Below are 71488 nucleotides of genomic sequence, written 5' to 3'. Positions count from 1 at the left end.
CAGCCGAAGATCAAAAGGTAAGAGATTTATTAATCTATTGCTTTTCTGACTTTCGTGACCAATCTACTTGGCTGCTAGTGTTTGTAATATTTTGTCTACTGAGAGAGATGTTCTTACATAAACGCTTGTTATGCTTTCGCCGAAAAGCTGTATTGAAATCTGACACACCAGGTTGATTAACAACAAGCTAAGCGGTGTTTTGCTATATTGCACTTGTGATTATGAAAATTAAATATTTTTAGTAATTTAATTTGAATTAGGTGCGCTGCAATTCAGTGCATGTTGATGAAAATGATCCCACTAAAGGGATGGGTGCGTCAATAAGTTAACCCACTGTTTCTAGGCCGTCATTGAAAATAAGAATTTGTTCTTAACATGCCTTGTTAAATAACAGGTATTTTTAAAGTATAATTGAGTGCACACATGTATATTACATACAGTACCAGTCAAAAGTTGACAAACCTACTCATTCCAGGGGTTCTTTATTTTTTTAAACCATTTTCTACATTGTAGAATAGTGAAAACATGGTATCATATAGTAACAAAAATCTTTATTTTTAGATTCTTCAAAGTAACCACCCGTTGCCTTGATGACAGCTTTGCAACCTCTTGGCATTCTCTCAACCAGCTTCATGGGGTACTCACCTGGAACGCATTTCAATTGACAGGTGTGCCTTGCTAAAAGGAAATTGGTGGAATTTCTTTCCTTCTTCATGCATTCGAGCCAATCAGTTGTGACAAGGAGGGGTGGTATACAGAAGATATGGACTTGGTATTTTACCAAATAGCCCTAAGAAGAACAGCTCAAATAAGCAAAGAGAAACAGTCCATCATTACTTTAAAAGACATGAAGTTCAGTCAATACAGAAAACTTCAAGTTTCTTCAAGTGCAGTCGCAAAAACCATCAAGCGCTATGATGAAACTGCCTCTGAGGACCGCCACATGAAAGGAAGAACCAGTTACCTCTGCTGCAGTTCATTAGTTACCAGCCTCAGAAATTGCAGCCCAAATAAATGCTTCAGAGTTTGAGTAACAGACATCTCAACCTCAACTTCAGGAGTGCGTGAGTCAGGCCTTCATGGTTGAACTGCTGCAAAGAAACCACTACTGAAGGTCACCAAAAATAAGAGACGTGCTTGGGCCAAGAAACACGAGCAATGGATATTAGACCGGTGGAAATCTGTTTTTTGGTCTGAGTCCAAATGAGATTTTTGGTTCCAACCGCTGTGTTTTGAGACACTGAACGGAGGATCTCTGCATGTGTTGTTCCCACCGTGAAGCATGGACGTGGTGGTGTTATGGTGCTTTGCTGGTAACACTGATTTATTTAGAATTCAAGGCACACTTAGCCAGCATGGCTACCACAGCATTCTCCTGCAATTCACCATCCCATCTGATTTGTGCATAGTGGGATTATCATTTGTTTTTCAACAGGACAGTGACCCAACACATCTCCAGGCTGTGTACGGGCTATTTGTCCAAGGAGAGTGATGGAGTACTTCATCATATGACCTGGCCTCCACAGTCACCCAACCTCACCCCATTTGAGATGGTTTGGGATGAGTTGGACCGGAGAGTGAAGGAAAAGCAGCCAACAAGTGCTCAGCATATGTGGGAACTCCTTCAAGACTGTTGGAAAAACATTCCAGGTGTAGCTGATTGAGAGAATGCCAAGAGTGTGCAAAGCTGTCAAAGGGTGGCCACTTTGATGAACATAAAATACACTGCTCAAAAAAATAAAGGGAACACTAAAATAACACATCCTAGATCTGAATGAATAAAATATTATTACATATTTTTTCTTTATATAGTTGAATGTGCTGAGAAAAAAAAAAAAAAAAAAAAAAATCACACAAATTATCAATGGAAATCAAATTTATCAACCCATGGAGGTCTGGATTTGGAATCACACTCAAAATTAAAGTGGAAAACCACACTACAGGCTGATCCAACTTTGATGTAATGTCCTTAAAACAAGTCAAAATGAGGCTCAGTAGTGCGTGTGGCCTCCACGTGCCTGTATGACCTCCCTACAAGGCCTGGGCATGCTCCTGATGAGGTGGCGGATGGTCTCCTGAGGGATCTCCTCACAGACCTGGACTAAAGCATCCGCCAACTCCTGGACAGTCTGTGGTGCAAAGGATGGAGCGAGACATGATGTCCCAGATGTGCTCAATTGGATTCAGGTCTGGGGAACGGGCGGGCCAGTCCATAGCATCAATGCCTTCCTCTTGCAGGAACTGCTGACACACTCCAGCCACATGAAGTCTAGCATTGTCTTGCTTTAGGAGGAACCCAGGGCCAACCGCACCAGCATATGGTCTCACAAGGGGTCTGAGGATCTCATCTCGGTACCTAATGGCAGTCAGGCTACCTCTGGCAAGTACATGGAGGGCTGTGCGGCCCCCAAAAGAAATGCTACCCCACACCATGACTGACCCACCGCCAAACCTGTCATGCTGGAGGATGTTGCAGGCAGAACGTTCTCCACAGCATCTCCAGAAGAGAACAGGGCGCCAGTGGTGAATTTGCCAATCTCTGTGTTCTCTGGCAAATGCCAAAACGTCCTGCACGGTGTTGGGCTGTAAGCACAACCCCCACCTGTGGACGTCGGGCCCTCATACCACCCTCATGGAGTCTGTTTCTGACCATTTGAGCAGACACATGCACATTTGTGGCCTGCTGGAGGTCATTTTGCAGGACTCTGGCAGTGCTCCTCCTTGCACAAAAGCGGAGGTAACGGTCCTGCTGCTGGGTTGTTGATGTACTGGCCTGTCTCCTGGTAGCGCCTCCATGCTCTGAACATTACGCTGACAGACACAGCAAACCTTCTTGCCACAGCTCACATTGATAAAATAAATAATAAAATAAAAATAGGAACTGAGAAGTGGACTGTGGTTATCACCTGCAGAACCATTCCTTTATTGGGGGTGTCTTGCTAAATGCCTATAATTTCCACCTGTTGTCTATTCCATTTGCACAACAGCATGTGAAATTTGTCAATCAGTGTTGCTTCCTAAGTGGACAGTTTGATTTCACAGAAGTGTGATTGACTTGGGAGTTACATTGTGTTGCTTAAGTGTACCCTATTTTTTTGAGCAGTGTATATTTTGATTTGTTGAACACTTTTGGTTACTACATGATTCCATGTGTTATTTCATAGTTTGAGGTCTTCACTATTATCCTACAATGTAGAAAATAGTATTTTTTTTTAGATAAACCCTTGAATGAGTAGGCGTGTCCAAACTTTTGACTAGTACTGTATGGTGTTGAGTCCACTGTACCAGAGGGTTATAAAAAAGTATGGAAAAGTGTGTGTTGGTGAAAACAAGTAAAAATGATTCAAAAAGGTTTGTGGTTTGCCTTCCTCCTCCCTGGGCCTGCTGTTTCAACATAGCACCAATAACCTAACCTGTCTGTCTCCCGCTATTCTCGCACTCTTTACCCTGTGGTGTGTGAAACGAATGTCTTGCGGGAACATGCAAAATGATATTTCAACACATTGTAAAAATGCTGTATTTTACCACACCCTACCCCATCCAGGTATAAATTAGGGAAGGGAGACAAATAAATAACTCTGCATGTGTGGCTCCTTACCACAATCAATCAGTATAGCAAATTCATCTCTGCTCAGAGAACCTTAGAAATAGTTTTTGCAGAGATAAGAGCCTTCGGAAAACAAAGAATTTTCAGAATTTGAGGATCATGTCACCGTCAATTCAGAGTCTGACAGTAATTTGAAAGAAGAGGTTGAGCTTGACCCAGTAGGAGAAATATGGATGTCAAAAACTTGTGAAATTGAATGGTTTTCTTGCCCAAGTAATGAGACACCCCGCATGGCTGCCAATGTGATAAGGATGCAACCAGGGCGGACGCAGCGGTTACTTATGTGCAGGACATAAAGTCTTTTGAACTGGTCATCCCAGACACCATCCAGAAAACCATTCTGGACTGCACTAATTTGGAGAGAAGGTGTGTTTTTGGAGAGAGATGGAAGTAGATGGACCAAACTCATTTAAATTCATACTTTGGGGTTCTTATCTTTGCTGGTGTTTTCAGATTAGAAGTCTACTGATTAATTAGGGCTGATTTCAAGTTTTCATAATCTGTCATCTGTATTTTTGGGCACCGATTTGCTGTTTTCTTTACACACTTTTAACTTGGAAAGTCAGTTTAGAACACATTCTTGTTTTCAATGACGGCCTAGGAACGGTGGGTTAACTGCCTTATTCAGGGACAGAATGACAATATTTTTACCTTGTCAGCTCGGGGATTCGTTTTTGCAACCTTCCGGTTACTAATCCAACGCTCTAACCACCTGCCTTACATTGCACTCCATGAGGAGCCTGCGTAGCATATAATCGATGCAGTGCTTGTTAATTTCGCATTGAATCACAGCCACAAACTGGTGATTTAATAAATGCATTTGCGAAAATAGCATTGTTAGCATTTTTTGTTGCACTAACGTACCTAACCATGAACATCAATGCCATTCTTTAAAATCAACACACAAGCATATATTTTTAAACCTGCACATTTAGTTAAGAAATTAATGTTAGCAGGCAATATTATAACTAAGGAAATTGTGTAATTTCGGGCCGCCTGGCTCATTGCGAACTGTGTGAAGTCCATTTATTTCTAACAAAGGCTGTAGTTAGACAGAATTGTACATAATTATGACATAACATTGACAACAATGTAACAGCAATATTTAGACATAGGGATGCCATCCGTTAGATAAAGTACAGAACGGTTCCGTATCTCACTGAAAGAATAAACGTTTTGTTTTCGAAATGATAGTTTCCGGATTCTACCATTTAAATGACCAAAGGCTTTTATTTCTGTGTGTTATTATGTTATAATTAAGGCTATGATTTGATAGAGCAGTCTGACTGAGCAATGGTAGGCACCAGCAGACTCGTAAGCATTCATTCAAACAGCACTTTTGTGCGTTTTGCCAGCAGCTCTTCGCTGTGCTACAAACATTGAGTTTATGACTTCAAGCCGATCAACTCCTGAGATTAGGCTGGTTTAACCGATGTGAAATGGCTAGCTAGTTAGCGGGGTGACCGCTAATAGCATTTCAAACGTCACTCGCTCCGAGACTTGGAGTAGCTGTTCCCCTTGCTCTGCAAAGGTAACGCTGCTTCGAGGGTGGCTGTTGTCGTTGTGTTCCAGTTTCGAGCCAGGGAGGAGCGAGGAGAGGGACAAAAGCTATACTGTTACACTGGCAATACTAAAGTGCATATAAGAACATCCAATAGTCAAAGGTTAATGAAATACAAATGACAGAGAAATAGTCCTATAATAACTACAACCTAAAACTTCTTACCTGGGAATATTGACGACTTATGTTAAAAGGAACCACCAACTTTCATATGTTCTCATGTTCTGAGCAAGGAATTTAAACGTTAGCTTTCTTACATGGCACATATCGCACTTTTACTTTCTTCTCCAACACTTTGTTTTTGCATTATTTAAACCAAATTGAACATATTTCATTATTTACTTGAGGCGAAACCGATTTTATTTATGTATTATATCAAGTTAAAATAAGTGTTCATTCAGTATTGTTGTAATTGTCATTAGTACAAATACATTTGAAAAAAAGAGGGGGAAAAGAATTGACCGATTAATTGGTATCGGCTTTTTTTGGTCCTCCAATAATCGGTATCTGCGTTGAAAAATCAGTCGGTCGACCTCTATTTCAGATCTAATGGAGAATCCCTGTGGGATGCAGAAACTGGCAGAGAGCTTTTCAGTGCAACAATGTCTCTGGAAAACATCCACATTATTTCCAGGATTATCCGCTTATTATCAGAGACATCAGACCAGCCCAGGCAGCAGAGAGACAAGCTAGCTGAAATTAGGTGAGTGTGGGACAAGTGAGTGGACTGCTTTCCCCCGTTTTACAACTCTGGGCCCAACGGTACTGTTGATGAGCAGCTTTTGCCATTTAGGGGCCGATGCCCATTCAGGCAGTACATACTGTATAAACCCACAAAATATGGAATCAAGATCCGGGCTGCCTGTGATGCTGCTTCATCATATGCGTGGAACATGCAAGTGTAAACAAGGAAGCCAGGTGGAGGAGCCCCTGAGATGAACCAGGGGATGCAAGTTGTCCTGAACTTGACACAGGAACTCCGTGGCCACAACATCACATTCGCTAACTTTTTTTATTTTTAATACTTCGCACAAGCTGGGACAGGAGCACTTGACAATGTTAGGAACAGTACAAAAAAAACAAGCCAAAGCTCCCACCTCAGCTGTTGAATACACAGAACAGGCCTATCAATTCCTCTAAATTTGTGTTCACTAACGACACGCCCCTAGTCTCCTACGTACCAACGGCTGGTAAAAACGGTGGTACTCATGAGTACACTGCATAGGGATGGGAGAATCTGTGGCCAGGAACATCAAAAACCAAAAATCATAATGGATTACAATGCCACAAAAGGAGGGGAGGACAATTTAGACAAGCTGGTGACTGGCTACAACTGTGAAATTCTACAACATCTTGGCGTGGAACGCGTTTGTCATCTAGATGGCGTTGAACCCAGATTGGAACAGAGGGAAGAAGATGGCTCTTTCTAGAAGAGCTGGGCAAGGCATTGGTAAGACCTCAAATCCAGAGGCGGCAGCAGATCCCAAGGAACCTAGCTTATGCAGCCATCATGAGGGGGATTCAGGAGGAGGATGCTTGTTGCCTGCCTCGCAAAACCGACAAAGCCAATACCAAAAGTAAGTGATGTTGTTGAATGTGTGCGTCTCTCCTACCTTGGCCTGCTGTAACTATGTATGTGAGTGTGTGTGAGATGTTAGTAAAATTCCTGAACTAAGTGTTTATCATTCTAGGTTGCAGCTGGTGGCAACAAGAAGCGCTGCGATATGTGTGGACCCAAGAAGGACAGGAAGACACAGTACACAGGCATCAAGTGCAAGAAATACATTTGCAACACACACACAGTAGAGAACTGTCCCTCATGTGGTGTGTAGACCGGCATTAATGTGTGTTCAATGGGGCTCATTTATCATTTCCATAAAATAGAGTATGTAAAATGTATCCTTCCAAATTGTTCAGTTCAAACCAATAAACAACAAGTGATGAAAACATGATTTTTCTACCCATGTCTTGATTTGTTTACAAAAATAAACATGATCTAGCAGAGGTAAATGGCAAATATTAACCATGTATCAAATATAACCATGTATTAACCATGTATGCTGTCTATATTGCTTGTAATTGATAAGTCAACATCTAAGTATTAAGTATTTGTACGGCATTGTTTTCAAAACCCAATAATGTAGTGAGTCCAACAGACCCGCGAACATTAGGTGAATAACAAAAACATGACCAACACACAAGAGTTCAGAACTAAAAGGTCTAAAAAAAAGTACCACAGAATCAGTTTAACTTGTCAAGTAAAAGCACTGAAATACCTCTGGGTCCTGACCATCATCCATGGATTCAGTTTCATCCTTGGACTCAACCCCATCCAAAGCTCCACCTTCCATTTCCAGGTCACAAGGTGGTTCTTCTTGACCACCCTGAGTCATCCCAGCAGTTGCCATGCAGAAACCCATTTGGACATCAGTGCAAGACGACACTACAAGAAAAACAAACATTTAGCACACTTTTTATACCAACATAACTTTTCAATTACTAGGTAACTGTCAAATGTGTGTGTGTATCCTACCAGCTAGCACTTCCTGGTTTCCCTTCTCTAGTTCCTCCCAGTCGAAAGCTTTGCCCATCTCTGCCACAATCTCAGCACTGATATGAGTGGGAAGAGTGTGCGTCTCCGGAGGGTGTGTAAAGTAGCTGATCCTACCCCTACATGACAGTAAATTAAACAGAATAATGGGACTTTATTAGGTAGGGACGGTGTAGCTTTGAAAACCTCAGATGTAAATGTTTTTTTGCAGTTTTCACCCACCCTGTCCAGTCCATTAGGACACTCTTTGCTGCCTTGTCATTATCAGGCAGTCCTCCCTTCCTCAACTTGCCCTGTCGCTGTGCCAACAAAGCCAGGAATTCAAGAGCTGTGTGGAAGTCTGGAACACCATAGTGTTCCATGATCTATTGAAAAAATTAAATGAAATATGAGAACATGGACGTAACATCTGTCACATCATTGCAGTGAATATGCAGTTAAATAATCTTTGGATACCTGTGTCTTATTGCAGCGTCTTAAGATGGCTTCGACTGGAGGTAGAGGGTCTACAAGCTGCTCAATCTTTACACAATTCCGAAGGATCATGGCCGCGTCAGTCGTCGAGGTTGCCATTACAATGCCGGGACAATCTAAAAGCTTGATGTGCTTGTCCAAGTGTATTTCCTGAAGGCACCTAAAAGCCATCATACAGGTCAGTCAAGCAAGGAAAGAACATGTAGACCTAGACATAAGTGTTGTACTTACTTGGTTACACCGGGTGTGGCTCCAACATTGCATGCACGTGCCCGCTTCAAACTGTTTATCAGACTGCTCTTTCCAACATTAGGAAAGCCTGAAAAAAAGAAACCATTCAAAATATTGCATAACTTCAAACCTTTGCCCAATTTGAAATGCTCTATGAAATCTTCTATGCTCGTTTCGAGGCAAGTAACACCGGAACATGCATGAGAGCGTCAGTTGTTCCCAGACGACAGTATGATCACGCTCGCCACAGGCGATGTGAGTAAGACCTTTAAAAAGGTCAACATTCACAAGGCCGCAGGGCCAGACAGAGTACCAGGACGTGTGCACAGAGCATGCGCTGACCAACTTGCAAGTGTCTTCACTGACATTTCAAACCTCTCCCTGTCGGAGTCTGTAATACCAGCATGTTTCAAGCAGACCACCACAGTCCCTGTGCCCAAGAACATGAAGTTAGCCTGCCTAAATGACTACAGACCCGTAGCACTCACATCTGTAGCCATGAAATGCTTTGAAAGGCTGGTCATGGCTCACAACACCATTATCCCAAAAACCCTAGACCCACTCCAATTTGCATACTACACCAACAGATCGACAAATTATGCAATCTCTATTGCACTCCACAATGCCCTTTCACACCTGAACAAAAGGAACACTTATGTAAGAATGCTGTTCATTGACTACAGCTCAGCGTTCAACACCATAGTGCCCTCAAAGCTCATCACTAAGCTAAAGACCCTGGGTCAAAACACCTCCCTCTGCAACTGGATCCTGGACTTCCTGATGGGCAGGCCCCAGGTGGTAAGGGTAGATAACACATCTGCCACGCTGATCCTCAACACGTGGGCCCCTCAGGGGTGCATGCTCAGCCCCCCTCATGTACTCCCTGTTCACTCATGACTGCACAGCCAAGCACGACTCCAACACCATCATTAAATTTGCTGATGACACAAGTGGTAGGCCTGACATGGGTCCTCAGATCCTCAAAAGGTTTTGCAGCTGCACCATCGAGAACATTGTGATGGGTTGCATCACTGCCTGGTATGGCAACTGCTCGGCCTCCGACCACGAGGCAATACAGAGTAGAGGTCGACCAATTATTAATTTTCATCACCGATACAGATAATTGGAGATCCCCAAAAAAAGGCGCGCACTGATTAATCTGCCGATTTATTTATTTATATATAAGTATATAATAATGAATATAATACTGAATGAACAACCTGATGGGTCATTTCACGGGACGTATTGACTGAAAGAAACTGATTTTAAGACCACAAGTAATGACATACTTGTGCACCAATGATTTGCCCGCTGTTTCGTTGATTGACTGTATTTTAACCCAATGACCACTGATAAGTCTTGAAATCTAGCTGGGTAGATAGCCAATGAGCTGAGGTAAACGGCAATAGGTCATGTTTATGTGTTGCAAGACCAACCCATGTAGTAAGCTCCGACATAGAGTAATTCGCTATTGAAATTTCATACCGGAAGGAGCAACACATATTACGCACAGCGTCTTTCGCATATTCAGCTGTTTAGATATCAATCATTATGGCGACTAAGTCAGGGAAAGCGAAATCTAAGTCTAGATATACAAATGTACACAATTTTAGAATAAAGTGATTGGGAAAGTGAGACAGATTGTTGTAGGACGATTAATTGAGCGATTCCCAAGTGTAGGAATATTTTTTGAATGGGACAGGACATCGTTTTGGACTGGTAAGTTATTCTCATGCTAATGCCCTTGTTTGAAATTAATAATATAAAATATTGGTGAATTTGTTTTACATTTTAGAAGCAATATAAAAACATGTAATGTCATGAAATGTGAGATGCGCGTGTCTGCCGCCCAACCCCAACCCAAATGAAATAGCCTATTTGAGGCTGTTGAGGGGAGGGCAGGCCCACAATGGCCAAAGTGAAATGGAGACAGTAGATACAGCTGGCCTAAATATTGCAGTTACATTGCACAACCTTTAATGTTAAGTCATAATCATTTAAAATTCTGGCTCTTTGCGAACTAATTTGCCAGGCGGCCCAAACTGTTGCATATAACCTGACTGCATGCAACGAACGCAATAGAAATGACAATTTCCCTAGTTATTATTGCCTGCTAACATTTATTATAACTAAATATGTAGGTTAAAAATAAAAAAAACTTCTGTCTATTGATTTTAAGAAAGGCATTCATGTTTATGGTTAGGTACAATCGTGTAACGATTGTGCTTTTTTTGCGAATGCGCTTTTGTTAAAACATCCCGTTTGGCGAAGTAGGCTGTGATTCAATGATAAATTAACAGGCACCACATTGATTATATACAACGCAGCACAAGCTAGTTGACCTATAAATGTCATCAACCATGTGTATTTAACTAGTGATTATGTGAAAATTGATTTTTTTTTAATAAGATACGTTTAATGCTAGCGAGCAACTTACAGTGGCTCCTTGCTGCACTCGCATAACAGGTGATCAAGCCTGCCACGCAGTTTCCCCGTGGAATACAATGTAATCGGCGTCCAAAAATGCAGATACCGATTGTTATGAAAACTTGAAATCGGCCCTAACAAATCAGTCGACCTCTACTACAGAGGGTAGTGTGTATGGCCCAGTACATCACCGGGGCCAAGATTCCTGCCACCCAGGACCTCTATACCAGGCAGTGTCAGAAGAAGGCCCTACATTTTTTTGTCAAAGACTACAGCCACCCTAGTCAAGGACTGCTCTCTCTGCTGCCGCACGGCAAACGGTACCGGAGAGCTAAGTCTAGGTCCAAGAGGCTTCTAAACAGCTTCTACCCCTAAGCCATAAGGATCATGAACAGCTAATCAAACCCTTCTACGATGCTGCTACTCTGTTAATTATCTATGCATAGTCAGTTTAATAATTCTACCTACATATACAGATTACCTCAATACCGGTACCCCCTGTATATAGCCCGCCATTGTTATTTACTGCTGCTCTTTAAGGATTTGTTATACTTACCTCTTACATTTTGGCAGGTATTTTCTTAAATCTGCATTGTTGGTTAAGGGCTTTTAAGAAATTATTTCACTTTAAAGTCTACACCGGTTGTATTCGGCGCATGTGACAAATACATTTTGATTTGAAGAAGCTCTGGATAACAGCGTCTGTTAAATGACAAATGTACATTTAAAATGTACCCACCAACCACACCAACAGTGATGGCTGTCTTAATGTCTAGGTTGCGGCAGTAGTTCCCCAAAAGTTTCATCAGGCATTCCGCACCCACACAGGCACTGCTACCTAGGAGCTCAGCAGTGGCCTGGGTAACAGGTACATTGCTTCGCTTCTGCAAATTGAAAACACAAGTATAGTTACTCGATCATAACTGAAAAAAGTTTCAGTTTATCTAGTACATAGATCCTTATTGCTTAACAGTAAAATGTAAATATTGTATGTAACTTTAATTTCGGTAAACTATCCTGTCCATGTTCTACATATGCTGTTCTGACTCACCAAATTCTTGTTCTGTTGTTGCGTTGAGGCTTTGAAAGCCACAGTGGGAAATTCATTGCGAAGATACTTGATCCATTTCTCCACAATCTCCTTGGACACCAGGTCTAAGAGTACAGTGGAAAGACATGTTTGTCAGTTAAAGATAATATGGCACAATGGTATCTAATGTATAAAACTATGCATATTAATGAATCTCTCACACACTCACCAATCTTGTTAAGCACCAGGACTATTTTCTTGTCAGTGCCGCTCTGAATTACAGCCTGCTCCACCTGAGGACAACGGCAGCCAAGAGGGTCACGGGCATCCAGAACCTCCAGAATCACATCAGAGGCCTCAACCACCTTTTATAGAGAACAGGGAATACAAGACATTGTTATAATATAAATTATAAGCACTACACACAGGTAACCTTCTCTAAAAGATCAGCTTACTGGTACAGAAATGTAATGTAAATAAATGGGTATCAATCAAGTGCAATACTGCAAATTGTTACACGCGTGCTACTGTGCACTCTCACAGACTATTGCACTCGATAAAGAAAAGTTACCTTTTTGAATTCCCTGTAGTACGCCTTTCTTGAATTCTCATTTTCAAAATTTACATGCTTCTCTAAACTCTGCATCTCAGTTTCCTGCAATCAGAAAACACAAAAACACTAATGACACGCTTTCTCATTTAATGAGAAAACCTGCATTGGGAAAGCTGCTCTTTCTATAACCTACACTAGTTAAATTACCCTCTGCTCAAACTCTCTTTGTCGCTCTAGAACATCTCTCTGAAAACCATCCAGACTTCTCCTCTTCATCTGCTCCCGTTCTCTTGACAACCTCTGCTTTTCTTGGAGCTCCTGAAGCTGACCATGGCAAAGAGAGCAACACATTTTAAATACCTATAAATCAATTGCCAATCCAGAAGAATTGTGCTATTGTCATGACATAAATTAACAGTTGTAATAAAAAATACATGTATATCATGGTTCACCCTTTTCTTCCGGATTTCTTCTGGTTTTCCATACCCTTTGGGATGGCGTGCAATAGACAGCTCTGAATGCATTTTCCCTCCTTGAGTCTGTTGTCCATCTTTCCCCTTCAATTGAAATTAAATATCCAATGAGATATGGCCACCGACGTTAACATAACATAAGTAGCTAAACTATAGTTATACTGCCTTGTTCAGGGGCAGAACGAGAGATTTCTACATTGTCAGCTCGGGGACTCGTTCCTGAAACCCGCCCAGTCTACTTCACACCGAGTCGGACAAAGGTATTATATTGGGCTGCAGAGACCTTTCTCATGTCATTTACTATGTTTTTGTCAAAAGCTGAGTTTTTCTGAAGTTGTAGCAATCGATGTTGTACGCCAAAATGGGGTCAGCTGCCTGGCAGATTTGTCCAAAGTGGTTACAACAGGCTAGCTAGTCGCCGCAATTAGCATCTCTTGTGTATTGCTACTATGCTCCCCAGCGACGCAAGTTAAATTCGAATTATATTGTATTCAACATTATGGCTTGCGCACTGTTATAAAATATAATATATTGCAAATTGTTCGACTATGAATAACATATTGTTGTTTATAACGTTACAATCTAGCTAACGTTCCGATTAGCAAGCAGGCTAGCTAAACATACCTTTTGTTTTCCTTGGAAATGTACTTTCGCTCGCTTTTGTTCTGCAAAACCCACAACAACAAAATAAGTTACATCAACCTAGCTACAATGTTGATTAAATGTTTAAACTATCAAAGTCAAATAACATTTATGTGTTTACGGACTTCTGGCCTTCGACATGATTCCACGTGTGGAGTGGTTGGTGATGGATTGCGCGGATCTGACGTCTAATCACTAAATCAGGTTAGCGCTCTTCAAAATAAAAGCTCAGCAAAGACAAAAACGCATGCAGCTGCCGATTACTAGCCCTGAAACCGAATGTCTGCGATGCGAATTTGTTTTTCAGCCTCTTCTGCATCTTCTTCTGTGGGGGTTTAAGGCAGACTACACCCTATGAGGTGTGTTGCCGCCACCTGCTGAGTGGGGTGAAAACTGGGAAACTTTATTGCAAAAAGGGAGGAGGGAGGAGGACATACTAATTTAAAAAACGTAAACAAAAATGCTTAGCCTTTTTCAAAAAATTCTTACACAGGCTCTGGGGCCTTGTGAAGGGGGAACATAGTTAGTCAGTATTCCCTGCAATGTGTAAAAATATATATATTATTATTTGTTTAGCCAGTACAATCTATCCATTGGGCAAAACAAACAACAAAATAAACCTTCTTTAACACCTTCATTCTCAGGCTGCAGGGTATCCACTGCATCAACTATTTGCACCTCCTCTGCAAAGGAGACATGCGTGACAGAACTTGATCTTGCTACTACTCAGAAGCTCTGAATCCCACCACAATTGCAGCACCATGTTGTTCTTCTTCTTGATGAGGTTTAACGGCAGTTGGCATCCAAATCAAATCACATTTTATTGGTCAAATACACACGGTTAGCAGGTTTTCAGTCCAAGATTGCGTAGCAGTGCAGACCTCTCGTGTACTTTTGTAAAAAAAAAATGTATGTAGTCTTTTTTGTATGCATTTCAATTTTATTTTCAATCTCTTCTCCATTTTAGTTCAATTATACCTTCCGGTAACCTGCCTCACCCAATGTGATATGGAACCGCTATTATTTGTCATTTTTAGACCTTATAGAAAGAACCACAGCCATCAGACGCTAACCAGCTAATTTAGCTACAAGCTATTTAGTCATTGTTAGCCACTGCTAGCAGCCTTTACCTTCTGCACAGGTACCAGCCCTTTTAAAAATATATATATTTTTTGCCTGGATAATACTCGCCAGCCTACCAGTAACAGACTGTCTCTCCACTACAACGCCGGATTCCTGCTGTAATCCCTGGACCATTCTCCTGATCTTCACAGCTAGCTAGCACCCACCGAGTTACCCAGTACCGAAGCTATCCCTGAGGCCCACCTCCCGGTCTACTCAGTTGTTCACCCGGACTCCACCCAAACATGGCTAGGACACACTACTCCACCGGATCCTTGCCGTAAGCTCTGGACCTTGGCACCGGATCACCGCTTCTACCGAGTGGCTATAGTGGCTACCGCCTCTGCTCGGAAGCTAGCACCAGTTAGCCGTGAGCCAGGCGCATCTCCCGGATAGAAAACTAAATTACTACAATACCTCTTTCGCCACCTGGCTTGGATCCTTAGTCGACACGGCACCCCGCTGCACCACCACGACAGGTCTGCCGACGAATACTCCATCCGCTGTGCCTTCAACCGGCCTCTGTTGGACGTCGGAACAGACGCTTCTAGTAGCCCCGGGCTATTAACTTTAAATGCTGTGTCGACCGCGTGCTAGCGAAGTAATGACTACTTTGCGGCCTCCCTGTTCTATCTATTGCTGCCCCCTGGACCCTATGATCACTTGGCTAAATAGCTGATGCCTGCTGGACTGTCCATTAATCATGGTACTACATTCTGTTTATGTTTACATATATATATAATTATATATTTTTATTTAAAAAAAATAAAAAATCTTTATCTGCCGGCCCCAGCCGCGAACTCAGGCTCTGTGTGTAGTTAACCGACCCTCTGTCCAGTCATTGCCATTTTACCTGTTGTTGTTTTAGCTGATTAGCTGTTGTTGTTGTCTTAGCTAGCTCTCTAAATCAACACCTGTGATTACTTTATGCCTCACTGTATGTCTCTCTCATATGTCAATATGCCTTGTATACTGTTGTTTAGGTTAGTTATCATTGTTTTAGTTTACAATGGAGCCCCTAGTTCCACTCATTATACCTCTGATACCTCCTTTGTCCCACCTCCCACACATGTGGTGACCTCACCCATTATAACCAGCTTATCCAGAGATACAACCTCTCTTATCATCACTCAGTGCCTTGGCTTACCCCCGCTGTACCCACACCCCACCATACCCCTGTCTGCATATTATGCCCTGAATCTATTCTACCACGTCCCCAACGCTCTAGGCGACCAGTTTTGATAGCCTTTAGACGTACCCTCATCCTAGTCCTCCTCTGTTCCTTGGGTGATGTGGAGGTAAACCCAGGCCCTGCGTGTCCCCAGGCACCCTCATTTGTTGACTTCTGTGATCGAAAAAACCTTGGTTTCATGCATGTCAACATCAGAAGTCTCCTCCCTAAGTTTGTTTTACTCACTGCTTTAGCACACTCCGCCAACCATGATGTCCTAGCCATGTCTTAATCCTGGTTTAGGAAGGCGACCAACAATTCTGAGATTTCCAAACCCAGCTGCAACATTTTCCATCAAGATAGAACTGCCAAAGGGGAGGAGTTGCAATCTACTGCAGAGAGAGCCTGCAAAGTTCGTTCATACTTTCCACGTCTAACCCAAACAGTTTCAACTTCTAATTTTAAAAATTAACCTCTCCAGAAATAAGTCTCTCACTGTTGCCGCCTGCTATCGACCCCCCTCCGCTCCCAGCTGTGCCCTGGACACCATTTGTGAATTCATCACCCCCCATCTAGCTTCAGAGTTCATTCTGTTAGGTGACCTAAACTGGGATATGCTTAACACCCCGGCAGTCCTACAATCTAAGCTAGATAGCCTCAATAATCTCACAGAAATCATCAAGGAACCCACCAGGTACAACCCTAAATCCATAAACATGGGCACCCTCATAGACATTATCCTGACCAACTTGCCCTCCAAATACACCTCCACTGTATTCAATCAGGATCTCAGCGATCACTGCTTCATTGCCTGTATCCGCTATGGGTCCGCGGTCAAACGACCACCAATAATCACTGTCAAACTCTCCCTAAAATACTTCTGCGAGCAGGCCTTTCTAAACGATCTGGCCCGGGTATCCTGGAAGGATATTGACCTCATCCCGGCAGTTGAGGATGCCTGGTCATTCTTTTATCTTAGATAAGCATGCCCCGTTCAGAAAATGCAGAACTAAGAACAGATATAGCCCTTGGTTCACTCCAGACCTGACTGCCCTTGACCAGCACAAAAACATCCTGTGGAGGACTGCCATAGCATCGAATAGTCCCCGCGATATGCAACTGTTCAGGGAAGTCAGGAACCAATACACACAGTCAGTCAGGAAAACAAAGGCCAGCTTCTTCAGGCAGAAATTTGCATCTTGTAGCTCTAACTCCAAAACGTTTTGGGACACTGTAAAGTCCATGGAGAACAGAGCACCTCCTCCCAGCTGCCCACTGCACTGAGGCTAGGTAACACGGTCACAACTGATAAATCCATGATAATCCAAAATTTCAACAAGCATTTCTCAACGGCTGGCCATGCCTTCCTCCTGCCTACTCCAACCCCGGCCAACAGCCCCCCCCCCCCCCCCCCGCAGCTACTCACCCAAGCCTCCCCAGCTTCTCCTTCACCCATATCCAGGCAGCAGATGTTCTGAAAGAGCTGCAAAGTAACCAGTAAAAATCAACTGGGCTAGACAATCTGGACCCTCTCTTTCTAAAACTATCTGCCGCCATTGTTGCATCCCCTATTACCAGCCTGTTCAACCTCTCTTTTGTATTGTCCGAGATCCCTAAAGATTGGAAAGCTGCCGCGGTCTTCCCCCCCTTCAAAGGGGGTGACACCCTAGACCCAAACTATTACAGACCTATATCCATCCTGCCCTGCCTATCTAATGTCTGCGAAAGCCAAATTAATAAACAGATCACTGACTATTTCGAATCCCACCGTACCTTCTCCGATGTGCAATCGGGCTTTCGAGCCGGTTACGGGTGCACTTCAGCCACGCTCAAGGTCCTAAACGATATCATAACCGCCATGGATAAAAGACAGTACTGTGCAGCCGTCTTCATCGACGTGGCCAAGGCTTTCGACTCTGTCAATCACCATATTCTTATCGGCAGACTCAATAACCTTGGTTTTTCTGACGACTGCTTCGCCTGGTTCACCAACTACTTTGCATACAGAGTTCAGTGTGTCAAATCGGAGGGCCTGTTGTCCGGACCTCTGGCAGTCTCTATGGGGGTACAACAGGGTTCAATTCTCGGGCCGACTCTTTTCTCTGTATATATCAATGATGACGCTCTTGCTGCGGGTGATTCCCTGACCCACCTATACGCAGAAGACTTCCTTGGACACTGTGTCATGTTTTGTCATATATTGTCTTGTCATTATGCTTTCCCTTCTGTTCGTTTCCCCCTGCTGGTCTTATTAGGTTCGTTCCCTTTTTCTATCCCTCTCTCTCCCCCTCCCTCTCTCTCTTCTCTCTATCGTTCCGTTCCTGCTCCCAGCTGTTCCTATTCCCCTAATCAATCATTTAGTCTTCCCACACCTGTTCCCGATCCTTTTCCCTGATTAGAGTCCCTATTTCTCTCCTTGTTTTCCGTTCCTGCCCTGTCGGATTCTTATCTATTGTTCACCGTGCTGTGTTTGTGTATCGCCCTGTCGTGTCGTGTTTCCCTCAGATGCTGCGTGGTGAGCAGGTGTCTGAGTCTGCTAGGTTCAAGTGCCTTCCCGAGGCAACCTGCTGTTCAAGATCGAGTCTCCAGTCGGTTCTCGTCATTACGAGTGGAAGTTGTGTTTTTTGATTGTATTTTACTTTACTGGATTAAAGACTCTGTTTTCGCCAAGTCGCTTTTGGGTCCTCATTCACCTGCATAACAGAAGAATCCGACCAAGAATGGACCCAGCGACTATGGATTCTCTCTACTCTACTCTCGAGTTCCAGGGAGCGATGCTCGGCAGACACGAGCAGGAATTGTCTGCTGCTCGGCATGCCGTTGAGACCCTGGCCGCTCAGGTCTCCGACCTCTCAAGACAGTATCAGAGTCTTCGTCTCGTGTCACCAGCTACTTCCGGTTCTTCCGAGCCTCCGGAACCTAGGGTTAATAACCCACCTTGTTATTCTGGGCAGCCCACTGAGTGCCGCTCCTTTCTCACCCAGTGTGATATCGTGTTCTCTCTCCAACCCAACACATACTCAAGAGAGAGAGCTCGGATTGCCTACGTCATATCACTCCTTACTGGTCGGGCTCGGCAGTGGGGCACAGCTATCTGGGAGGCAAGCGCTGAGTGTACTAACAATTATCTGAACTTTAAAGAGGAGATGATAAGGGTTTTTGATCGCTCAGTTTTTGGGAAAGAAGCTTCCTGGTCCCTGTCTTCCCTATGTCAAGGTAATCGATCCATAACGGATTACTCAATAGAGTTTCTCACTCTTGCTGCCTCCAGTAACTGGAACGAGCAGGCGTTGCTCGCTCGTTTTCTGGAGGGACTCCACGCTAAGGTTAAGGATGAGATTCTCTCTCGGGAGGTTCCATCCAGCGTGGATTCTTTGATTGAACTCGCTATTCGCATTGAACGACGGGTAGATCTTCGTCACCGAGCTCATAGAAGAGAGCTCGCGTTAACTGTGTCTCCCCTCTCTCCGACACTACCGTCTTTCCCCACTGACTCAGGTGTTGAGCCCATGCAGCTGGGGGTATTCGCATCTCGACTAAGGAGAGGGAACGGAGAATCACCAACCGCCTCTGTCTCTATTGCGGTTCCGCTGGTCATTTTGTCATTTCATGTCCAGTTAAAGGCCAGAGCTCATCAGTAAGCGGAGGGCGACTGATAAGCGCTACTAGACGGTCCTCTCCGTCAAGTACATGTACTACTTTACCGGTCCATCTACGCTGGACCGGATCGGCAGCATCCTGCAGTGCATTAATAGACTCTGGGGCAGAGGGCTGTTTTATGGACGAAGCCTGGGCGCGGGAACATGACATTCCTCTCAGACAGTTAGGGAGCCCACGGTCATGTTTGCCTTGGATGGTAGTCCTCTCCCCAGTATATTATGTGAAACACTACCTTTAACCCTCACTGTATCTGGTAACCATAGTGAGACCATTTCTTTTTTGATTTTTTGTTCACCTTTTACACCTGTTGTTTTGGGTCATCCCTGGCTAGTGTGTCATAATCCTTCTTTTGATTGGTCTAGTGGTTCTGTCCTTTCCTGGAGCGTTTCTTGTCATGTGAAGTGTTTAATGTCTGCTATTTCTCCTGTTTGTTCTGTCCCCTCTTCTCAGGAGGAACCTGGTGATTTGACAGGAGTGCCGGAGGAATATCATGGTCTGCGCACGGTCTTCAGTCGGTCCAGAACCAACTCCCTTCCTCCTCACCGGTCGTATGATTGTTGTTCTGATCTCTTTAAGAAGCGTTTTGCATCCGCTCCTATCCTTGTTGCACCTGACGTCACTAAACAGTTTATTGTTGAGGTTGACGCGTCGGGGGGTGGGCGTGGGAGCCATTCTGTCCCAGCGCTCCGATACTGACGATGGGGTCCACCCTTGTGCGTATTTTTCTGCTTCTGCTCCTGGTCTTGCTGGGTCTCAGTCTGTTCCCTGCCATCGCATCTCTCCTGTTCTTGTTCCTGCCCTTGCTGTGTCTCAGTCTGTCCCTAGTTGTTACTCTCCTGGCCTGTTTGGTCCTGTTTGCTCTAAAGTTTTCAGTTCTCTACCCGTGTCTCATTTTTTTTTTAGAGTAGTACCCTAGTTTCCCTTTTTTTTTCGTTTTTCCGTTACGGTCCTGAGGAGAGGAGTTGGGTTCTTTCTCGGGACGTGCTGGACCGTTTGATCTATGATTTCCTCCGTTGCCGCCAGTGTTCCTCCTCGAGAGCGCCAGGAGGCGCTCGGTGAGTGGGGGGGGTACTGTCATGTTTTGTCATATATTGTCTTGTCATTATGCTTTCCCTTCTGTTCGTTTCCCCCTGCTGGTCTTATTAGGTTCGTTCCCTTTTTCTATCCCTCTCTCTCCCCCTCCCTCTCTCTCTTCTCTCTATCGTTCCGTTCCTGCTCCCAGCTGTTCCTATTCCCCTAATCAATCATTTAGTCTTCCCACACCTGTTCCCGATCCTTTTCCCTGATTAGAGTCCCTATTTCTCTCCTTGTTTTCCGTTCCTGCCCTGTCGGATTCTTATCTATTGTTCACCGTGCTGTGTTTGTGTATCGCCCTGTCGTGTCGTGTTTCCCTCAGATGCTGCGTGGTGAGCAGGTGTCTGAGTCTGCTAGGTTCAAGTGCCTTCCCGAGGCAACCTGCTGTTCAAGATCGAGTCTCCAGTCGGTTCTCGTCATTACGAGTGGAAGTTGTGTTTTTTGATTGTATTTTACTTTACTGGATTAAAGACTCTGTTTTCGCCAAGTCGCTTTTGGGTCCTCATTCACCTGCATAACACACTGTGCTAACTAACCTCCAAACGAGCTTCAATGCCATACAACACTCCTTCCGTGGCCTCCAACTGCTCTTAAACGCTAGTAAAACCAAATGCATGCTTTTCGACCGTTCGCTGCCCGCACCCGCCCGCCCGACTAGCATTACCACCCTGGACGGTTCCGACCTAGAATATGTGGACAACTATAAATACCTAGGTGTCTGGCTATACTGTAAACTCTCTTTCCAGACGCATATTAAACATCTCCAATCCATCTCCAAAGCCTTATCTCAGTTCGCAAATACTCTATCTAACCCTACACTCATTAAAAACCCACCACCCTACTCCACTATTTAAATATATCTAGTCCTACCTCAGATGAACAGCCTGAAAGGACGGGACACCACCACTCAGCATACCTTGTAATGCTTCAGACGTCAAGTCTTGTACACCCAAATACTTTTCTACAGCTGCCACCACAACCTACATTTTCTGCGATTTAAGTTTCATCCCTGCAGTACAGTTGATAAACATTGCTATAAATGCTAAAATTCCAAAATTACTGAAGTACATATCACTTGTTGGCCTATCCCTATCTACTGGTACATATCTACTACTCACACCACTCCTCTCAGGATTCCCCCACCTTGACCCATCTTCCTTTACTTTCTTCACTGCCTCAGCATACAACAACTTCTGTGCTACTCTAACCCTGGAAAGCTTAACCTGCCTCTCTCGTACCGGACATTTCTGATCCCCAGCCCCATGGGCACCCTTACGATTAACACATACCGCTACTTTCCCCAATGCTACACATTCCTTTGTTTCATGCCCTTCTGTACACTTATCACACCTAGGATCCTCCCTCCTACACACTGCTGCCACATGCCCATAAGCTTGACACCTGCAACAACATAATGTGTTCGGCACAAAAGCTTGGACGAGATGGCTTATATATCCTAACATAATTTTGTCAGGCAAATATTCAACATCAAAACACAAAAGAACAGACAACGACTCTTCTGTTTCACTACTCACGCCACCCTGTCTGTGTCACACCGAACGACGAGCATCACAAACACCAGGAATCTTCCCCTTCAGTTGGTAAACTTTAACTTTTACCACTACCCCAGTCATCACTCCTTTCAATGGCACAATTTTCTTGAGAGCAAAACAATACACATCTCTTGTCCCCATTAGTTTGATGGACTCATCTTTATCCTGACCCTCGGTGCAAGCCTCGGGCTCTGAGAACTTTACCACACCTACCACCTCCGATCATTTGCCCTCACTCACTTCCATTTCTCATCCTGTCTTCGATCCGGCATACAACTTACACTTTCTACCATTCTTCTTCAACAAACCATCTACAAGGTTTCCCAACATTTTTAACCGATTCAAGATCACCCTCTTACTCTTCACCCTTTCTTTCATCCGCTGTATTCCAATAATATGTCCACTTATGATAATATTGTTCTTCCCCTAACATAAATCTCTTTCTCTCAAGGGACGCCATTCCCCTCGCTACCTGGGGAACCCCCGGATAACAAAGTTCTATCCACAAAACTTTCTGCAGCACCATGCTTCCCCAGACCTCTTCTTCTTCTTCTATTGTATATTGGTGATCGCACAATTGAATGTGAATCCCACCACCTACTGTGCGGGATGGAAACAGGATTCCCCAAAAACGGAACAAACTACCAAAAAACTACAAAAAATGTTTGAATAAAAAATAAAATAATAATAATGTTGAAAAATCAAACAGATCTGATCCCTACAATGGCTCAAGGGGAACCTGGGAAGACATGTCTTCTGGCGCCTTGCAAGTCTTCAGACGTAAAATTCTTAGTCCCATAAACGTTTTTGCTGCAGCCACAATAATGTCCAGTTTCTTAGACTTCTTTGAATGCCACACAATTCACCTGTTTAAATATTTTTTTACCCCTTTTTTCATGGTAACTAATTGGTAGTTACAATCTTGTCTCATCGCCGCAACTCCCATACGGACTCGGCAGAGGCGAAGGTTGAGAGCTGTGCATCCTCCGAAACACAACCCAGCCAAGCCGCACAGCTTCTTGACACAATGCCCACTTAACCCGGAAGCCAACCACACCAATGTGTCAGAGGAAACACTGTACACCTGGCGACCGTGTCAGCGTGTATTGTGTCCGGGCCTACCACAGGAGTCACTAGAGCACAATGGGACAAGAACATCCTTGCCAGCAAAACCCTCCCCTAACCCGGACGGCGCTGGGCCAATTGTGCGCCACCCCATGGGTCTCCCAGTTGCGGCCAGCTATGACAGAGCCTGGACTCAAACCAGCATCTCTAGTGGCACAGCTAGCACTGTGATGCAGTGCCTCCACATAGGAGATTCGATTTACCACTCTAACTTTTGCCATCTCAATCTCCTTCACCCTTACAGGGCACTCCAGGAATTTGGGATCATGATCCACACTACTTTTGCAACATCGTCATCCTTCTACACATCATTCATCAGTATACTCTGTCCATCTGCGCACACTTGAAACATGGCCTCATCCTTTACAATTCTTACACTACAGTGGTTTGGGGATGAAAGCTCTTACCACGTATCTTATATAACCAAGCTTCACATGCGTAGGTATTTGCTCTTCATCAAAAAAACAACAAGACTGACAGACTTTCTTATTTTTCTCCATTCACCCAACGGGCTGAAAATGGCTGTCAAGCTATGGTCAACAACCAACTTGACAGAGCTTGAATATTCTTTAAAGAATAATGTGCAAGTATTGTACAATCCAGGTGTACAAAGCTCTTCGAGACTTACCCAGAAAGACTCACAGCTGTAATCACTGCCAAAGGTGATTTTAACTCAGGGATGTGAATAGTTATGTAAATGAGATATTTCTGTATTTCCAAAAGCATGTTTTCACTTTGTCATTATGGAGTACTGTGTGTAGATGGGTGATATTTTTTTTATTGAATCCATTTTGAATTCATGCTGTAAAACAACAACATGTGGATTAAGTCAAGGGGTATGAATACTTTCTGAAGGCACATGTGTCTGCAGAAACTCTTCATCAAATGACAGTAAAACCAATAGGCTTTCCTTCTTCTTTCCATCTACCATGTGTTTCAAGCTATGTGCATCAACTACTCCTGGCTAAACATCAACTATGTCCTGGCTAAACCGAAACCACAGTATCTAAGGAGATGCTAGAGATAACACCTTTTGTCGGTGCCCTATTCAGAAAATCATAGCAAACCACTTTCATAAGTCAATATTTTTGAGAGGCACAGAGCACACTCCTTTTTCTCTTCTGACACACATAAAATTAACATCATACCAGTCCTGGCCACTCTGACTGCCTCCACCTTTCCCAATGCATCCCTCACCATCTCCATGACAGCAAACGGGTCTCCCAAAAACCATCCTTACTCATGAATTGCTCTCCAACAAGGAACAAGCCATTAACAGCCCGAGGCTTATCTTCATTAACAACTTAAATAACAATATGGGGATGAGGTAGTTGGGTGTGCTATTTACAGATTGACTGTGTACAGGTACAGTGATCGGTAAGCTGCTCTGACACCTGATGCTTAACGTTAGAGACGGAGATATAAGTCTCCAGCTTCAGTGATTTTTGCAATTCGTTCCAGTCATTGGCATCAGAGAACTGGAAGGAGAGGCGGCCAAAGGAAGAATTGGCTTTGGGGGTGACCAGTGAGTGGTGGGTGCTGCTATGGTGACCAGTGAGTTGAGATAAGGCGGGGCTTTACCTAGCAGAGACTTATAGATAACCTGGAGCCAGTGGGTTTGGCGACGAATATGTAGCGAGGGCCAGCCAACGAGAGCATACAGGTCACAGTGGTGGGTAATATATCTGACTTTGGTGACAAAACGGATGGCACTGTGATAGACTGCATCCAATTTGTTGAGTAGTGTTGGAGGCTAATTTGTAAATGACATTGCCGAAGTCAAGGATCGGTAGGATAGTCCATTTTACGAGGGTACGTTTGGCAGCATGAGTGAAGGATGCTTTGTTGCGATATAGGAAGCAGATTCTAGATTTCATTTGGATGTAATGTGTAATCCATTTAGTCTACCCCTTTTCTCTTTTTACATTTTCTGTTTGTAAAACTGATATTATCTGGAGTTCTTCCACAGTGCCCTGTTAAAAAATACCCCAAAGAGCTACACAAGCATGAGGGAGCAGACACACCTTGTGGTTATGGAGCACATCAAGATTGTGGAACAGAAAAATCAAGACTACAGTAATGACACAACCACCTCACTCTTCTCTCTGCAGATTCTCAAAACACAACACAAAGACATGTCTACAAGACTCTTACCTCCTTCACTAGCTTTACTCACCAGCTGTCAGAGCAACTCACAGATCACTGGACCTGTACATAGCTCATCTGTAAATAGCCCATCCAATCTACCTCATCCCCATATTGTATTTATTTATTTATCTTGCTCCTTTGCACCCCGGTATCTCTACTTGCACATTCATCTTCTGCACATTCTACCATTCCAGTTATTAATTGCTATATTGTAATTACGTCGCCACCATAGCCTATGTATTGCCTTACCTCTCTTATCCTACCTCATTTGCACATGTTGTATATAGATTTTTCTACTGTATTATTGATTGTATGTTTGTTTATTCCATGTGTAATTCTGTGTTGTTATATGTGTTGAATTGCTTTGCTTTATCTTGGCCAGGTCGCAGTTGCAAATGAGAACTTGTTCTCAACTAGCCTACCTGGTTAAATAAAGGTGAAATATATATATATTTTTAAACATGGTCTGGAAGGTACTCTGTGGTCCTCAGGCTAACTCTATCCCAATAACACAAACCCATATAAACATGATTTGTGACATGTTTATGCCATGCTTAATGTAAATTGAGCTATTTTAGCTTGTATTGTGTTTTGCCAATGTACCTTGTGCATAGCTAGGGGTTGGAAGCACATGCTGTTGGAATCATATTCTGTACCACCTACAACAAATTACACAACAATACACAATTCAACCACGACACTATTATGTTTATCTTTATTAGACTGGCTTCCTTAGCACACCTAATATGGACATTTCAATATTGTCAGCTCGCTGTTAGCTGGCTAGCGTCGCTACATTGGCAGCAAGATTGCTAGCCAGTTTAGAACCAACTAACGTTAGCTACCAGTCTAGCAGTGACTACCATGGCAGAGGCGAAATGGATTGACAGTGTGTATCCAAATGATAGCTAGCTATATGATTTAGCTGAATTCTTTCAGAGTTCATTACAGGACTGAAACATTAGCTAGCTAATTTACCTAGTCCAGCTAGGCTAGCAAGCTAGCTAACGTTAGATTACCTCTAATCAAAAATCTTCTGTTTTGTTGTGAAGGAAAAAATCTATGGTATCGCATCACTTCTCAGCTGTCGTCCAAATGGATTACCCATCAGTTCACCCTGAAAATCCCTCTGATAGTCTTTGGTCACCACAAGCATCATCCTTGAGAGCCGCAATCCGCTGGCGGTATCGGGGTAGATCTCTGGTCGGTAGAACGGTGAAAGATAACTTGTTGTCGTGCATGTAATTTACACAGCCAGGCATAGAACACCACATGGACATGATGACAAACGTTAGTGAAAAACAAATGTTCCCCCCAAAAATTGCCTGGAGAAGTTCTGCGATTACTGTGTTGTTCGTTTCAAAGTAAACAACACCATCACTCAAGTTTGTGGACACGCCCCATCTACCTACCGGCGGTAGCTGTATTCATTATGAATGTCGGAATATGTGGTTCACTATGAGCAGACAAACACAAGAAGTCAAAACTTCCCGATTCTAACAGTGAAATGAAAATGCGCAACTTCTAGCTTGTGGTTTGGATCATTTTGATGTTTAGGACAAAACGTAATGTTGTTAATATAGTAATGACTATATGCTGTGGCAGAGCCAGGGTGAAATTTCCCTTTAACACCTAATCCCTAGCCCAACTAACATTAGCCACCTAGCTACCTAGCTAACATTAGCCACAACAAATTGGAATTTGTAACTTAATATCATCAATATCAGGTATTGCAAATTGTTAACATTTTGTACAAATAGTAATTCGTAACATATCATACGAATTGTAATTCGTAACATGTATGAAATGGATGATGGACATCCACAAATTAATACAGGGGTGTCAAAGTCAAATGGACGGAGGGCCAAATAAAAAATTTAGCTACAAGCCGAGGGCCGGACTGTTCGAATGTTCATTGAAAAATGTTTAAATGACGCATATAGTCTAGTGAACCTAATTGAACCTACTGAAAACCTAACAAATATATTCCAATATGATCAGATAAATAAAGCAATATTTTCTTATGGCTCTGTCAGTAATCTTTAATTTTCAACAGACACAAAAGACAAATTTCCTTTATATAAAAATCCCCATAACATGAACATTAAATGAAAGAAACCGGTATTCAAGGCACCATCAGTAGCCTATATTTTCTATTTTAGCAAAAGTGGGCTAAATTTACTTCAAAGAAAAAAACAATAATAGCAATTTTCTATCATCCACTCAACTGAAATATTTTTAAAATATAATTGGATTGAAATACAATAAAATAAAGTGCAAAAATCTATTAATCAAAAACAACACTTTGTTTAAGGAGAAGTAACATGCAGTGAAAACAAATATTAAACTTTAACTTTTAAACTTGAACTGAGTAAAAACTCTAAATATGTGATTGCACAGTAATGTTCACTTGTTTGAGGTTGAGGGTGATACTTGGTGGTGTCCCATCTTTTCCACAAGTTCATCAATGTTCGGGGTAAGGCTCTGAGCTGAGGAAATCCTCATAATTGAGTGGAGGTGTTCAGCAGTAAGTCGACTTCTGTGTGATGTTTTGTTCAAGTTCATCAAAGAAAACAGTTGTTCACACAGGTATGTGCTGCCAAACATAGACAACGTTTGAGCAGCCTGGATGCGCAGCTGGGGCATTGTGTCGGGAGGAAACGGGCGAACTCCGCAGCACCCACTGCCGCATATTTTGCCCTCAGTGCATCATTGCATTGGAGGTCAATCAACTCCATTTGGAGGTTTGGTGGTGAGCTTTCCACGTCAACAGCAAATGGGTTACCGAGCAGTTCCAACCTGCTTTTTGTGCTTCAAAGTCAGCAAATCGGCGTCGAAAGTCAGCGGCAAGCATACCTATTTTATCAGCCAACTGTGCGCTCGGGAACGCACTGGTAGAGAGCTTCTCTTTCATGGTCTGGCAGCTGGGAAAGTGGCTCAAATTTTCTTTCCGCATCTGCGTCTCCCACAGAGTCAGTTTGGTTTTAAATGCCTTCACTGTACTGTACATATCAGAGATGACACGATCCCGACCCTGCAGCTGCAAGTTCATTGCATTCAGATGACTCGTAATGTCACACAGAAAAGCCATTTCACACAGAAACATTTTGTCTCGGAGTTGTGTTGTGTCTTTCCCTTTGCTGTCCAAGAACAGACAAATCTCCTCACGAAGCTCGAAACATCTTTGAAGCACCTTTCCCTGGCTTAGCCATCGCACCTCTGTGTGATAAGGCAAATCACCATGCTCCGTTTCTAACTCCGTCAGAAATGCCTTGAACTGGCAGTGATTCAAACCTTTGGCTCTGATAAAGTTAACTGTGCGCGTGATGATGCTCATTACATGCTCCATTTTCAAGGCTTTACCGCACAACGCTTCCTGGTGTATGATACAATGATAAGCTGTCAGCTCACCTGTCGCGTTTTCCTCTTGCATCTTTTCCCGTATCTTCGCCACCAGTCCGCTCCTGTGTCCACACATCGCAGGTGCTCCGTCGGTTGTCAAACCCACGAGTTTTTCCCAAGGCAGCTCCATCTCATTTACACATCTTGACACCTCTTCATACAAATCATGCCCCGTAGTTGTGCCATGCATAGGACGTAAAGCCAAAAACTCCTCTGTCACGCTTAGGCTGGAGTCCACTCCGCGGATGAAAATTGACAACTGGGCAATGTCAGAAATGTCGGTGCTCTCATCCACAGCCAAGGAATATGCAATGAAATCTTTTCCTTTTTCACAAGCTGCTCTTTTAGATTGATGGACAACTGGTCTACTCTCTCGGCAATGGTGTTTCTGCTCAGACTCACATTTAAAAAGAGTTGCCTTTTTTCTGGGCAAACTTCGTCACAAACTTTAATCATGCAGTTTTTGATGAAATCCCCCTCCGTAAATGGCCGGGCTGATTTAGCGATCTCTTCTGCCAAAATAAAACTGGCCTTGACAGCAGCCTGGCCTTGTGATTTGGCTTTTTTGAACAGAGCCTGTCGAGATTTGAGGCCTCGTTTTAATTCCTCTGCCTTTTGTAGCCTTTGTTCCATGTCCATATTCTTGTTTTTGTCCGCGTGTTTCGTTTCATAATGTCGTCTCAGATTATACTCTTTCAGTACCGCCACACTTTCTCCACACAGAAGACACACAGGTTTTCCAGCTACCTCCGTGAACAAATACTCCGACTCCCACCTTGTTTGAAACCCCGGTTCTCAGTGTCCACCTTCCGTTTTGCCATTTTTGATGGGTATCTGAAAGTTAATTTTACTGTGATGCTGACAACTGCTGTGCCAATAAATATTGAAATGAAGCAGCCTACTGCTCGGTGCGTCACCGTTGCATTGTGGGAAATGTAGTATTGGTGCGTGTAAAAGATCTGCGGGCTGCCGGCTTGCTGCGGTCTGCGGGCCGGTTCTAATAATAAATCAAGATCATCCCAGGGGCCGTAAAAAACCTTCTCGCGGGCCGGATGTGGCCCGCGGGCCTTGACTCTGACATATGTGAATTAATATATACCATACCAAATGTAACATGTCATACTCATTTGAGTGTCACAAATTTTCATTTAAAATATTACGTATACCCTGAGTCCAGGTTGCAGGCAGCAACCCTAGCATACACAGTAAACTATAATCATGGCAACAACCATCCTGGACACTTCCTCCTGTGCCTTCTGTGTTGACGCAGTCTTTCTGCTGCATGGCAATCTACAGTATGGTCATTCGGAAGGAATTTTAAAGGGTTCGATTTTACCCTGTAATATGCCTTTTCAAAAGGTTCACTTGGCCATTACTGTAGTTTCTCGTCCTCTCCCACCATTGGTTTTATTGCTGTTGTTGTAGGTGAAGGAAGATTATTTAATTGTCTCTTGGTTATATTGCCTGGCTGCAAAAGCAGCACTTCTCCAATCCTCTGCAGATTATGCAAATCAAGAAGACAACATATTATTTCCATTTCAGACATTGAATTGTTCTAAAATATTTGCCTTGCCAGTTGTTTGTTACCACATTATTATATTATTTTGCCTTTACCTGTTGGACACCTTTTCTCTATCTTGCGGTTTGGCGTCTCTTGTCTTTTCTTGCTCTTCACCTGTTGTGGTGTTAGCAACCAACAAGATGGTGTACCCCAATCTGTGAGGTTTTATACCAGCCATGTTGTCATCAAGATTAATCTAAATCAGAAATGGTCAGACACACACAAACTTAAATTATGCTGACCCGGAAGAACTGAATCAAATGTTTGAATTTAAGGTTAATCCTTCTTGGATGTGAAGTGCTTTTGGGGTCATGTTACTCAGCAGTCAGGTGAAATTGCTTATCCTCGTCATGCTTAAAAAATGAAATAGTTGACTTAAAAATGATTCTAATTACTTGTACATAAAGAAAACACATTTTGACAATTAAAATAGTTTTACTACAAAAGAGTAAACAGGGAAGTATACTTTGAGGAGAGAATCAGACGTTGATTTAATTTACTTCATTCTATATTCTAGCATTTCCTCATGTCACAACTTCCACTGAAGTCAGTCCCTCTCCTTGTTCAGTCGGCGTTCGGCGGTCGATGTCACCTCGATGTCACCGGCTGTCTAGCCACCGCGGATCCACTTTTCATTTTCCATTTGTTCTGTCTTTGTCTTATCACACCTGACTTCACTCACCAATTACTTGTTTATTATTTAACCCTCTGTTCCCTATGTTGTATTTGTGAATGATTGTTATTTGTTACGTGGATAATTGTCAGGCATTGCACTTTTGTTTTAGACCATGTTTTTGACACTTGTATACATTATTTTCTGTCATTTGGTAACCGGTATTAAAGTGTGCCTGTTTATTATACTCCGCTCTCCTGCACTTGACTTCGCCTCCCATATACACGCAGTACAGAATCAATCACCTCAAGAAGGGAGTCAGCAGGAACAGACGCCCTCCCAGTTGCAGTGGAGGAGCGCGTTCAGCAGAACACGACCATGTTACAACGTCTGGGCACAGCCATGGATCGCGTGCTGCAGACTATGGGAGAGAGGAGGAGGTTTTTCAGCGCCTCCACCAGCTCCACTACAACAGGTCCCACTATCTACCCCTCTTTCACCTGGTCCAGCTAGAGCTACTACAGCTGGAGCTCTACCTTGGGACCATCCACCCGGCTCCTTGGGGCGTGAGAGTGTGTCCACCCTCGTCTCCTGCCTCTCAGGCAAAGTACTGGAGTTCTCCTGCCTCTCAGGCAAAGTACTGGAGTGGACTTTGCGTAATGGTCCCATGAACTCTGCATAATGGTCCCATGCCGCGTCTACCTCACTCCATATGGCGTTGGCACACTCCAGGACTTTTCCACCTGAGGCAGGGGACAAAGAGCATGCAGGATTTCACCTTGGACTTCCGGACCCTGGCCACCAGCGAAGGATGGAACGACAGGCCCCCGATCGATCACTACAGGTGCAGTCTGCGTGAGGATGTCCGTCAGGAGTTAGCTTGCCCGAGACACCACCCTCACATTGGACCAGCTGGTGGACCTGTTTATCCGGCTGGACAACCTGCTGACTACCCGCGGATGTCTGGATTGGGACCTGTCAGTTCCATCCCCCAGCACCTCCGCTCTGAAACCCATGGAGCTGGGAGGTGCTGCACTTAGGGCGACCGGAGGAGGGGTCATTCCCTGCATCATCTGTGGCCGTAGAGGGTACACTGCTGGGTCGGTGCTGGGGAGGGTTCCTAACGGAGTCGAGGCAGCAGGCAGGGCAGTATCGTGTCACCCCAGGTGAGTCGTCAACAGGCTCACCCAGAGCCCCCTGCTGCTCACATGCATGTGTTTCTTTAACATGCATGTGTTTTCCCCACATTCTCAGCATAAGGCGCTAGTAGATTCAGTCGCAGCTGGGAATTTTAATGACTGTTCATTTGCTCATAGTTTAGGGACCACCTCATCGACGGGGGGGATTGTGCGATAAATCTCCTGGTAGACGCAGCACTTCCCAGGAGTCACGTGTATCCTCTGTCACAGGTTGAGACGGTGGCTATGGAAACATATGTCTCCAAATCCCTGGGGCAGGGATACATTCGGCCCTCCACTTCCCCTGCCTCCTCGAGTTTCTTTTTTTGTGAAGAAGGATGGCGGTCTGCGCCTGTGTATTGACTATCGGGAGATCAATCAGATCACTGTGAGGTACAGCTACCCGCTGCCTCTCATCACCAGTGTGATCGAGTCAATGCACGGGGCGCGCTTCTTCACAAAATTGGATCTCAGTAGCGCTTACAACCTGGTACGTATCCGGGAGGGGGACGAGTGGAAGACGGCATTTAATACCACCTCAGGGCACTATAAGTACCTCGTCATGCCGTACAGGTTGATGAATGCTCAATCAGTCTTCCAGGCCTTTGTTGACGAGATTGTCCAGGACCTGCATGGGCAGGGTGTAGTGGTGTATATCGACGACATTCTGATATACTCCGCTACACGCGCCGAGCATGTGTCCCTGGTGCGCAGGGTGCTTGGTAGACTGTTGGAGCATGACCTGTTTGTCAAGGCTGAAAAATGTCTGTTCTTCCAACAGTCCGTCTCCTTCTTAGGGTATTGCATTTCCACGTCAGGGGTGGAGAAGGAGAGTGACCGCATTTCAGCAGTGCGTAATTGGCCGACTCCCACCATGGTGGAAGTGCAGCGGTTTCTGGGGTTTGCCAACTACCACCGGAGGTTTATCCGGGGTTTTGGTCAAGTAGCAGCTCCCATTACCTCACTGCTGAAGGGGGGACCAGTGCGGCTGCAGTGGTCGGCTGAGGCGGACAGGGCTTTTGGTCACCTGAAGGCTCTGTTTACCTCGGCTCCCGTGCTGGCTCATCCGGATCCCTCTTTGGCGTTCATAGTGGAGGTGGACAAATCCGAGGCTGGGATAGGAGCCGTGCTCTCTCAGCGCTCAGACACGCCACCAAAGCTCTGCCCCTGTGCTTTCTTTTCGAAGAAGCTCGGCCCGGCAGAGCGAAACTATGATGTGGGGGACCGGGAGATGTTGGCTGTTGTCAAGGCTCTGAAGGCGTGGAGACATTGGCTTGAGGGGGCTATACACCCTTTTCACATCTGGACTGACCTCCGCAATCTGGAGTACATCCAGGCGGCGAGGAGACTGAACCCTCGCCAGGCAAGGTGGGCTATGTTCTTTACCCGTTTAGTTTTCACTCTATCCTACAGACCAGGTTCCCAGAACGCTAAGGCAGACGTACTGTCCCGGATGTATGACACAGTAGAGCGGTCCATGGACCACATTCCCATACTTCTTGCATGGTGGCACCGGTGGTGTGGGAGCTGGACACGGACATCAAGTGGGCGTTACACACAGAGCCCACTTCCCCCCAGTGTCCAGCTGGGCGCCGGTACGTTCCATCTGCTGTCCGCAACCGTTTGTCCTATTGGGCCCATACGTCACTCTCCTCTGGTCATCCTGGCATCAGTCGGACATGCCTTGCCTTAGTGGGAAGTACTGGTGGCCCACCTTGGCCAAGGACGTGAGGGTTTATGTTTCCTCCTGCGCAGTGTGTGCCCAGAGCAAGGCTCCCAGGCACCTGCCCAGAGGGAAATTACAACCCCTACCCGTTCCACAACGGCCGTGGTCGCACCTGTCGGTGGACTTCCGGTTCCGGTTGGAGCGAGTGGTCGCATCTGAACTTCGCTCCCACGGGTAGTATAACTTTTTCATTATATTTCATTATATCACAACGGTTTGATTTGTCTTATCTTAGCAATTTCTTCTCAGCTAGCTACATAGCCGTCTTTGTATCAAAGATAATTGCGTAATTATCGTATTTCGCCGTCCTAACGTAGTCTTCACTAGCCAGCTAGCTAACGTCCACTGATTAGCTGCACTGGAGAAACTATTACACTCAACTGAACGACTTGATTAGTTTAGTTTAGTGTTAGCTAGCTACATAGCTGTCTTTGCTGTCTTCGTATCATCGTATCCAAGATAATTGTGTTGTTTAGGTTTAGAGTGTGTAGTCTTAGAGTGATTATCTTAATTTACCGAGGTTAGCTAGCCAGCTATTTGTCGTCCTTAACGTAGGAGACTCTGCTAGCTAGCCAACGCTAGCCAACGTCTTCTGTATAGAACTCAACTACCCGGTCGCATTCACAGGTAGTATCACATTTTCACTTCATTTCATTACAGTACAACGGTTTGATTTGTTTGATCGTAGCTAGCTACTTAGCTAGCTACATAGCCATCTTTGTATCAAAGATAATTGTGTAGTCTAGAGCGATTTTCTAGGTTCGCTAGCCATCTATTGTCGTTCTTTTAACGCAACGTAACGTAAACAACACTGCTAGCTAGCCTGCTAGCCCCCGAATAGCAACACTGCAGAAACTATTACACTCAACGGAACGACTTGATTAGTGTAGTGTCAACAACGCACCCACTGCCAGCTGGCCTACTTCAGCAGTACTGTATCATTTTAATAATTTTAGTCAATAAGATTCTTGCTACGTAGCTTAACTTTCTGAACATTCGAGACGTGTAGTCCACTTGTCATTCCAATCTCCTTTGCATTAGCGTAGCCTCTTCTGTAGCCTGTCAACTATGTGTCTGTTTATCCCTGTTCTCTCCTCTCTGCACAGACCATACAAACGCTCCTCACCGCGTGGCCGCGGCCACCCTACTCTGGTGGTCCCAGCGCGCACGACCCACGTGGAGTTCCAGGTCTCCGGTAGCCTCTGGAACTGCCAATCTGCGGTCAACAAGGCAGAGTTCATCTCAGCCTATGCCTCCCTCCAGTCCCTCGACTTCTTGGCACTGACGGAAACATGGATCACCACAGACAACACTGCTACTCCTACTGCTCTCTCTTCGTCCGCCCACGTGTTCTCTCGCACACCCCGAGAGCGTCTGGTCAGCGGGGTGGTGGCACCGGGATCCTCATCTCTCCCAAGTGGTCATTCTCTCTTTCTCCCCTTACCCATCTGTCTATCGCCTCCTTTGAATTCCATGCTGTCACAGTTACTAGCCCTTTCAAGCTTAACATCCTTATCATTTATCGCCCTCCAGGTTCCCTCGGAGAGTTCATCAATGAGCTTGATGCCTTGATAAGCTCCTTTCCTGAGGACGGCTCACCTCTCACAGTTCTGGGCGACTTTAACCTCCCCACGTCTACCTTTGACTCTTTCCTCTCTGCCTCCTTCTTTCCACTCCTCTCCTCTTTTGACCTCACCCTCTCACCTTCCCCCCTACTCACAAGGCAGGCAATACGCTCGACCTCATCTTTACTAGATGCTGTTCTTCCACTAACCTCATTGCAACTCCCCTCCAAGTCTCCGACCACTGCCTTGTATCCTTTTCCCTCTCGCTCTCATCCAACACCTCCCACACTGCCCCTACTCGGATGGTATCGCGCCGTCCCAACCTTCGCTCTCTCTCCCCCCGCTACTCTCTCCTCTTCCATCCTATCATCTCTTCCCTCCGCTCAAACCTTCTCCCACCTATCTCCTGATTCTGCCTCCTCAACCCTCCTCTCCTCCCTCTCTGCATCCCTTGACTCTCTATGTCCCCTATCCTCCAGGCCGGCTCGGTCCTCCCTCCCGCTCCGTGGCTCGATGACTCATTGCGAGCTCACAGAACAGGGCTCCGGGCAGCCAAGCGGAAATGGAGGAAAACTCGCCTCCCTGCGGACCTGGCATCCTTTCACTCCCTCCTCTCTACATTTTCCTCCTCTGTCTCTGCTGCTAAAGCCACTTTCTACCACGCTAAATTCCAAGCATCTGCCTCTAACCCTAGGAAGCTCTTTGCCACCTTCTCCTCCCTCCTGAATCCTCCGCCCCCCCCCCCTCCTCCCTCTCTGCAGATGACTTCGTCAACCATTTTGAAAAGAAGGTCGACGACATCCGATCCTCGTTTGCTAAGTCAAACGACACCGCTGGTTCTGCTCACACTGCCCTACCCTGTGCTCTGACCTCTTTCTCCCCTCTCTCTCCAGATGAAATCTCGCGTCTTGTGACGGCCGGCCGCCCAACAACCTGCCCGCTTGACCCTATCCCCTCCTCTCTTCTCCAGACCATTTCCGGAGACCTTCTCCCTTACCTCACCTCGCTCATCAACTCATCCCTGACCGCTGGCTACGTCCCTTCCGTCTTCAAGAGAGCGAGAGTTGCACCCCTTCTGAAAAAACCTACACTCGATCCCTCCGATGTCAACAATTACAGACCAGTATCCCTTCTTTCTTTTCTCTCCAAAACTCTTGAACGTGCCGTCCTTGGCCAGCTCTCCCGCTATCTCTCTCTCAATGACCTTCTTGATCCAAATCAATCAGGTTTCAAGACTAGTCATTCAACTGAGACTGCTCTCCTCTGTATCACGGAGGCGCTCCGCACTGCTGCTAAGCTGCTCTTCCTCCCGCTGCCCGGCTTGATCTCGCTGGGACAACTCCATTGTGTCCTCCTCCCAGAGCGCTCAAGAACCTGCGTGATCCTGGATAACTCTCTCTCCTCTGCTCTCATCCTTCTAGATCTATCGGCTGCCTTCGATACTGTGAACCATCAGATCCTCCTCTCCACCCTCTCCGAGTTGGGCATCTCCGGCGCGGCCCACGCTTGGATTGCGTCCTACCTGACAGGTCGCTCCTACCAGGTGGCGTGGCGAGAATCTGTCTCCTCACCACGCGCTCTCACCACTGGTGTCCCCCAGGGCTCTGTTCTTGGCCCTCTCCTATTCTCGCTATACACCAAGTCACTTGGCTCTGTCATAACCTCACATGGTCTCTCTTATCATTGCTATGCAGACGACACACAATTAATCTTCTCCTTTCCCCCTTCTGATGACCAGGTGACGAATCGCATCTCTGCATGTCTGGCAGACATATCAGTGTGGATGACGGATCACCACCTCAAGCTGAACCTCGGCAAGACGGAGCTGCTCTTCCTCCCGGGGAAGGACTGCCCGTTCCATGATCTCGCCATCACGGTTGACAACTCCATTGTGTCCTCCTCCCAGAGCGCCAAGAACCTTGGCGTGATCCTGGACAACACCCTGTCGTTCTCAACCAACATCAAGGCGGTGGCCCGTTCCTGTAGGTTCATGCTCTACAACATCCGCAGAGTACCCTGTTTGGACATTCCCTCCCCCCTGCCTCACACAGGAAGCGGCGCAGGTCCTAATCCAGGCACTTGTCATCTCCCGTCTGGATTACTGCAACTCGCTGTTGGCTGGGCTCCCTGCCTGTGCCATTAAACCCCTTCAACTCATCCAGAACGCTATCGCAGCCCGTCTGGTGTTCAACCTTCCCAAGTTCTCTCACGTCACCCCGCTCCTCCGTTCTCTCCACTGGCTTCCAGTTGAAGGGCTCGCATCCGCTACAAGATCATGGTGCTTGCCTACGGAGCTGTGAGGGGAACGGCACCTCAGTACCTCCAGGCTCTGATCAGGCCCTACACCCAAACAAGGGCACTGCGTTCATCCACCTCTGGCCTGCTCGCCTCCCTACCACTGAGGAAGTACAGCTCCCGCTCAGCCCAGTCAAAACTGTTCGCTGCCCTGGCCCCCCAATGGTGGAACAAACTCCCTCACGACGCCAGGACAGCGGAGTCAATCACCACCTTCCGGAGACACCTGAAACCCCACCTCTTTAAGGAATACCTAGGATAGGATAAGTAATCCCTCTCACCCCACCCCCCCTAAGTTTTAGATGCACTATTGTTAAGTGACTGTCCCACTGGATGTCATAAGGTGAATGCACCAATTTGTAAGTCGCTCTGGATAAGAGCGTCTGCTAAATGACTTAAATGTAATGTAAATGACTTCCTGGCGGATCTTCCTCCCTCACAGGGCAACACCACAATCCTGGTAGTTGTGGATCGGTTTTCTAAGTCCTGACGTCTCCTCCCTCCCCAGTCTCCCTACGGCCCTACAGACTGCGGAGGCCCTGTTCTCTCACGTCTTCCGGCACTACGGGTTGCCTGGGGATATAGTCTCTGATCGGGGTCCCCAGTTCACATCCAGGGTCTGGAGAACGTTTATGGAACGTCTGGGGGTCTCGGGCAGCCTTACCTCAGGTTTTCACCCCGTAACGGGCAGGTGGAGAGAGTAAATCAGGATGTTGGGTAGGTTTCTGAGGTCATATTGCCAGGACCGGTCGGGGGAGTGGGCGACGTTCATCCCCTGGACAGAGATGGCCCAAACCTCACTCCGCCACTGCTCCACTAACTTCTCTCCTTTCCCGTGCGTACTGGGGTATCAGCCGGTTCTGGCACCGTGGCATCAGAGCCAGATCGAGGCTCCTGCGGTGGAAGAGTGGTTCAAGCTCTCGGAGGAGACCTGGGACGCCGCCCATGTGCACCTACACTGGGCCGTGAGGTGGCAAAAAGCGAGCGCCAACCGCCACCGCAGCGAGGCCGGGGGACAGGGTTTGGCTCTTGACCCGAAACCTGCCCCCCCCCCCGCCTGCCCTGCCGGAAGCCGGGTCCGCGGTTTGTGGGACCATTTAAAGTCATGAGGAGACTGAATGAGGTGTGCTATAGCTTACAGCTTCCCCCAGATTATCGCATTAATCCCTCGTTGCATGTGTGTCTCCTCAGGCCGGTGGTGGCTGGTCCACTCCAGGAATCTGAGGTGCGGGAGGTTCCTCCGCCCCCTCTGGACATCGAGGGGGCCCCGGTGTATGCTGTTCAAGCCATCCTGGATTCGAGGCGTCGGGCGAGGGGCCTTCAGTACCTCGTGGAGTTGGAGGGGTACGGTCCGGAGGAGAGATGCTTGGTGCCGGTGGAGGATGTCCTGGACCCTTCGTTGCTGCAGGATTTCCACCGTCTCCATCCGGATCACCCTGTGCCTCGTCCTCCGGGTCGTCCCCGAGGTCGGTGTTGGCACGCTGCTGGAACCGTGTGTCAAAGTGGGAGGTACTATCACGACTTCCGCTGAAGTCGTTCCCTCTCCTTGTTCGGGCGGCGTTCGGTGGTCGACGTCCCCGGCTTTCTAGGCACCACCGATCCACTTTTCATTTTCCATTTGTTCTGTCTTTGTCTTATGACACTTGGCTTCACTCACCAATCACTTGTTTATTATTTAACACTCTGTTCCCCATGTTGTATTTGTGAGTGATTGTTTTGTGGATGATTGTCAGGCGTTGCACTTTTGTTTTAGACCGTGTTTTTGGCACTTGTATGCGTTATGTGCTGTCATTTGGTAACCGGTATTAAAGTGCGCCTGTTTTTTATACTCCGCTCTCCTGCACTTGACTTCGCCTCTCATATACATGCATTACACCTCATGTAAATACAAACCAATCATGAGGAAAGTGAATCACTTCGATCCTTTAGGCTGATTGGGGTGAACCTCTATCCTATCCGCTTTACCAGACAGTTCATATTGGGTGTGGCATGTGAGTTTGGTCTTTAAACAATCATTGATAACAGGTAGCAGTGAATAAACATAGAAAGTGAGACCAGAGGGTATTTTCATTTTGCTGCATGCATGAAATGTATTTTAATCAGAAAAAAACATTGTTAAATACATTGTATACACAATTATCTATTTACTAGTATTATTATTTTTTGTTTTTTTATTTGCAAGAGGGATACAAAATGTTTACCTCATAAATTACTTTAAAAGTAAGGGGTTTTCAAACCATACATTGTTCACATCATTTTGAGATGATCAGATTTCCATTGGCAGTTAATTTTAGTTTTCCTTAGCTGTGAAGCTGTCTAGTTTAGCCACTGCAGAGTGAAGGGAATGCATTACAAGACGCCGACTTTTTCTTGCCACTTGGACAGACATTGATAGTAGTAGTATATACATATTCCCATAATGTACCACTCAAATAGCTATAATATGCATATCAATTACCACACAATTCTCTGCCTGTTTAATCAAAGACCATGGATTAAAAAAGCTGGTTCATAGCAATTTAGTTTTGTGGGTAACGTTTTTACACACATTGCACCTGTATGAGGTAAAGCTTAATAATCTCCTGAAAAGTTGTGGGAGAATGTTTGTTTAAGAAAAACAAGAGGATGTACTGTACATTTGAAAAGTCCCATTTGGAAAATCTCCTCAGAACGTTCACGATTTGTTTCCAAGAGGTACAATGTTGTCTGGGGTTTATGCAGGTGCCACAGAGGAAACCTCTGTTTTTGATGTAGACACTTCAGTGCCATCATCTTCTGCCTTTCCAAAGAGCTGCATGATGCAAGTACGGAACTGGAGAGAGAGGAATAATTAAATATAAGACTTTCAAATTATATGTCTATCTCGAAATTGAACGAACACATTGTCAGCCGATGCTTTAAAAGAAAAAGTACTTCACAAGAAAGGCAATTGTGAAACATTTAGAAAAAGTAGTATTGTTAGAGCTTTGTTACATGAAATCAGTAAGATTTAGAAAACAGTGTCTGAGAATCCTGTTTAAACTTACCTGTTTGTTCATGAAGACATATATAACTGGATTGTAGATGGTGGCGCTCTTGGCAAAGTAGGCAGGAATTGCGGCTGCCAGAGGGTGGAAAGCATACCCAGGGTTAGCTGCAGCAAAGCAGGCAAAGCAGGTATAAGGTCCCCAGCATACACAGTAAGCTATAATCATGACAACAACCATCCTGGACACTTCCTTCTCGGCCTTCTGTGTTGACTCAGAGTCTTTCTGTTGCGCAGCAACCTGTGGTCATTCAGAAGGAATATCAAATGGTTAGATTTAACCTTTTAATATGCCTTTTCAAAAGGTACACTTGACCATTACTGTATTTAACAACATCGTTGCTTGCTACAGTATGGTATATTTAAAATATAACTTACAGCACGAATGGCTAGCCACACGAAAACGTAGCAGAAGATGATAACGAACAGGGGGAAGAAGCAGCATGTAATCATGAGAGTGATCATGTAGGACTTGACTCCAGGATCCTCATTGCCTCCGAACACATCAGGTCCGCAGGAAGTCTTCAGGCCGTGAGGCCAGTACCTGGTGGAGGGAGAGAAATAAAGAAATGTGTTAAATAATTTATTCTTTTGAACTTGAATCCTCAGTGAAATAAGAAGAGAAATCCACACCTGCTCCAGCCAAAGATGGGGGGGGCACACCAGAAAGCAGACCAGACCCAGGAGAAGATAATGCCTCCCATGGCCCATTTGGCATCAAACTTGACACTTCCAAAGGGCTTGCACACCACCACCCATCTCTCCCAAGAGATGACAGCCAGGGACCACAGAGCAGCAATTCCTGCATAATATATACATATACTGTAAATTAGACAAAAGAGAAATTCTGATTACTGTCACTATGCTACGGTGTTCTAGCATCTGACAATTACTATTTCTCAGCACCGTGTAGAAATGTATAATTTTCTTGTTAAATATTAGATAATAGTATAGTCCATGTAAAACTGCATCTTACCGCAAGTGGAGACAGTGTATCCCTCAAAGACACACATTGGATGTCCCAGAATGAAGTAGCCAAAAAACTGGTTGCAAACGCTGATGGTGCTTGCCAAAAGTGTTTCTCCAATGTCAGCAATAGCAAGGTTGACCAAGATCCAGTTCAGAGGGTGTTGGAGCTTCTTGAATTTTGCAGTGGCCACCAGTACCAGGCCATTGGTGAAGACTGAGAGGATGACCACTATGATCATCCAAAGTGTTGAAACATTGTACACCCATCTTGGAGCAATGTGGTAGTTGGGGCCCTCAAAGGGATCTGAGATCAAACAGACAAAATTATTTTTCTAAGAAGGAGAAAATGACAGGTGCAGGTGCCTGGTTAGATGATCTACATGCTTTTTAGATGATCAATTCAAATGCAAAAGTAATGCAAATTACATAAATTATATTAATTCATTCAAATTATACCTATAAAGTGAAATTTTACTTATGCCATCTATGTTGTATATAACTTCCATAAAAATATTACTAAATACAGTTAACATAACCTCATGATTTAAATAAAATAAAATATATGAATTGGAAGTTTCAATCAAGGTAGATGTAGTTGCACTCTCACCTTTGGTGTTATTGCTGTTGGTGAAGGTAAAGGAAGATTCTCTCGTTGTATCTTGGTTTTGTCGCCTGGCTGCATAAGCAGCACTTCCCCAGCTTTCTGCCATTTCTGAGAAAGTATCTGAAGAATATACAAATAAAGAAGGCAACATATTATTTCCATTTCAGTCATCGAATTATTCTAAAATATTTGCCTTGCCAGTTGTTTGTTGCCATAGTTATGCTTTTGCCTTTACCTGTTGGTCGCTTTTTCTCTGTCTTGTGGTTGGCTTCTAATGTCTTGTCTTGCTGATCACCTGTTGTGGTGTTAGCAACCAACAAGATGGTGTACCCCAATCTGTGGGGTTTTATACCAGCCATGTCGTCATCGAGATTAAGATCTAAGACTTACACACACCAAAAAGAACTTCAGTTATGCCGGCCAGTCGAACTGAAGCCAAGGTTTGAATTTAAGGTTAATCCTTCTTGGATAAGAAGTGCTTTTGGTGTCACGTAATTCAGCATTCAGGTGAAATTCCTTATCCTCTTCATGCTTAAAAGAGAAAATAGTTGACTTAACAATTGTTCTTATTACTTCTAAATAAAGAAAACACATTTTGACAATATGAATGTTTTTACTATAACAAAGTAAACAGGGAAGAATTCTTTGAGTGGATAATCAGACAATGATTTAATTTACTTCATTCTACGTTCTATCTTTTCCTCATGTAAATACAAAACAATAATGATGAAAGTGGATCACTTCGGCCTTTAGCCTGATTTGTGAGATAATCTCTATCCTATCCGCTTTACCAGACAATTCATATTGGGTGTGTCATGTGAGTAAACAATCATTGATAACAGGTATCAGTAAATAAAAATTGAATGAACAGTGTATAACAATTGAAAGTGAGACCAGAGAGTATTTTCATTTGCTGCATGCATGACATTTATTTCAATCAGAAAAACACATTGTTAAATACATTGTATACACACTTTTCTTTATACTATATATATATTTTTTTTATTTATTTTTTTTGCAAGAGGATTAGAACATGTTTACCTCATAAACTACTTTAAAAGTAAGGGGTTTTCAAACCATACATTGTTTCCATAATTTTGAGTTATCAGATTTCCATTGGCAGTTCATTTCAGTTTTCCTTAGCTGTGATGCTGTGTAGTTTAGCAACTACAGAGTGAAGGGAATGCCTTCCAAGATGCCAACATTTTATTGCCCCTTGGACAGACATTGATAGTAGTATATACATATTCCCATAATGTACCAAATAACTATAGTATGCATATCAATTACCACACAACTCGCAGCTTGTTTAATCAAAGACCATGGATTAGAAAAGCTCCAAGGGGTGGTTCATAGCAATTTAGTTTTTGTGGGTAATGATTTTACAAACATTGCACCTGTATGAGGTAAAGCTTAATAATCTCCTGAAAAGTTGTGGGAAATTATTTCTTTAAGAAACACAAGAGGATGTACTGTACATTTAAAAAGTCCCATTCTGAAAATGTCCATAGAACGATTTGTTTCCAAGAGATACGCCATTGTCTTGGGTTTATGCAGGTGCCACAGTGGAAACCTCTGTTTTTGATGTGGACACTTCAGAGGCATCATCTTCCGCCTTGCCAAAGAGCTGCATGATGCATGAACGGAACTGTGGAGAGAGAATAAGAATGGAACATGAGGAAAGAGCTACAAAATATACAGTACCTCTACATTTAGGTAGACATACTGTAATTATTTTGTTAACCACTTTATTATTGATGGGTCAAAATATACTTAACCAAAATGTAAAAGTAACATGTAAAGTGGTGGTCCCATGTTTCTGAAATAAAATATCCCAGAAATGTTGTCCATATCCACAAAAGCTTATTTCTGTTCAATTTTGCACAGAAATGTGTTTACATCTCTGTTAGTGAGCATTTCACCCTTTGCTAAGATTATTCATCCACTTGACAGGTGTGGCATATCTGGAAGCAGATTAAACAGCATTATGATTACACAGGTGCACATTGTACTGGGGACAATAAAAGGCCACTCTAAAATGTGCAGTTTTTTCACACAACACAATGCCACAGATATCTCAAGTTTTGAAGGAGCATGAAATTGTCATTCTGACTGCAGGAATGTCCACCAGAGCTGTTGCCAGAGAATGTAATGTTAATTTCTCTACCATAAGCCACCTCCAAACTCCTTTTAGAGAGTTTGGCAGTATGTCCAACTGGCCTCACAACCGCAGACCTCATGTAACCACGCCAGCCCAGGACCTCCACATCCAGCTTCTTCACCTACAGGGTCATCTGAGAACAGCCACCTAGACAGCTGATGAAACTGTGGGTTTGCACAACCGAAGAATGTCTGCTCAAACTGTCAGAAACCTCAGGGAAGTTTATCTGCATGCCTGTCGACATGTACAATATCCAGTAACTTTGCAAAGCCATAGAAGAGGAGAGGTCAAACATTCCACAGGCCACAATCAACAACCCGATCAACTCTATGCGAAGGAGACATGTTGCGCTGCATGACGCAAATGGTGGACACCAGATACTGACTGGTTTTCTGATCCACGCTCCTGCATTTTTTTAAAGGTATCTGTGTCCAACAGATGCATATCTGTATTCCCAGTCGTGTGAAATCAAGATATTAAGGCCTATTTTTGTTCAGTGTTCATGTAGCTATCAGACTAACACACTTACCTGTTTGTTCATGAAGACATAGATAACTGGATTGTAGATGGTGGCGCTCTTGGCAAAGTAGGCAGGCAGTGCAGCAGCCAGAGGGTGGAAGGCATACCCAGGGTTAGCCGCAGAAAAGCAGGCAAAGCAGGTATAAGGTCCCCAGCATACACAGAAAGCTATAATCATGACAACAACCATCCTGGACACTTCTTTCTCGGCCTTCTGTGTTGACTCAGAGTCTTTCTGCTGCGCAGCAACCTGTGGTCATTCAGAAGGAATATCAAATGGTTAGATCTAACACTTTAATATTCCTTTTCAAAAGGTACACTTGACCCCTACTGTATTTAACGACATAGTTGCTTGCTACAGTATGGTATATTTAAAATATCACTTACAGCACGAATTGCTAGCCACACGAAAATGTAGCAGAAGATGATCACGAACAGGGGGAAGAAGCAGCATGTAATCATGAGAGTGATCATGTAGGATTTGACTCCAGGATCCTCATTGCCTCCGAACACATCAGGTCCGCAGGAAGTCTTCAGGCCGTGAGGCCAGTACCTGGTGGAGGGAGAGAGATAATGAGATTTTGAACAATGGAGTTTTTCACACATCAGTGAAATAAAAAGAGAAAAAAATCCCACCTGCTCCAGCCAAAGATGGGGGGGGCACACCAGAAAGCAGCCCAGACCCAGGAGAAGATAATGCCTCCCATGGCCCATTTGGCATCAAACTTGACATTTCCAAAGGGCTTGCACACCACCACCCATCTCTCCCAAGAGATGACAGCCAGGGACCACAGAGCAGCAATTCCTGTGCAGGGGAACAGTTGTACTGAAAGTTAGAGACACTCTAATTCTATGTGAAAACACAGCACCATAATAACATGCACCAAGGAAATGGCTTTAGGGAGCACTTTGTGTTGATCAATTTCTCTATACTATACATTATTCTACCATTTCCACATATTAATGGTACAATAAATACAATTAAAATATTTGTAAAACTGAGGAGTCTCTTACCACACACAGACACAGTGTATCCCTCAAAGACACACATTGGATGTCCCAGAATGAAGTAGCCAAAAAACTGGTTGCAAACGCTGATGGTGCTTGCCAAAAGTGTTTCTCCAATGTCAGCAATAGCAAGGTTGACCAAGATCCAGTTCAGAGGGTGTTGGAGCTTCTTGAATTTTGCAGTGGCCACCAGTACCAGGCCATTGGTGAAGACTGAGGTAATGACCACAAAGATCATCCAAAGTGTTGAGAGATTGTATACCCATCTTGGAGCAATGTGGTAGTTGGGGCCCTCAAAAGGATCTGCAAAAGAAGAAGAACTTTCTGACTCATTGATATAGTCATATGCAGTGGTGTAAAGTACTTAAAGTAAAAATACTTTAAAGTACTACTTAAGTTGTTTTTGGGGGTATCTGTACTTTACTTTACTTTTTATATTTGTTACAACTTTTACTTTCACTCCACTACATTCCTAAAGAAAATAATATACTTTTTACTCCACACATTTTCCCTGACACCCAAAAGTACTCGTTACATTTTGAATGCTTAGCAGGACAGAAGAATTGTCATATTCACACGCTTATCAAGAGAACATCCCTGGTCATCCCTACTGCCTCTGATCTGATCACTAAACACAAATGCTTAGTTTGTAAATTATAGGTGAGTGTTGGAGTGTGCCCCTGACTATGTTGAAAACAAGAAAATCATGCCGTCTGTTTTGTTTTAATATAAGGAATTTGAATTGATCCATACTTTTACTTTTTAGACTTAAGTATATTTTAGCAATTACATTTACTTTTGATACTTAAGTAGATTTAAAACCAAATACTTTTAGACTTTTGCTCAAGTAGAATTTTACTGGGTGACTCACTTTTATTTGAGTCATTTTTAATTAAGGTATCTTTACTTCTACTTATGTATGACAATTGGGTACTTTTTCCACCACTGGTCATATGAGGACATTAAACAAACATTTTGAACAGAATGTGTGCATCAAAAGTTATGACCAAGAAAAACACTGTCCTGACCCAAATTATTCAATGTATTGGTTGTATCATTGTGCGTACTGCTAATGCCAGTTACAAATGGTATGTCTGCTGTTTGTGAAATAACGTATGAGAGAACTACACTGCAACAAAAGACCTTCAGCAACATCAATTTAATTTAAAAAGGACACCATTACTTTCTGTAAATCTATAATAACTCCAATCTTTTGGGGGAATATACAGAATCAGACTCTTTCAATAGTTCTACCCTCAGGCACTACACTGAACAAAATGTACTGTACCTTTGGTGTTATTGCTGTTGGTGTAGGCGAAACCTGATTCTCTCGTTGTATCGTCGTGCCGCCTGGCAGCTAACACTCCTAGCTCTGCCATCCTTGAACTGCTTTACAGGAGTTTCTGAAGTTGACTGCTGAAGTCCAAGCCATGCTTCTCAACTATCCTAGGGTTTATATACCATCCTTTGGGTCTTTTGAAAGGATTATGGCCTTGGAGGAATTAGGGCACGGTTGGCACTGGGGCCATGGTATAATTTGTACCATGGCATGGGCTGGACTGTCTTTTCTTAACTGTTAATTACCACCAACAACTAAGTTGGGTGGATTTCAGAGGCCCATAATCTTGTCTGAGAGGGCTTTGGTGGCAGAGAAGGTTAAAAGTAATTTAAATGCCATGCTGCTGTAACCGAGGCCCAGATTGGTAAGTTGAATGGCATTAGGGTAAGAGGTTTTAAATGTGTAACTTAAAAAAATTAAATTAAATGTTGTCAAGAGAAATATGTATGATGACTGACTACACTTCAACAGGAAAAATAGTGTCGAGAGAAATCCAGGTGCCAACAGGCCATGTAGGCCCACTAGGCCCTATTGGAGCTAGAATGGTTGATAAGTAAAATGTAAATTTAAAAAAGTATTTTTAGCTGTCTCAGATGCTTTATTTAATTTTATCTGCTATTTTCCACATTGGGGGTGGGGGGTGGAGCACCATCACTCTATCACTCTACAGATTGACAGTATCTCATATCCATCATAATTCATGGCACTGATGACATAAGTGCATCTGAAATGCATCGGAAACACTGACTTTATTCAAATCAATATCTCTTTAGAAGTACATTTTTGTAGTTAAACTGTTGAATGTACAGTATAGTGAAAATGAATGCCACCCTAAACATGAATTAGGCCTATTATATGTAACATGCCAAATGGGCCAGTTATCTGATATCTGGGTTAGTCGGATTTGTCTTCTGACTAAAGCAGCTTATTCGGACAAGTGGGGTTCCGCAGGACGTTACCTATGAAAGTCTAATTAGTGTTGTCAGGAGTGCAGTCAGAAATGCCCTAATCTCTCCTGATTGATGGTTCATTTTGGGGAAGCAGAGTTTATCCAAAAACCTGAAGGGAGTCAAGTTTAATCCCTGACAGTAGTAAACTTGAAGGTTAAATTAAGGGTTTTATTTAACTCCTGGTATCTTTTTCCATTTCCTACAGCTGTTGAATGTGACGTTTAACTAACAGCCTTGGGGAGAACTCCAAGAATAGTGGAGGATGGAGGCAGCAAACATGATGATGTGCAAGAACAGTCTGTCGACGTGAAACCTCTCTCTCAGTGTTTTGATTTATGTGCTGTCTTTTGGTTCTATTTTCACTATTCTTAATTATTTGACTGTTTGATGGTTGACAGATTATCCTCCTTTTATGCGCAAAATGTATTAGGCTATAGCACAACTGAACCATTCAATTGAAAGAACTTGGCTTTGATTGTAGCCTAGTCCAATTCTTATAAAGCCTACCTGCAATCTCCTAATCATGCTCCTCTGTAAAATGCTGCATTGCTTTGTGGGTAAGTCTAGAATTCCGCTAGTTTTGAACTATTCATGATTGGTAAAAGTTCACCACTAGCAGAACTCGGATTTTCTTCAAAAAATAATGCTCTTGTGTAAATTGGGATTTTGGTATTGAATGACTAATATACAGGAATATACTGTGAATGAATTGACTTTTAATTGTGTTAGTTGTGTGATATTTACAAGAGTTGCAAATTGTATTTGTGTGGCCTTGAATTCATTTGGGGAGGCAGGTAGCCTTGTGTTTAAAGCGTTGGACTAGTAACCGAAAGGTTAGAAGATCGAATCACTGAACTGACAAGGTAAAAATATGTTGTTCTGCCTCTGAAAATGGCAGTTAACCCACTGTTCCTAGACCGTCATTGAAAATAAGAACATGTTCTTAACTGACTTGCCTAGTTAAATTTAAAAAAATACATTTAAACAATTTCATGATTTAATTTCCTTCATATTACTTTGTTATTGTAATAATAATAACTTAGCCTAATTTTGGTGTTATTACTGGTATTAATATTGCTGTCATAGCCTAATCTTTTGTTATGGTTTTATTTAGCATATTAATTTATGAATAACTATAATTATTTATAATCATTGTGTTGTTGTTGTTTTGCTGTTGTTGTTGTTGTTCTGGAAGGAAGGAATATCCTCCATAACCATCTATATCAAGGTATATATATATATATATAATTTGAAAAAATTACAGATTCTGCAGTAGCTTACATAATAAAAAAAGTTTATTTTTTATTTTTCCTTCATCGTAATAGAATTAAATAGCCTATAATATATACAATATATACCTAATGAGGGATGTATGATCCTATGTTCTTGCCTCTTGAAATCTATACTGTAGTCTACACACCTGTGGCTGCATGCAAATGTTTAATTAGGATCTGAGAACTGATAAGGACTAATTAAGTAATTAAGGACTAAGAGTACTTAAAGTGCAGGCCACAACATTAGTTTTTTTACTGTAAAGGAAGCATGAAGATAATGGTTTAACAGGTAGACAGCCTAGCGGTTAACCTCTACAGCAGGAATTCCCAAACTGGGTTACGAGCAATGTGATTCACATTTTATATACATATATATATACATATATATATATACAGTATACTATATATATATTGTATACTGTATATATATATTAAATGTGAATCACATTTTATTTGGCGTATCCCCCGACTGCATTTCTATATATACAGTATATATATATATTTACAGTTGAAGTCGGAAGTTTACATTCACTTAGGTTGGAGTCATTAAAACTCGTTTTTCAATCACTCCACAATTTTCTTGTTAACAAACTATAGCTTTGGCAAGTCGCTAAGGACATCTACTGTATGCATGACACAAGTAGTTTTTCCAACATTTGTTTACAGACAGATTATTTCACTTATAAATCACTGTATCACAATTCCAGTGGGTCAGAAGTTTACATACACTAAGTTGACTGTGCCTTTAAATAACTTGGAAAATGATGTCATGACATTAGAAGCTACTGATAGGCTAACTGACATAATTTGAGTCAATTGGAGGTGTACCTATGGATGTATTTCATGGCCAACCTTCAAACTCAGTGCCTCTTTGCTTGACATCATGGGGAAATCAAAAGACTTGTGTAGACCTCCACAAGTTTGGTTCATCCTTGGGAGCAATTTCCAAATGCATGAAGGCACCACGTTCATCTGTACAAAAGATAGTATGCAAGTATAAACACCATGGGACCACGCAGCCGTCATACCGCTCAGGAAAGGAACGTACTTTATAGGAAAGGAAATACATTTATACTCACCATAATTTGCAAATAACTTCATTAAAATACAATCCTACTTTTTTCCTAATTTTGTCTGTCATAGTTGAAGTGTACCTATGACGAAAATTACAGACCTCTCTCATCTTTTTAAGTGGGAGAACTTACACAATTGGTGGCTGACTAAATACTTTTTTGCCCCACTGTATATTTAGGTAGTTTTTTTTTGTAAAAAAGAAAAAATCTTCACATTTTCAAACAGTCCATTTATATTTTCCAACTGGGAAATACATTTAGGTGAGGTTTTTTCCCCCCTGAGTAGCCTCGTTTCTCTGCCAAAAATAAAATCAAACCATCTAATGTTCAGCTAAATAACAACACAATGTTGTACAGGTAGCCTAGTCAAATAATTAACATCCTATCACATTAACTGTTACTCTCTCGCGGGCATTCCACTAATGTAGCGAAATGTAGCTGCTGCTCATTCCGTTTGCTCGAAAATAGATAAATGGTTCAAAAAAAGACAGGCCCGTGTCCTTGGAGACACATACCAGCTCTACCAGCAGTACTACACTTGCACCTGTCAACAACAGAAGCTGTTCTGCCTCCACGAGCACATCCAATGCTAGCATCAGTAATTTTACATATGTTGTTAGCCCAGCTAGCATGGACACTGACAGATGTGAATCTGATGCAGCCGAAGAGCTACTGCCCCATTACCCGGGAAAGCACCAAACAACAGATAGGGACGTTGGACCGTCGAAGAGGCGCAAATATGATGAGAACTACATTGAATTGGGGTTCACTTATATCGGGAGTAGTGTCTTTCCTCAGCCACAGTGTGTTATATGTGCAAAAGTGCTATCTCACTCTTGTGCAGACATTTAGAAACAAAACCGTCAATCTGAAAAATAAGCTACCATTAATTAATAAGTCGGGGCTAGAAGCGTCTTATATGGTGATCTACCGAGTGGCTAGGCCAGGCAAGCCCCATACTATTGTGGAGGACTTCATTCTTCCTGCTGCTGTGGATATGCCTGGGACAATGCTGGAGGAAAAGGCCAAAAAAACTATACAGGCAATGTCTTCATCAAACAACACTGTTTCACGACACATCAGTGACATGGCAGGAGATGTTTTGAAACAATTACTGCTTCGCATACCAGCCAGTGAATTCTATGTGTTACAGTTGGATGAGTCAACAGATGTGGCGGGCCTGGCACAGCTCCTGGTATATGTCCATTATGTTTATGGGGGATCAATTAAGGAAGACATCCTCTTCTGCAAACCACTGGAAACCAGGACAACAGGAGAGCATATTTTTAAAGTACTGGACAGCTTTGTGACATCAAATGGACTTTGGTGGTCAAGATATGTATCTGTACTGATGGCAAAAAGCCATGACAGGGAGACACAATGGAGTGGTAACATGCGTGCAAGCAGTTGCTCCTGATGCCACTAGGTTACACTGCAGCATCCACCGAGAGGCTCTTGCTGCCAAGGGAATGCCTGACAGCTTGAAAGACGTTTTGGACACTACAGTGAAAATTGTTAACTTTGTTAAAGCAAGGCCGCTGAACTCTCGTGTATTTTCTGCAATATGCAATGATATGGGTATCGACCATGTAACGCTTTTACAAATCAAATCAAATTGTATTTGTCACATGCGCCGAATACAACAGGTGTAGACCTTACAGTGAATACTTACTTATAAGCCTTTAACCAACAATGCAGTTTTAAGAAAATACCCCAAAAAATTTAATTCAGGGAAAAGTCAGATAAGAAAAACAAATAATTAAGAGCAACAGTGAATAACAATAGCGGGGCAATATACAGGGGATACTGCAGTGCATCTCCTCCTCATGGACTACACCAGATTGGCCAGTTCTTTCTGTGAGATGTTACCTCACTCTTCCACCAAGGCACCTGCAAGTTCCCGGACATTTCTGGGGTGAATGGTCCTAGCCCTCGTCCCAGACGTGCTCAATGGAATTGAGATCCGGGCTCTTCACTGGCCATGGCAGAACACTGTCATTCCTGTCTTGCAGGAAATCACGCACAGAACGAGTAGTATGGCTGCTGGAATTGTCATGCTGGAGGGTCATGTTAAGGTGAGCCTGCAGGAAGGGTACCACATGAGGGAGGATGTCTTCCCTGTAACGCACAGCGTTGAGATTGCCTGCAATGACAACAAGCTCAGTCCGATGATGCTGTGACACACCGTCCCAGATCATGACGGACCCTCCACCTCCAAATCTATCCCACTCCAGAGTACAGGTCTCAGTGTAACGCTCATTTCTTCAACGATAAATGCAAATCCAACCATCACCCCATGTAAGACAAAACCATGACTCGTCAGTGAAAAGCAACAGGCCTACAAGCCCTCAGTCCAGCCTCTCTCAGCCTATTGCGGACAGTCTGAGCACTGATTTAGGGTATTGTGGGTTCCTGGTGTAACTCAGGCAGTTGCTGTTGCCATCCTGTACCTGTCCTGCTGGTGTGATGTTTGGATGCACCAGGTGTTGTTACATGTGGTCTGCCACTGCGAGGACGATCAACTGTCCGTCCTTTCTCCATGTAGCGCTGTCTTAGGCGTCTCACAGTACGGACATTGCAATTTATTGCCCTGGCCACATCTGCAGTCCTAATGACTCCTTGCAGCATGCCTAAGGCACGTTCACGCAGATAAGCAGGGACTCTGGACATCTTTCTTTTGGTGTTTTCAGAGTCAGTAGAAAGGCATCTTTAGTGTCCTAAGTTTTCATAACTGTGACCTTAATTGCCTACCATCTGTAAGCGGTTAGTGTCTTAACGACTGTTCCACGGGTGCATGTTCATTAATCGATTATGGTTCATTGAACAAGCATGGGAAACAGTGTTTAAACCCTTTACAATGAAGATCTGTGAAGTTATTTGGATTTTTACTAATTATCTTTGAAAGACAGAGTCCTGAAAAAGGGATGTTTATTTTTTTGCTGAGTTTATCATTCCAGCCCAGGCACAATGTAGATTTTGGCCACTAGATGGCAGCAATGTATGTGCAAAGTGTTCGACTGATCCAATGAATCATTGCATTTCTGTTCACCATTTTGTATAAGGACTTGATTTATTAATACATTTTCACGTTCATAACTCTGCACTATCCTCAAACAACATTATGGTATTCTTTCACTGTAATAGCTACTGTAAATTGGACAGTGCAGTAAGATTAACAATAATGTAAGCTTTCTGTCAATCAGATATGTCTGTGTCCTAGGAAATGTTCTTGTTATTTACAACCTCATGTTAATCATATTAGCCTACGTTAGCTCAACTGTCCCGTGGGGGACTCACCGCTTTAGAGCAGTGGTTCCCAAACTTTTTATAGTCCCGTACCCCTTTCAAACATTTAACCTCCAGCTGCATACCTCCTGTAGCCCCAAGGTCAGCGCACTCTCAAATGTTGTTTTTGCAATCATTGGAAGCCTGCCACACACACACTATACGATACATTTACTAAACATAAAAATGAGTGTGAGTTATTGTCACAACCCGGCTCGTGGGAAGTGACAAAGAGCTCTTATAGGACCATGCCATAAATAATAATCAATAACTTTGCTCTTCAATTAACCATCTTACTTATAAAACTTTATTTGTTAATCGAAAATTGTGAATAACTCACCACAGGTTAATGAGAAGGGTGTGAATAACTCACCACAGGTTAATGAGAAGGGTGTGAATAACTCACCACAGGTTAATGAGAAGGGTGTGCTTGAAAGGATGCACATAAAACTGCAATGTTGTGTTGTATTGGAGAGAGTCTCAGTCTTAAATAATTTTCCACACTCAATCTGTGCCTGTATTTAGTTTTCATGCTAGTGAGGGCCGAGAATCCACTCTCAGATTGGTACATGATTGCAAAGGGCATCAGTGTCTTAACATAACAATTTTCCAAGGCAGGATACTCCGAGCGCAGCCCAATCCAGAAATCTGTCAGTGGTTTCTGATTAAATTACATTTTCACAGAACCGCTTGTTGCAATTTTGATGAGTCTCTCTTGTTCAGATATCGGTAAGTGGACTGGAGGCAGGGCATGAGAGGGATAACGTATCTAGTTGTTTGTGTCATCCGTTTTGGGAAATTACCTGTGTAATTGTGCACTGAACTCACTCAGGTGCTTCGCTATATACGCAAAAAATCATACAATGATGGAAAGACCTGTGTGTTGCCCTTGCTAATGCAGACAGAGAAGAGCTCCAACTTCTTAATCATAGCCTCAATTTTGTCCCGTTCATTGAATATAGTTGCGGAGAGTCCCTGTAATCCTAGATTCAGATCATTCAGGCGAGAAAAAACATCACCCAGATAGGTTGCTACATACTGACCGTTAGTGGAATTCCTGCGAGAGAGTAATGGTTAATTGGAGGTTATTTATTTGACTTGGCTACCTGTATTTGAGATTGTGCTGTTATTTCGCTGAACACCAGATGGTGTAATTTTATTTTTGGCAGTGAAACGAGGCTACCCAGTTAAGAAAAAAAACACACCCAAATCTATAACCCTGTTGGAAAATATAAATGGACTGTTTGAAAATGTGAATGTATTTTTTATTTATTTTTACAAATGTTTTTATTTTATATATAGTAATTTATTATTATTATTTTTATTAAAAGAATTGGCGTACCCTCGACAGCATTATGCGTACTTCTGTTAACTTCTTGACAAGTTAATAGGCAATTTATTGTATGTTATAAGTGATACAGAATTTTGTTTGGTTGTCAATACATTCAAATTTCAACACTTGAAGGAAATTTTTCTTCTGCTTAGTTCCATTTGTGTCACTGTGTGGCTTTAATTCCAGTTTGTCCACAAATTAATCATTGATATGTTGTATTCACTTCTCCATCTCAACCAAAAACCAACTAAACCAAATTAAATCAAACTTTAAATGCACTTTAAATAAAGTTTGATTTGATTTAGTCCTATTCTTTAACCTTGATTTTTGGTTGAGATGGACATGTGAATCCAACATATCAAACTGTAATTAAAGTCAGACTAAGTGAGTGGCACAGATGGAACTATCCAAGCAGAAGATACATCTCCTTGGTTGTGTCGACAACCAAACACAATTCAACATCACTTAATATCATTACACTTGAAATCAACCAGTGCTTGAAACCCTGGGCCTATGTATCGTCTATTTTAGTTGAATCCGAGGTTGAATTGAAACAATAGCTGTTGATGACTTTGCAAATGCTATATAGTCCTAAATAGCATAATTGATAATACATTAATTAATAGAGTATGGTCACATTTCATTTGCTCTGCTAAACCTACCCTTTTGAATGACTTCGATAGCAACAGTAATTCTAATTTGTTTTTAAGTGGAGGTCGCTCAAAAATCATTCTCACAATAGCACATTGGTAATAGCTGTAGCATCTCCAGTAGTAGGTGGTGCCCAACTTATTGTTTTTCTATTTCTTCTGATAGTGGATAAAACATTGAAGATGTGACTTTGTTTAAAAGGAACAAATTCAACATATTTAATACAAGGTTTGTCTATATTTACTAATCTGAGTAGGTGGCAGTGAATAATTCCTGTAACAAATTCTGCATCAGCCTATGAAAGATCTTGGACTTTATATCCACCAACCAATGGCATTTCTGGAAAATAGGGCAACTTGGCCATCAGAGAAATATTTTAAACCTCCAAATTCAAAGTTTACTTTTGTTCCACTTGGTCTGTCTCAAGTGTAGAGTACAAATAATTGAATGACGCATCCTTGACTAGGCTACTAGCTACTAACGTTAGACAAAATTTAAAAAATGCACGTTTTCACATATCTGACAAAATACCATGTTTTTGCTCATCCATTTCACACACACATCCATGTGCTTTTACGGAAAAGAGATGAACGAGGTCTAGAGCGGTTGACTCCTAAACAACAGTGCACTTTGACCGTGCCAAGTATTTTGTTGAGGAAAACACTGTTCACTGCTGGTCCTCGATGCTCGATTCAAATAATGCATTTGTGACCAAGTGAATGATTATAATAATGCATATAAAATGTTGTAAATATACATGTCAGCCTACACGTCTATGTAATAAATGTAAGCAATAATCAACGAGGGTCTATGCGTTCTATGGAAAATAATGCAAAATGCAGCTCCTTATGAAATGTATTCTTAATCTACATTTTCAAGATTTGGTGGGATTTGAACAATCCGAGGCAATAACGAGGGGGTTATGACGTTGGTGGTACTATAATTGCAGAGGACAGGCTAGTGGTAATGGCTGGAGTGGAATCAGTGGAATGGTATCAAAATATTAAAATATCATAACTTCCTTCCCTCAGCAGCCTCCTGTAATTTGAACAGTCAGTCAAACACACGTGATCTAGTTGCTTTGATTATCAGAACATGCCATTTCTCATGTTTTGTCTTATATTGTCTTGTCATTTTGCTTTTCCTTCTGTTCGTTTTCCCCCTGCTGGTCTTTTTAGGTTCGTTCCCCTTTTTCTCTCTCCCTTCCTCTCTCTCTTCTCTCTATCGTTCCATTCCTGCTCCCAGCTGTTCCTATTCCCCTAATCAATCATTTAGTCTTCCCACACCTGTTCCCTATCTTTTCCCCTGATTAGAGTCCCTATTTCTCCCCTTGTGTTCCGTTTCTGCCCTGTCGGATCCTTGTATATTGTTCACTGTGCTGTGTCTTTGTATCGCCCTGTCGTGTCGTGTTTCCCTCAGATGCTGCGTGGTGAGCAGGTGTCTGAGTCTGCTACGGTCAAGTGCCTTCCCGAGGCAACCTGCAGTTTATTATCGAGTCTCCAGTCAGTTCTCGTGATTACGAGTGAAATTGTTTTTATGCTTTATTTACCGCTCCGATTTGTCTAGGAGTATTGCTATTTCCTTAAACTGGATTAAAGACTCTGTTTTCGCCAAGTCGCTTTTGGGTCCTCATTCACCTGCATAACACCATTGGACTTCTGTTCAGGATGCTTTCATGAACAAGTGTTGAATTACATCTACAGACTTAGATCGACTGCTACTGAAGTCCAAATTGTAATGCTAATTTTCTGGCTACCAACTTATAGACTTATGTAAAGTGTATTTGCCCACATAAACATTGAAAATGTACCTTTTGTGTTTTATTGTCTTGTTTTGAACCACGTTGAAGCAATGCATCATAATGCACTCTATGTAAAGTGAGTATAGCGACACAAACACCCAAACCAATAAATGAGTTAAGAAATATATACTTTTTGTGTGCATTTATTCTCATCTCTCTTTAATGCATTTAAATTGTTATAGCTACTCTTATAAGATTATCATACCACATATTTTTGACAACACCTTCAAGGACAAAACATCCTGTTTAGTGCACATTCAATATTATTTACAATATACAAATGATCATACAGTAGCAACAGTTTAGCAAGTAAAATAAAAATAGAGACGCCCTCTTTAACCAGCAGAAGACACTTGAGTGACCGAGGATGTTGATGATGCTTCCTCATCATCCCCAGACTTTAATCCCAGCAAATTCATCATGCATGAGCGGAACTGCAAGTGAGGAGGAAGACAATCACTGATGGGGAAAATGATCTCATGAAAACGATCATGTGACTAAATAAGGAACAGTTATTTACGGTATTAAGGTAACCATTCAACCTGACACTTAAAAACTATAAACATACCAGCTTATTCATGAAGACATAGATGAGAGGGTTGTAGACTGTGGAGGCCTTGGAGAAGCAGGAAGGTATGGTGGCCAATCGGAGATCAAAGGGTGCACCACGGTTTTGTACAACCCAGACAGCAAAGGAGGCATAGGGCATCCAGCACACTAGGAAGCCCACCACCATCACCACCACCATCTTGGTGACCTCCTTCTCTGCCTTCTGGGTGGAGGCAGAGTCTGCCTGTGCCGCGGCAGCCTGTGTGGGGAGATAAAGAGGGCATGATTCCAGTGCTGTTGTAACAGCCTACTGATGTCAGCATCTCATCCCAAAGGCTTCCACTAATAATCGCTATAACATGGATAGATTCCAAAATAAGCAGAAGAAAGCATATTCTCAATTTAGAATGTCGCTAGGTTGATTGTAATTCATTAAGATGGTGATTACTGTTACCTTTCCTTTGAACCCTTTACCCTTTTTCATGTAGGCTTTTTCATATACATTTAGCTAATTCCACTCAAAATTACTTAGATTACCATATTATATTTTATGTTAATCCTTGTATTGTAACTAAATATGTGCTGCTATATGACAATAAACTTTCCCAAAAAACTTCTGTGACTACATTGTTTTCTATGTATTGTTTCCCAGTCATAAACAATGCCCATGTTATCATGTAGCAACTCATTCGAAGGATCTCTTCCTCTGTGTAACTTGCACATACCGCCTTCATCATGAAGAGCAGCTGGGCATAGCAGAAAACAATGACACTGAATGGGACTCCAAAGCAGAAGAAGAAGAGGAACATCACATAGGACTCATTGTTGTATTTGTTGTTTGTGGTGTACCAGTCTGGTCCACAAGAGCACTGGAGACCTTCTGGAATGTATCTGGGGAAGAGAACAAATCACAGTCCTCACCTTCAAATTCAGGGACAGTGTTGCACTAGTGTTGTATCACATGTACAAACCAAAATTATTTGTATGTGTGTCTGGAAACTTGCGTATGTGAGGTGTTTGTACACACAGAGAGAGAACGAGTCAGAGAGATAGGAGTGAAAATGACACTGACCTACTCCAGCCAAACAGAGGGGGAAGACTGGCAGCCAACCCAAACACCCAAGTGATTGCACAGCCGATTATTGCATGTGTGCTCTTGAATTGAAAGTTACCGACTGGCTTACAAATAACCAACCATCTTTCAAACGCCACTACTGAGAGAGACCATAAGCTCACCATACCTGCAATGAAAATAAAAGCACGTACATGAATGGTTTATAGGGAGATGTGAATATCCTTTTTACTATGAGGATTCCTAAAGCACTGCTACAGATGATCAATTTACAAAAGGATTGAAGCATACAAACTGTCAAAATAGATGTGAAATGACTAAATGAAAAGAAATGTGACACCAATACATTAATTTCAAATTGTACATATTAAGCTTGTATATTAATAGACGATAAAAAAGATGTTTAGATGCAATTGTGCTCATAGTTTTTGTAGTCTACATATTTTTCTTACCGCCAAGAGTAGCTGTAAATCCCTCAATCTGGCATGTAACCGATCCCATGATAAAGTATTTGTAGGCAAAGGACAAGCTGGCGGTGGAGGATCCAAACATGGACACCAGCAGGTTAGCTATTGCCAAGTTCACCAGAATGTAGTTGAGATGGGATCGCAGCTTCTTGAACTGGATAGTACACACGATGGTAAGGACGTTGATAGCAGTGCCGGCAACAAATAGGAAGAACATGAAAAATGACATGCCATAGAAGATAGCACTGCCCGCCAGGTGGTCCTGAGGAACCAGGAAGGGGCTGAGTGAAGTGATGTTGTTGGTATCCAGCGCGATAGGGATGTAGAATCCCTCCTGGAGCTCCACGGGGCGAGCATTCGACCTCATTGTGTTCATTTTATTTGATAACCAATTTGTTTTAGTATAATCCCCACTACCAAGGTCTTATAACTACAAAGATCTATTCCATTAAAAGGAGAATAAGTAATTCAAAATGCGTTAATTGCCTGGTGTCTACCTCAGGAGCTCGAAGGTTGATCGCATGTCCTGTTGGGGAACTAAGTGGACTTTTATAAGGCCTTAAGAGTGATATCACAGTGCCCCACCCTCAAATGAAAGATGTCAAGTAATTTCCTCAACACACAAGTCCTCTCATACAACCACACACACCTGCACATGTATATAAGACACAGTTCCTGAGCGTAATCTTCTTTCCGTGCAGAAAAACCTGGATGATAAGGATGATCCCATTTACATAGATAGCAGTTCAGTGTTACTGCAGCCAGCTAATCTTCTTTCCAATGCTGTTAAGCCGGCTAATGGTACGCATTTCAGCCTTTTGTAATCTGCGCTCTGCTGGTTTAACTCTGGCTTTGTGCTGGATGTCTTGGTCTTTAGGGACTTATCCATAAATGCTTTTGACGTGCCATCAACACTTTCTTCAGAAACAGAGGCCTGAATCGCACAAACAATTGAAATAGGGTAACATGAAAAAATAGCTCACACGGAGGTCTTTGGGGTTTATCTAATAAGCTTACAACAGCTGTCCTGACTGTTTGTAACCTTTAAACATTTTTGAATTACTTTGACAAATTCCTACAAATGGAAGTTTTGTTGCTAATGTTTGCCTCAAATGTTGACTTGAGTGTTGGCTTGACTGCATGATTAATCCTTAGTTTAATGCTGCAAAACGTTTGCAATATAACCTTCTGCTTATGTACTTATGTAATTATTTGACAATGTTTTTGTCCATTTAGGGGAGCTTTTTGGCTCAAGAGGCAAATATTCTGTATAGAATTCAGGTATAGGCCTTCACGCTTGAGCAAACAAAAGAAGTAGGAGGGCTGCTTAACAAAAATGACAGGAATCTAATGATAGGACTTAACCAGGAAAAGGACAATGGTAAACAGGTGTTGGAGCACTCAAAAAACAGGCATATGCTTTATACTGTATATAACTCTTCTTACACTCAGGCATTATTCTATTATGAATACAGGTTGAAATGAAATTTCATGATTCTGAGAAATGTCAAAAAATCGTGCCGCTTATGAGTAATTCTAGACAACCTGGACCCTCTCTTTCTAAAATTATCCACAGCCATTGTTGCAAACCCTATTACCAGTCTGTTCAACCTCTCTTTCATATCATCCGAGATTCCTAAAGATTGGAAAGCTGCCGCGGCCATCCCCCTCTTCAAAGGGGTGACACTCTAGACCCAAACTGTTACAGACCTATATCCATCCTGCCCTGCCTTTCTAAAATCTTCGAAAGCCAAGTTAATTAACAAACAGATCACTGACCATTTCGAATCCCACCGTACCTTCTCCCCTGTGCAATCCAGTTTCCGAGCCGGTTACTTGTGCACCTCAGCCACACTCAAGGTACTAAACAATATCATAACCGCCATCGATAAAAGACAGTACTGTGCAGCCGTCTTCATCAACCTGGCCAAGGCTTTCAACTCTGTCAATCACCGTATTCTTATTGGCAGACTCAACAGCCTTGGTATCTCAAATGACTGCCTCGTTTAGTTCACCAACTACTTCTCAGATAGAGTTCAGTGTGTCAAATCGGAGGGCCTGTTGTCCGGTCCTCTGGCAGTCTCTATGGGGGTACCACAGGGTTCAATTCTTGGGCCGACTCTTTTGTCTGTATATATCAACGATGTCGCTCTTGCTGCTGGTGATTCCTTATTCCACCTCTACACAGACGACACCATTCTGTATACATCTGGCACCTCTTTGGACACTGTGTTAACCAACCTCCAAATGAGCTTCAATGCCATACAACACTCCTTCCGTGGCCTCCAACTGCTCTAAAACACTAGTAAAACTAAATGCATGCTCTTCAACCGATTGCTGCCCGCACCCGCCCGCCCGACTAGCATCACTACTCTGGATGGTCCTGACTTAGAATATGTGCCCAACTAAAAATACATACAGTGGGGCAAAAAAGTATTTAGTTAGCCACCAATTGTGCAAGTTCTTCCACTTAAAAAGATGAGAGAGGCCTGTAATTTTCATCATATGTACACTTCAACTATGACAGACAAAATGAGGGAAAAAAAATCCAGAAAATCACATTGTAGGATTTTTAATTAATTGAATTGCAAATTATGGTGGAACATAAGTATTTGGTCACCTACAAACAAGCAAGATTTCTGGCTCTCACAGACCTGTAACTTCTTCTTTAAGAGGCTCCTCTGTCCTCCACTCGTTACCTGTATTAATGGCACCTGTTTGAACTTGTTATCAGTATAAAAGACACCTGTCCACAACCTCAAACAGTCACACTCAAATCTCCACTATGGCCAAGACCAAAGAGCTGTCAAAGGACACCAGAAACAAAATTGTAGACCTGCACCAGGCTGGGAAGACTGAATCTGCAATAGGTAAGCAGCTTGGTTTGAAGAAATCAACTGTGGGAGTAATTATTAGGAAATGGAAGACATACAAGACCACTGATGATCTCCCTCGATCTGGGGCTCCACGCAAGATCTCACCCCGTGGGGTCAAAATGATCACAAGAACGGTGAGCAAAAATCCCATAGTCCCCCTGCTTAAGCCAGTATGTGTACAGGCCCGTCTGAAGTTTGCTAGAGAGCATTTGGATGATCCCGAAGAAGATTGGGAGAATGTTATATGGTCAGATGAAACCAAAATATCAATTTTTGGTAAAAACTCAACTCGTCGTGTTTGGAGGACAAAGAATGCTGAGTTGCATCCAAAGAACACCATACCTACTGTGAAGCATGGGGGTAGAAACATCATGCATTGTTTTTCTGCAAAGGGACCAGGACGACTGATCCGTGTAAAGGAAAGAATGAATGGGGCCATGTATCGTGAGATTTTGAGTGAAAACCTCCTTCCATCAGTCAGGGCATTGAAGATGAAACGTAGCTGGGTCTTTCAGCATGACAATGATCCCAAACACACCGCCCGGGCAACGAAGGAGTGGCTTCGTAAGAAACATTTCAAGGTCTTGGAGTAGCCTAGCCAGTCTCCAGATCGCAACCCCATAGAAAATCTTTGGAGGGAGTTGAAAGTCCGTGTTGCCCAGCAACATCACTGCTCTAGAGGAGATCTGCATGGAGGAATGGGCCAAAATAGCAGCAACAGTGTGTGAAAACCTTGTGAAGACTTACAGAAAACCTTTGACCTCTGTCATTGCCAACAAAGGGTATATAACAAAGTATTGAGAAAACGTTTGTTATTGACCAAATACTTATTTTCCACCATAATTTGCAAATAAATTCATTAAAAATCCCACAACGTGAGTTTTGGTATTTTTTTTCCCTCATTTTGTCTCTCATAGTTGAAGTGTACCTATGATGAAAATGACAGGCCTCTCTCATCTTTTTAAGTGGGAGAACTTGCACAATTGGTGGCTGACTAAATACTTTTTTGCCCCACTGTAGGTGTCTGGCTAGACTGTAAACTATCCTTTCAGACTCACATTAAGCATCTCCAATCCAAAATTAAATCTAGAATCGGCTTCCTATTTTGCAACAAAGGCTCCTTCACTCACGCTGCCAAACATACCCATGTAAAACCTACGATTGTACCGATCCTCGACTTCGGCGATCTGTAAATAGCCCATCGAACTACCTACCCCATCCCCATATTGTTTTTATTTACTTTTTTTTGCTCTTTTGCACACCGGTATTTCTACTTGCACATCATCATCTGCACATCTATCACTCCAGTATTAATTTGCAAAATTGTAATTACTTCGCTACTATGGCCTATTTATTCCCTTACCTACATACTCTATCTGCACACACTGTATACAGATTTTTCTATTGTATTATTGACTGTACTTTTGTTTATCCCACGTGGAACTCTGTGTTTTTTGTCCCACTGCTTTGCTTTATCTTGGCCAGGTCACAGTTGTAAATTAGAACTTGTTCTCAACTGGCCTACCTGGTTAAATAAAGGTGAAATAAATAAACATCTCAAGACATCAGTTAAAGCTTGGTCGCAAATGGGTCTTCTAAATGGACAATGACTCCAAGCATACTTCCAGATTTATGTCAAAATGGCCTAAGGACAACAAAGTCAAGGTATTGGAATGGCCATCACAAAGCCCTGACCTCAATCCCATAGACAATTTGTGGGCAGAATTGAAAAAGCGTGTGCGAGCAAGGAGGCCTACAAATCTGACTCAGTTACACCAGCTCTGTCAGGAGGAATGGGACCAAATTCACCCAACTTATAGTGGGACGCTTGTGGAAGGCTAGCTGAAATGTTTGACCCAAGTTAAACAATTTAAAGTGAAATGCTACCAAATACTAATTGAGTGTATGTAAACTTCTGACCCACTGGGAATGTGATGAAAGAAATAAAAGCTGAATTAAATCATTCTCTCTGTCACGAATATTACCGAAGGTGACTCCCCTTCTTGTTCGGGTGGCGCTCGGCGGTCGTCGTCGCCGGTCTACTAGCTATCGCCGATCCGTTGTTCTGTGTTCGTTTAGTTTTGTCCAATTGGTAGCACCTGTTTCTAGTTTGGTTGTTAGGATAGGGTATATATAGTCTGTTTAGCCCGCTTCTGTTTCGTGCGGGCTTGTTCGTCTGTTTTGTTGGTTGAGTGTATTTTGTTGTATTTTGGGTTACACGCTGTCCGGTTATATTTCTGTTCATTTGTGTTTTCACTTTGTACATGTTGTGTTTCGGGACATTAAAGCGTGTTGTTTTTCCCACATCTTTGCTCTCTGCGCCTGACTCCACACCTCTTCACTCATAGTTGTGACAGAAGCCCGCACCACGATATGGAGTCAGCAGGAGCAGCGACCACTCCTCTTCCCACCATGGAGGAGAGAGTCCAACATCACACATCCATCCTCCATCGCCTAGGATCAGCGATGGAACGGATGATGGAGAGGATGGATCGTTGGGAGAGGAATGGTTTCCCTACTACTCCACCGACCCTCCCACCAGCAACTCTACCATCTGCCCCATCTGGATCCGGTTCCAGCGCTCTGCTCATGACGCCTCCGAGGAAATACGATGGAACAGCGACAGGGTGCCAGGGATTCCTGCTGCAATTAGACCTCTACCTGTCCACCGTTCGACCGGCCCCCTCAGAGGAGGAGAGAGTAGGGGTCCTCATCACCTGCCTGTCTGGTAGAGCCCTGGAGTGGGCTAATGCGGTCTGGAACGGGCCCGACTCGGCAAGAGACAACTACTCAGAGTTCATCCGCCGTTTCAGGGCCGTGTTCGATCACCCTCCAGAGGGTCGTGCGGCAGGTGAGAGATTGTTCCATCTGAGACAGGGGAAGAGGAGCGCGCAGGACTTCGCGCTGGAGTTCCGGACCTTGGCTGCGGGAGCAGGGTGGAACGACAGGGCCCTGATAGACCATTACAGGTGTAGCCTGAGAGAGGACGTCCGTAGGGAGCTGGCCTGTCGGGATACGACACTTGGCCTGGATGGACTGATAGACCTGTCGATCCGGTTGGACCATCTGCTAGCTGCTCGTGGACGTTCTGAAAGGGTCTTGTCAGTTCTACCTCCTGATCCTCCTGCCCCTATTCCGATGGAGTTAGGAGGTACCGCATCAAGGGAGATCGGAGGAGGAAGCTCCTCCTGTACCAGTTGTGGCCGGAGAGGGCACACGTCTGGTCGGTGCTGGAGGAATTCATCTGGGAATCATGAGGGCAGGCAGAATTCTCATCGGTCACCCCAGGTGAGTAAGCACCACACTCTCCCAGAGTTTCCTGTTGGTCACATGTTTCTATTAATTTGTTTCCTAAATTATTCTCCTTCTCTCCAGCATAAGGCACTGGTAGATTCAGGCGCAGCTGGAAACTTTATAGATCGCGGACTCGCTCAGAGGTTGAGGATTCCATTAGTTAAAGTAAACCCCCCTTTTCCCGTGCACTCTTTAGATAGTCGACCATTAGGGTCAGGGCTGGTGAAGAAAGCCACAATTTCGTTGGAGATGATTACGCAGGGGAATCACAAGGAGCGAATTAGTTTGTTCCTTATCGATTCACCTGCGTTTCCAGTTGTTCTGGGATTCCCTGGTTGGCTATTCATAATCCTACGATTTCGTGGAAACAGGGAACTCTACAGGGGTGGTCTGATGAGTGTTCAGGCAGGTGTGTAGGGGTTTCCATCGGTGCTACAACGGTGGAGAGTCCAGACCAGGTTTCCACCGTGCGCATTCCAGCTGAGTATGATGATTTGGCTATCGTTTTCAGTAAAAAGAAAGCGACCCAATTACCACCCCATAGGCAGGGGGATTGCGTGATAAATCTCCAGGTTAACGCTGCACTTCCCAGGAGTCATGTGTATCCTTTGTCTCAGGAGGAGAAGGTGGCTATGGAAAATTATATCACCGAGGCTCTGGGACAGGGGTACATTCGGCCCTCCATGTCACCTGTCTCTTCGAGTTTCTTTTTGTGAAGAAAAAGATGGTGGTTTGCGTCCGTGTATTGATTATAGAGGTCTAAATTCCATCACAGTGGGTTTTAGTTACCCACTATCTCTCATTGCTACGGTAGTGGAATCATTTCACGGAGCACAGTTCTTCACTAAACTGGATCTCAGGAGTGCTTATAATTTGGTGCGTATTCGGAAGGGAGATGAGTGGAAAACTGCATTTAGTACTACGTCGGGCCATTATGAGTATCGCGTCATGCCATACGGTTTAAAGAATGCTCCAGCTATATTTCAATCCTTCGTGGATGAAATACTCAGAGACCTGCACGGACAGGGTGTAGTGGTTTATATTGACGATATTTTGATCTACTCCGCTACACGCACTGCGCATGTATCTCTTGTGCGTAAAGTTCTTAGACGACTGCTGGAGCATGACCTGTATGTGAAGGCGGAGAAATGTGAGTTTTTCAAACAATCAGTTTCCTTCCTGGGTTATCGTATTTCTAGCTCTGGTTTGGTAATGGAGGGTGATCACGTTAAGGCCGTGCGTAATTGGCCGACTCCGACCACGGTAAAGGAGGTGCAGCGGTTCTTGGGATTTGCCAATTACTACCGGAGGTTTATCCGGGGTTTTGGTCAGATAGCTGCCCCTATTACCTCACTGCTGAAGGGGGGGACCGGTGCGTTTACAGTGGTCAGCAGAGGCGAACGGAGCTTTTCATAAGTTGAAGGCGATGTTTACTAAGGCGCCGGTGTTGGCACATCCGGACCCTTCTTTGGCGTTTATAGTAGAGGTGGACGCATCCGAGGCTGGGGTTGGAGCTGTGCTCTCACAGCGTTCGGGTGTGCCACCGAAGCTCCGCCCCTGTGCCTTTTTTTCTAAGAAACTCGGGCCAGCGGAGCGGAATTATGATGTGGGCTATGGTTAAGGCCCTGAAGGTGTGGAGACACTGGCTTGAGGGGGCTAAGCACCCTTTCCTTATCTGGACTGACCATCGTAACCTGGAGTATATCCGATCAGCTAGGAGAATGAATCCTCGTCAGGCAAGGTGGGCCATGTTTTTCACCAGATTTAATTTCACTGTCTCATATAGACCAGGTTCCCTCAACACTAAGGCTGACGCGCTGTCAAGACTCTATGACACTGAGGACAGGTCCATCGATCCTACTCCCATCATTCCGGCAGCTAAGCTGGTGGCACCGGTAGTATGGGATGTGGACGCGGACATCGAGCGGGCACTAAGGGGGGGAACCTATGCCTCCACAGTGTCCAGAGGGTCGTAGGTACGTGCAGCTGGCTGTTCGTGATCAATTGATTCGATGGGCTCATTGTCTACCCTCGTCGGGTCACCCAGGTGTTTATAGGACCGTGAGAGGTCTTGAGAGGAAGTACTGGTGGCCCACTTTGAGGAGGGATGTGCGATTCTATGTTTCCTCCTGTTCAGTGTGCGCCCAGAGTAAGGCTCCTAGACACCTGCCAAGAGGTAAATTACAACCTCTTCCCATTCCACAACGGCCGTGGACCAATCTTTCGGTGGATTTTCTTACTGACCTTCCCCCCTCTCAGGGTAACACTACTATCCTGGTCGTTGTGGATCGGTTCTCTAAGTCCTGCCGTCTTATCCCATTGCCCGGTCTCCCTACGGCCCTACAGACTGCGGAAGCTCTTTTCACCCATGTCTTCCGGCACTACGGGGTGCCCGAGGATATAGTTTCTGATCGGGGCCCCCAATTTATCTCCCGTGTTTGGAGAGCATTTATGGAACGTCTGGGGGTCTCGGTCAGCCTTACCTCAGGGTATCACCCGGAGAGTAATGGTCAGGTGGAGAGAGTTAACCAGGAGGTGGGTAGGTTTCTGCGGTCGTATTGCGAGGACCGGCCAGGCGAGTGGGCAAGATATATTCCCTGGGCAGAAATAGTCCAGAATTCACTAAGCCACTCTTCTACCAACATGTCACCATTTGAGTGCGTGTTGGGGTACCAGCCGGTCTTGGCACCGTGGCATCAGAGCCAGACTGAGGCTCCTGCGGTGGAGGAGTGGGTACAGCGCTCTAAGGAGACCTGGAGGGCAGTCCAGGAGTCATTACGCCAAGCTAGTATAAGGCAGAAGAAGAGCGCTGACCGTCACCGCAGTGAGGCCCCCGTGTTTGCACCTGGGGACAGGGTCTGGCTCTCGACCCGTAACCGGCCTCTCCACTTGCCCTGCCGGAAGCTGGGTCCGCAGTGTATAGGGCCATTTAAAGTCCTGAGGAGAATAAATGAGGTTTGTTATCGATTATCACTTCCTTCGTATTATCGTATTAACCCCTCATTTCATGTGTCTCTTCTCAGGCCGGTGGTAGCTGGTCCCATGCAGGAGAATGAGGTACCGAAGGTTCCTCCACCCCCTCTGGACATCGAGGGGTCCCAGGCGTACAAGATACGAGCTATTCTGGACTCGAGACGCCGGGTGAGAGGCTTGCAGTACCTCGTCGACTGGGAGGGGTACGGTCCGGAGGAGAGGTGCTGGGTTCCGGCGAGGGATATTCTAGACCCATCCATGTTGAGTGAATTTCATCGCCTCCGCCCGGATCGCCCAGCGCCTCGGCCTCCGGGTCGTCCCCGAGGCCGACGTCGGCGCGCTGCGGGAGCTGCGCGTCAGGAGGGGGGTACTGTCACGAATATTACCGAAGGTGACTCCCCTTCTTGTTCGGGTGGCGCTCGGCGGTCGTCGTCGCCGGTCTACTAGCTATCGCCGATCCGTTGTTCTGTGTTCGTTTAGTTTTGTCTAATTGGTAGCACCTGTTTCTAGTTTGGTTGTTAGGATAGGGTATATATAGTCTGTTTAGCCCGCTTCTGTTTCGTGCGGGCTTGTTCGTCTGTTTTGTTGGTTGAGTGTATTTTGTTGTATTTTGGGTTACACGCTGTCCGGTTATATTCTGTTCATTTGTGTTTTCACTTTGTACATGTTGTGTTTCGGGACATTAAAGCGTGTTGTTTTTCCCACATCTTTGCTCTCTGCGCCTGACTCCACACCTCTTCACTCATAGTTGTGACACTCTCTTCTATTATTCTGATATTTCACATTCTTAAAATAAAGTGGAGATCCTAACTGACCTGAGACAGGGAATTTTTATTGGGATTAAATGTCAGGAATTGTGAAAAACTGAGTTTAAATGTATTTGGCTGAGGTGTATGTAAACCTCTGACATCAAATGTATATCCTAACTTCACTTTGTTGGGCAAAGGCTCAACTTCAAAACTCAAAAGAGCAATGACTCTTCTGTTTCCCCACTCTCGCCACCCTGTCTGCGTCGTATCAATTGAAGAGCATCACATACACCGGGAATCTTTCCCCTCAGCTGGTCAACTTTTCTATTTACTGCTACCCCAGTTATTACTCCTTTCAATGGTTCCCTTTTCTTGAAAATGAAACAATTAACTTTTCTTGCCACCATTCGTTTTACTCTGAGAGCATTCTCCCTGCGACCAACAGAAACACAAACAATTATCACTAGACCACTTCTGGTTACCCTTACCCAACTCTTTTTTCACCCACCGTGAAACCAGAAATGGATCAGCCAAAAGGCAAGAGTCCACTTTTTCCATAAACTTCACTCCTACTGTCAGACTCAGCTTTTTCCTATTCCTCGGTGCATACCTCTGTCTCCGATAACTTCAGCACACCTACCACCTCCAATACTTCATCCTCATTCACTTCCATTTCTCCTCCTGTCTTCAGCTCCCTCTGCTTACACTTTCTATCATTTTTCTTTAACAAACCATCTCCCTTTTTCCACCATTTTTATCTGACTCAAGCTCAACCTCTTCTTCCCTCTCTCTTAGACCTCCTTTCCCTCTCCTTTTCCCTCCATTCCTTCTCCGTTTTCCAAGTACACGTCTCCTTATGATAATACTGCACTACTCCTGACAACCGTCTTGTTCTTGCTTTCTCTTTCTCTTTCTCTTGTTCTTGCTTACTCCATTTCCGCCAATGCGTCCCTCGCCCATAAACAACTACAGGACAAAATTTGATCCTTTATTAAAATATAACCCGCCTCGTAGCTTCGCTCCGCCAGCAAACTTTCTCTTAACATTTTTCATCAGCTGACTGCGATCTTTAGCGGGAGGGAGGAGAGAGTTGGGTTCATCGCACCTCTTTTCTCGCTACCTAGGTGTTGCCTCTCACTCAGAACAAGGTTGCTTACTCAGCCTTTAACCTTTATTTTCTCCTTTTACTGAAGGTGCTTCAACAGGCACTCCCACAATCTCATTAATTAACACATTAGCTAATTAACAGGTGCGTCACCATAATTAAAGGTCTAATTCTGGCATGCCAGAATTCTTGGAACTTACGTTGTAAAGGCTTAATTTGTGCTAATTACATGATACATTGATTTGATTAAGGTATCAAGGCTTGATTGTTTAGCACTTGGCTTGAGAAGGTTTACTGACCTCTTGAGAAGGTACATTTATCCTTTAAAGAGCAAGGGCAAAAACTGAATAACAGGATATAAACATTTTACTGAGTAATTTTGTACAGAATATATATGAAATCTTTAAAAAACATCCCAAAAATAAATCGCATCTCAGAAAAAATATAATGCTGTTGTGTGATTTATGACCACTAGGGGAGGCTACTCAACAAGCATTTTGCCCCCCCCCCTCTTGCACATGCTGTTGTTTTTTCTAATTTTGCACAAACTGTCTTTCTATTTGAGCAAATAAATCAATTAATAAGACTGTCATTTTGAAGTCTATTAGCGTACCGTGCTGTTATCTTAATTTGTTTATTGGCTAAGTAGTTAATTGGTTAATTACTCTC

The 71488-nt window shown here is 43.7% G+C and overlaps 4 protein-coding genes across 4 annotated transcripts in view; all 4 read right to left on the bottom strand.

The window, feature by feature from the left end:
* Positions 1 to 13833, bottom strand: part of gnl3l (guanine nucleotide binding protein-like 3 (nucleolar)-like) — a 16526-nt gene extending 2693 nt beyond the window's left edge. The window contains exons 1-13 of the mRNA XM_046312393.1: positions 13675 to 13833; positions 13532 to 13572; positions 12887 to 12991; positions 12642 to 12758; positions 12453 to 12536; positions 12111 to 12246; positions 11903 to 12006; positions 11591 to 11735; positions 8425 to 8512; positions 8176 to 8353; positions 7942 to 8084; positions 7702 to 7838; positions 7445 to 7611 (exon numbers count right to left, since the gene is read on the bottom strand). Of these exons, the coding sequence (XP_046168349.1) occupies positions 7445 to 7611; positions 7702 to 7838; positions 7942 to 8084; positions 8176 to 8353; positions 8425 to 8512; positions 11591 to 11735; positions 11903 to 12006; positions 12111 to 12246; positions 12453 to 12536; positions 12642 to 12758; positions 12887 to 12991; positions 13532 to 13572; positions 13675 to 13690 (1461 nt within the window). The 5' untranslated portion in view covers positions 13691 to 13833. The remainder of the gene's footprint in view (positions 1 to 7444; positions 7612 to 7701; positions 7839 to 7941; positions 8085 to 8175; positions 8354 to 8424; positions 8513 to 11590; positions 11736 to 11902; positions 12007 to 12110; positions 12247 to 12452; positions 12537 to 12641; positions 12759 to 12886; positions 12992 to 13531; positions 13573 to 13674) is intronic.
* A 25971-nt stretch (positions 13834 to 39804) lies between these two features.
* On the bottom strand, positions 39805 to 42697 carry LOC124004345 (red-sensitive opsin). The gene is made up of 7 exons (XM_046313177.1): positions 42576 to 42697; positions 42344 to 42460; positions 41744 to 42040; positions 41401 to 41569; positions 41146 to 41311; positions 40769 to 41008; positions 39805 to 40554 (listed from the first exon to the last, which is right to left on the bottom strand). The coding sequence occupies exons 2-7, from the start codon at positions 42444 to 42446 to the stop codon at positions 40456 to 40458; spliced, it is 1074 nt and encodes a 357-aa protein (XP_046169133.1). The 5' UTR covers positions 42447 to 42460; positions 42576 to 42697; the 3' UTR covers positions 39805 to 40455.
* Positions 42698 to 43241: 544 nt separating this feature from the next.
* LOC124004028 (red-sensitive opsin-like) lies at positions 43242 to 47475 on the bottom strand. The gene is made up of 6 exons (XM_046312765.1): positions 47317 to 47475; positions 46035 to 46331; positions 45657 to 45825; positions 45408 to 45573; positions 45031 to 45270; positions 43242 to 43988 (listed from the first exon to the last, which is right to left on the bottom strand). Exons 1-6 carry the CDS (start codon positions 47405 to 47407, stop codon positions 43890 to 43892), a joined length of 1062 nt encoding a protein of 353 aa, XP_046168721.1. The 5' UTR covers positions 47408 to 47475; the 3' UTR covers positions 43242 to 43889.
* Positions 47476 to 57861: 10386 nt separating this feature from the next.
* opn1sw2 (opsin 1 (cone pigments), short-wave-sensitive 2) lies at positions 57862 to 60424 on the bottom strand. Its single transcript, XM_046312764.1, has 5 exons — positions 59808 to 60424; positions 59356 to 59524; positions 59009 to 59174; positions 58303 to 58542; positions 57862 to 58168 (listed from the first exon to the last, which is right to left on the bottom strand). The coding sequence occupies exons 1-5, from the start codon at positions 60196 to 60198 to the stop codon at positions 58070 to 58072; spliced, it is 1065 nt and encodes a 354-aa protein (XP_046168720.1). The 5' UTR covers positions 60199 to 60424; the 3' UTR covers positions 57862 to 58069.
* Positions 60425 to 71488: the final 11064 nt, after the last annotated feature.

This window comes from Oncorhynchus gorbuscha, linkage group LG18, assembly GCF_021184085.1.
Source record: "Oncorhynchus gorbuscha isolate QuinsamMale2020 ecotype Even-year linkage group LG18, OgorEven_v1.0, whole genome shotgun sequence".
NCBI classification, from domain to species: Eukaryota; Metazoa; Chordata; class Actinopteri; order Salmoniformes; family Salmonidae; genus Oncorhynchus; species Oncorhynchus gorbuscha.
The sequence above is the reverse complement of the archived record's forward strand: the minus strand, read 5'-3'. Positions and strand labels throughout refer to the sequence as shown.

Bases quoted from the DNA above. Each gene is read 5' to 3' on its own strand.
- LOC124004345 (XM_046313177.1), bottom strand. From the start codon at position 42,446: ATGGCAGAAAGCTGGGGAAGTGCTGCTTATGCAGCCAGGCGACAAAAC. The intron at 42,041-42,343 runs GTGAGAGTGCAA...GTTTGATCTCAG, and splicing joins CAACAGCAATAACACCAAAG to ATCCCTTTGAGGGCCCCAAC. The intron at 41,312-41,400 runs GTGTGGATTTCT...TCCCTCCACCAG, and splicing joins CCCATCTTTGGCTGGAGCAG to GTACTGGCCTCACGGCCTGA.
- LOC124004028 (XM_046312765.1), bottom strand. From the start codon at position 47,407: ATGGCAGAGCTAGGAGTGTTAGCTGCCAGGCGGCACGACGATACAACG. The intron at 45,271-45,407 runs GTAAGTGATATT...GAATGACCACAG, and splicing joins TGTGGCTAGCAATTCGTGCT to GTTGCTGCGCAGCAGAAAGA. The intron at 43,989-45,030 runs GTAAGTGTGTTA...CTCTCTCCACAG, and splicing joins ATGTCTTCATGAACAAACAG to TTCCGTTCATGCATCATGCA.
- opn1sw2 (XM_046312764.1), bottom strand. From the start codon at position 60,198: ATGAACACAATGAGGTCGAATGCTCGCCCCGTGGAGCTCCAGGAGGGA. The intron at 58,543-59,008 runs GTATGTGCAAGT...CTCCCCACACAG, and splicing joins TGCTCTTCATGATGAAGGCG to GCTGCCGCGGCACAGGCAGA. The intron at 58,169-58,302 runs GTATGTTTATAG...CCTCACTTGCAG, and splicing joins ATGTCTTCATGAATAAGCTG to TTCCGCTCATGCATGATGAA.